This window comes from Pristiophorus japonicus, chromosome 2 (genome assembly GCF_044704955.1).
Source record: "Pristiophorus japonicus isolate sPriJap1 chromosome 2, sPriJap1.hap1, whole genome shotgun sequence".
Taxonomy (NCBI): Eukaryota; Metazoa; Chordata; class Chondrichthyes; family Pristiophoridae; genus Pristiophorus; species Pristiophorus japonicus.
The window spans coordinates 91,397,745-91,469,833 of record NC_091978.1 but is presented as its reverse complement, the minus strand read 5'-3'; positions in this window follow the sequence as shown (position 1 = coordinate 91,469,833).

Genomic DNA, 72,089 nt, shown 5'->3' with positions numbered 1-72,089 from the left:
GGCCCCTGGCTGTCTGAATTATCATCACACAATTATTTTTTGGCTCATCCAACTGCAACTATTTACAGTAGTTCACATTAAAGCAAGGTGACCATTTCTGCCACTAACACACACATATTTACCGGTGCTTTCTCAGTGCTTTCCCACCCCTTCCCTTCTCCCCCACCCCCCCATGGCCTACTGTTCCTCCTCAATGGGGTGTCAGTGCCTGCAGCAAGGCCGGTAGAAGGTCCCTGTGTTAGCGCCACTGCCACAGCTGATGGCCTAGCAGTACATTCCGTCCCTGGAAAGGCCGGCTGTGGACTACATCACCTCAGCATGGGCGGCAGCACTTTGTGGTGGATGGATTGCAGAGAGCGGCAGGGGCAAGGGTGGAATGATGTCATCCTGAGAGGTGACATCACGTTCCAACAGGTTCCACACACTGCTACTCCCATGGGGCAAAGCCTCAGCATCTGGAGCTATCTGGCTGAGCACAGATAGCTGCCGTGCTTCACAAACACCAGTTCTCCGTGCAACTGATGGGGCTCCAGACACAATGGCAGTAGTCAATATCTGCGTGCATTCAAGTTGGCTCTGCATTAGGGCAGACTGCAACTGCAGCACACCACGGAGCTGATTGATGCCACCAAGCACCAATAACATGACAGTGTGCAGGCCTACGATAGCCTCGGCCTGGTGCTCAATGGTTTCTGCCACGTTAGCCATAGCACGTGCCACCATGTCTGAGACCCCATGGTAACTTGAAGCATTCAACATCCATTGGTATCTATCAAGGGTCAGCTCGCTCCACCATCACCTGACTGTCTGAATCATCATCTGAAAGCACAAAGCCAGCGAAAAGTGGTTAGCTGCAGGGGAGGGAGCCAGGAACAGCAAATGCATTCGAGAATGCCAATCTCATGGAAAGAGCTGAAGGATTGTGGTGTGTGGCCGAAGTGTCCTACCGGATGCTGCAAAGGAACTCCACATACCGTCACTGTCCCCAGGGGGGCTCATCCTCACCCACCGCCATGCCACCAGCTTGAACACCCATCAGGACCAGACGCATTCCTCAAACGGAGACTGGACTGCAGGTCAGAGTTCACTCCTCCAGCCCCCATCTTCTCCCTGCGGTTGTGGTTGAGCTTTTATTATGAGATTAAAGAGAATGTCTGAGTTAGAGCCCTTCTATCAGTGTGTCCCAAAATGCCTCACACAGTTTAGTAGATCTAACTGTATGAGAGTCTTCACAGTTTGATGTAACTTCCATTCGCTGCGTGGTCTTGCTGTGGCAATACTTGAATTAGGGGGCCAAGACCTAACAGTAATGAGGAGACTACCATCTTCAAGAAGCATATGAAGACTGAGGCGTTAACAACATGAAGGGTAGGTCTGCAGAACCGAATAGTGTAAGCATCGGCTCCCCAAGGATTTGTTGGACATTATCTGGACATTGTGTTTTAATCCACAAGGATTTGTTGGGCATATTTTTCTCACTGCAGAAAAAAGCTGGAAGCTGTTTGTGGGAGGGGCCCATGTTGGACTTAGAATGATGGGCAGGTGTGGTCTGTGAAGACAATGGCCTAGATAAGGCAATTCATCACAGGTGATGGGCTAATGGAGGGCCCATTGTTAAGCAATGTGAACTTTTCTAAGGTAGATCAGATGAACTGATCAGTGATCGAGCCATTACCTGGATGAGATACCAGAACAATAGAAAGCCATTAAGCCCAGACCAGTCGGAAGCGAAAACCATCACTGGACCAAAAACAGGAAGCCTCGAAACAAAGGAAAAAACTTTATTGGGCCAGAAGAAGACACATCCACAGGAAGCTTTGGAACAAGAACAAACTTTATTCAGCCTGAAAAGGCAAACGAATTGGGGGCAGAAAAGAGGCCGTGTGGCCACATCTCTCTCTCTTGCTCTCGCTGTTTCGCCTCTACAAAAACCGAACCCTCCATGTGGGACAGAGAGAAGAAACCAGAAGAGACATGTTTTCATCAGGAGAAGCAGCGAATAAGCCAATGGATCAGTGAGCATCATCTCTGCACACGCATTTTTTAAAATCACAGCCACGTTGTGAGGGGATATCGTGTGCTCTCCCAACCAAATCTTAGGGGTTTTCAGGGAAGGTTTTAGATGTGGGTGCTTCGTGATAGGGGCCTGTTTAGATGGGCCAGACTGTGTATTGTACTGTATTTGTTTGTTTTACACACCAGGGTGTGTGTGGTTTTACTGGGTGCATGTGTGTTTTAACTTTAATAAAAGCATTGCCGGTTGAGACCAAGGTATTCGACCCTGACTCATTCATCTGTTCAGTACAGTAATCACCCCCAGCTCTGGAACTATTGTAAAGTGGGGGTGTGTCGAAAACACCAAAGGGAAACCACTTACAGAATTTGGTGACTGCAGGCAGGATGTACTGAACAGAGAGTTATGGAAGATATTAAGGCCAAGGGATCGGCATTGGGGGATAGGATTTCCTCATACATCTTTGGGAAAGTTAACGTAACACAACAGTGAGTACTAGACCTTTTGTGGGCTGAGAGTCCGGAGGACAAAGCTGCTGAGTGGACGGGGAGTAAGGAGCATAGAAAGGCAAAAGAAAAGGCCATCTGGCTCCTGTGTCTGCAGAAGCAAGTCCAACTGCTTAGGGAACAGGTTGGTAGGCTTAAGGCAGAGCTCAAAGAATTCAAGGAGCAGTCAGCAGCAAGGGCTGTGGTAGGAACGAGGCTTTTAGATGAGTGGCGTGAAGAAATGCAGGAGAGGCACACTCAGGAGGAAACCTCGCGTAACAAAAGAGAGTACCTGCCGTGTCAGGTAACAGAGCCCAAGCTCAATGAGCAGGTCGCACGGGAGGAGACCGCTCATCTAGCGGGTAAAGTAAACGGGCTGGAGGGGCAACTGAAGGATATTAAGACAGCTTACAAGGTAGTCACCAGTAAGGGTTTTGAGAGCGGGAATCACGGGCCCTGCCAAGAGAAAATCCAAAGCTTCAGCCACGCTCTATCCAAGGCCAAAGGAATGGTCTGACTAATGGCCCCCGGGGGGAGCCCGGGTGGACTGGGAAGCCAGTGAGGATTGGGAGCCGGACAGGGACGCACGACCTCCGCCAGAGGACCCATGCATCCCATATGGCAGCGGAAATATGGTGCGCCCGTAGACGGCCAAGGTCCAGGAGCGCTGCAAATCTATTTTGTGGTCCCATTCACAACCCCACAGCTGCAAAATATGAATTCAGGGGTGCCCAAGCTTAGCAACAAAGGAGATTCATCGGTCCACTTCTCGGAGGTGGAACAGGTGGTAGGGAATAATGGGTGTAACGAAGCAGAGGTTAACAAGCTGCTATTGTTTTCCCTGGAGGGGAAGATGTATCAGGCCCTATCTTCCAAAAGCAAGAGGGGGCAGGGAACCATAGAGGGCTTAAAGAAGGAAATCCGAAGAGCTATGGGTCACACCCAAGGAAGTCCATTCTCCAGGGTGGAAAGGACGCTGCAACTGGCTGGGGAAGCACCTCAGGCTTTTGCAGATTGTCTCTGGACGGTCTATAATAAAGCCTGTAATTGAGTGCTGGACCGAGCGCAGTTGCAGGGGGAGCCAAGGAACCATGAGCTCAGGAACCGAGTGTCAAAGAGTTTGCCCCAGATTAGGGTAAAGTCCAAGAACTAATTTGACCCTGAGAATCTCCAGAACACGGGGGCCGATGTGCTCCGTCACATGAGTCTGGTATTTAAGGCCGGAGTGGAGGAGGAGGTTGTTATGCATGTAACTATGTAATACATGCCACCAGAGGGCATGACTGTTAGAGTCCTAATGGTCACCTGCACACACGTGCAGGGCCAGTATAAAAGGTTGGCTGCCATGTTGTTTAGGCACTCTGGAGTTGTAATAAAGTCAACTAAGGTCACACTAAGTTTAGCTCACAATACTCAGCCTCGTGGAGTTAAACATAGAAACAGAGAAAATAGGTGCAGGAGTAGGCCATTCGGCCCTTCGAGCCTGCACCGCCATTCAATGAGTTCATGGCTGAACATGCAACTTCAGTACCCCATTCCTGCTTTCTCGCCATACCCCTTGATCCCCCTAGTAGTAAGGACTACATCTAACTCCTTTTTGAATATATTTAGTGAATTGGCCTCAACAACTTTCTGTGGTCGAGAATTCCACAGGTTCACCACTCTCTGGATGAAGAATTTTCTCTTCATCTCGGTCCTTAATGGCTTACCCCTTATCCTTAGACTGTGACCCCTGGTTCTGGACTTCCCCAACATTGGGAACATTCTTCCTGCATCTAACCTGTCTAAACCCGTCAGAATTTTAAACGTTTCTATGAGATCCACTCTCATTCTTCTGAACTCCAGTGAATACAAGCCCAGTTGATCCAGTCTTTCTTGATATGTCAGTCCCGCCATCCGGAAATCAGTCTGGTGAACCTTTGCTGCACTCCCTCAATAGCAAGAATGTCCTTCCTCAAGTTAGGAGACCAAAACTGTACACAATACCCCAGGTGTGGCCTCACCAAGGCCCTGTACAACTGTAGTAACACCTCTCTGCCCCTGTACTCAAATCCCCTCGCTATGAAGGCCAACATGCCATTTGCTTTCTTAACCGCCTGCTGTACCTGCATGCCAACCTTCAATGACTGATGTACCATGACACCCAGGTCTCGTTGCATCTCCCCTTTTCCTAATCTGTCACCATTCAGATAATAGTCTGTCTCTCTGTTTTTACCACCAAAGTGGATAACCTCACATTTATCCACATTATACTTCATCTGCCATGCATTTGCCCACTCACCTAACCTATCCAAGTCACTCTGCAGCCTCATAGCATCCTCCTCGCAGCTCACACTGCCACCCAACTTAGTGTCATCCGCAAATTTGGAGATACTACTCCTCGTCTAAATCATTAACGTACAATGTAAACAGCTGGGGCCCCAGCACAGAACCTTGCGGTACCCCACTAGTCACTGCCTGCCATTCTGAAAAGTACCCATTTACTCCTACTCTTTGCTTCCTGTCTGCCAACCAGTTCTCAATCCACATCAGCACATTACCCTCAATCCCATGTGCTTTAACTTTGCACATTAATCTCTTGTGTGGGGCCTTGTCGAAAGCTTTCTGAAAGTCCAAATACACCACATCAACTGGTTCTCCCTTGTCCACTCTACTGGAAACATCCTCAAAAAATTCCAGAAGATTTGTCAAGCATGATTTCCCTTTCACAAATCCATGCTGACTTGGACCTATCATGTCACCTCTTTTCAAATGCGCTGCTATGACATTCTTAATAATTGATTCCATCATTTTACCCACTACCGATGTACACAACAATTGGCGACGAGTAACAAAATACGAACCTTCACGCAACCATGGCTGCTGTTGGAATATTAGAAAGATTTGTAGAGGGTGATGATTGGGAAGCCTTCGTCGAGCGTCTCGACCAGTACTCCGTGGCTAACGAGCTGGAAGGAGACACTAATGCGGTTCAGCACAGGGCGGTTCTCCTCACCGTCTGTGGGCCTAAAATATACGACCTCATCAAGAATCTGCTCGCACCGACACGGAGAAGGAATATACAGAGTTGTGCATGCTGGTTCGGGACCATGTCAAGCCGAAGGAGAGTATCCTCATGGTCAGATATCGTTTTTACACACACCATCGCTCCAGGGGCCAGGACGTGGCAGATTATGTCGCTGATCTGAGACACCTCATGGGACATTGCGATATTGGAGCTGCACTGGGGCAAATGCTGTGGGACTTTTTCATGCTGGGCATCAGCCACGAGGTCATTCTTCGAAAGCTGCTGGCTGCCGAAACCCTACACCTGAGCAAGGCCATCGCGATCGCCCAGGCATGCATGGCCACAGACGATAACACCAAACAGATATCTTCTCAACATCGAAGCTCACTGGCAAGTACTGTGCATAAAATGATGTCGCCAGCAGGCTGAACTGCATATGGCAAGACCTGTGATGACTCAGAGTCCGCCATCGGGGGTGAATGTGAATCCATTAGCACCGTGTCGGTGCTGCGGGAGTAATCATCGGGCCCATCAATGTCGATTCAAGCACTTCATTTGCAAAGGCTGTGCAATGATGGGGCACCTCCAGCAAATGTGCAAAAGTGCTGCGACATACCACATGGCAGAGGATGATCGATCCGGCATGGATCACGCATCCCAGGCAACTCAACCCGAGGAAGAAGTGTATGACGTACATACCTTCACCACCAAGAACCCTCCTATAATGCTGAAAGTCAAATTAAATGGAGTTCAAGTATCCATGGAATTGGACACGGGTGCGAGTCAGTCAGTAATGAGCCAGAAGGCTTTCGAGAAACTGTGGGGCAATAAAGCACAAAGGCCCAAACTGAGCCCAATTAATGCAAAGCTGCGTACCTACACCAAAGAGCTCATACCAGTCATTGGAAGTGCGGCAGTGAAGGTATCGTATGATGGAGTTGTGCATGACCTATCATTGTGGATTGTTCCAGGCAATGGCCCAACGCTGTTTGGCAGTAGCTGGCTAGAAAATATTAGATGGAATTGGAACGACATCAAAACACTATCTTCAGTGGATGACACCTCATGTGCTCAAGTGCTGAGCAAGTTTCCCTCGCTATTCGAACCAGGCATTGGCAACTTCACAGGCACCAAGGTACAGTTCCATCTAGGCCCCGATGCACGGTCCATCCATCACAAGGCTCGGGTGGTTCCGTACATGATGAGGGAGAAAGTCGTGATCGAACTGGACAGACTCCAATGCGAAGGAATCGAGTTCAACGAGTGGGCCAGTCCGATTGTACCGGTGTTGAAAAGTGATGGCACGGTTTGAATTTGCGGAGACTATAAGGTAACAATTAACCGAATCTCACTACAGGACCAGTACCCGCTGCCCATGGCGGATGACCTGTTCGCAATATTAGCGGGGGGGAAGTCGTTCACCAAGTTGGACCTAACCTCCGCCTACATGACACAGGAACAGGCTGAATCTTCGAAAAGACTGACGTGCATCAACACACACAATGAGATGTTTACATACCATAGGTGCCCTTTCGGGATCCGCTTGGCTGCAGACATTTTCCAGAGAAACATGGAGAGTTTGCTGAAATCTGTTCCGCGCACCATTGTATTTCAAGACGACATCCAGGTTCTCCCTAGTCCACCCAGATCTTAGTGATCGTGTGGAAACCCAGCGACACTGGCAGAACATGTACCACGATCGCGTGGCTGTTTCACGTGACATTGAAGTTAATGACCCTGTGTTTGTCCTGAATTACGGTCATGGTCCCAAGTGGGTTGCTGGCACTGTTTTGGCCAAGGAAGGGAATAGGGTGTTTATAATCAAACTACTAAATGGCCAAACGTGCGGAAAGCACTTAGATCAGACCAAATTGTGATTTATGGACAACCAGGAACAACTTGAAGAGGACATCACCATCGACGATCCACCAACACACACCCAACCAGCAATCGACCTCGCTGTCAATCACAAGGATGAACCCACCATTCCTGACAGTCTGGTCAGACCAGCCACGATGCAGTGCAGCAATGGTCCGACCAACTCACACAAGCCAGGGTTTGAATTTAAACGATCAACCAGGGAGCGAAGGGCTCCGGATCACCTCAACTTGTAAATAACTTGTACCGAAGACTTTGGGCTGGGGGGAGTGATGTTATGTATGTAACTATGTAATACTTGCCAACAGAGGGCGTGACTGTTGGAGTCCTAATGGTCATCTGCACACACGTGCAGGGCCAGTATAAAAGGTTGGCTGCCATGTTGTTTAGACAATCTGGAGTTGTAATAAAGAAGACTGAGGTCACACTAAGTTTAACTCACAGTACTCAGCCTCGTGGAGATCTTCTATACACAACAGAGGTCAAACCAGTTAAAGGGAAGGTTCACGAGATGAAGCTCAGTGAGGGTAGTAAATGGGGGTTACAAGTACTGTTTGGTCCTAGTGGATGTTTTCTCGAAGTGGGTTGAAACCTTCCCTTGCCAATCAGCCACAGCGTTGGCGACGGCAAGGATCTTAGTGAGGGAAGTGTTCTCTAGGTGGGGACTGCCACAGATCATGGAGTTTGACCAGGGGAGCCACTTCACAGGGCCACTTCATGCAGGTTACCTTGAGAGTGCTAGGGACAGAAGGGAAATGGCATGTGGCTCACAACCCACAGATATCGGGGGTTGTGGAGCGACTTAATCGGACCATCAAAGAAAGGCTGCGGAAGGAAACAGGACAGTCCCCAAAAAAGTGGGTTGAGGTCCTGCCGTTTGTCCTGATGGGGGCCCAAGCTAATCTCTCCAGAAGCACAGGGTATTCCCCGCATGAGCTCTTGACTGGCAGGGTTATGCGCACGCCCACCCATGTTCTGGCACCGGTTCTCACAGCGGGGCAGATGAGAGAGGTAAACCGAGACAAGTTTGTCAAGAATCTGTTCGAGCACTTGAAACAGATTCATTAGCAACCTGCCAGTAACATGGGGAAGCAACACCGGAGCAATCGGTTGTTGCTCGAGCCCCGGAGAACCCACGAGTGGAAGATAGGGGATCAGGTCATGGTCCACAATTACGCTCGGGTGGGCATGTTTGAGCCTTTGTACATGGGACCCTACTGCATCGTAGATAAGGCCAGTCCCATGGTGTACGCGGTTAAGCTTCCGAAGCGCACAAAGTGGTTCCATGTGAACCAGTGCAAGTTGTTTAACCCGGGGGAAAGAGCAAGAAATAGAAAGAAGCACCAAGGCGCTGTAAACAGCATGGTGGACGCGGGTCTTCCTCCCATAGTTTGGGACAGGGGGGAGCCCGTGGTGGTGGTGGTTAGGAGGAGTAGCAGGGTCGGTAATGGGAGTATAGGACGTGGGCATAGGATTTCGGGCCGGGTTATACCCCACAGGCCATGAAATATATGTCGATGGATACAATTCAGTGGTAGCAGGGGAGCATTTCACTGGGTGTGGGATTTATGACCCTACGGCAGGCATTGAAAGGGCCATTAAACTCCCGAGCATCCTGAGCGCTCAACACACCGAACTGTCAGGCTAACCAGTCTATCATTACCTGTTTTCTCTCTTCCTCCTTTCTTAAAAAGTGGTGTTACATTAGCTACCCTCCAGTCCATAGGAACGGATCCAGAATCGATAGGCTGCTGGAAAATGATCACCGATGCATCCACTATTTCTAGGGCCACTTCCTTAAGTACTCTGGGATGCAGATATCAGGTCCCGGGGATTTATCGGCCTTCAATCCCATCAATTTCCCTAACACAATTTCCTGACTAATAAGGATTTCCTTCAGTTCCTCCTTCTCACTAGACCCTCGGTCCCCTAGTATTTCCGGAATGTTATTTGTGTCTTCCTTCATGAAGACAGAACCAAAGTATTTGTTTAACTGGTCCACTGTTTCTTTGTTCCCCATTATAAATTCACCTGAATCTGAATGCAAGAGACCTACGTTTGTCTTTACTAATCTTTTTCTCTTCACATATCTATAGAAGCTTTTGCAGTCAATTTTTATGTTCACAGCAAGTTTCCTCTCATACTCTATTTTCCCCCTCCTATTTAAACCCTTTGTCCTCCTCTGCTGAATTATAAAATTATCCCAGTCCTCAGGTTTGCTGCTTTTTCTGGCCAATTTATATGCCTCTTCCTTGGATATAATTTCCCTTGTTAGCCACGGTGAAGCCACTTTCCCGTTTTATTTTTACTCCAGAGAAGGATGTACAATTGTTGACATTCATCCATGTGATCTTTAAATGTCTGCCATTGCCTATCCACCGTCAACCTTTTAAGTATCATTTGCCAGTCTATTCTAGCCAATTCACGTCTCATACCATCAAAGATACCTTTCCTTAAGTTCAGGACCCTAGTCTCTGAATTAACTGTGTCACTCTCCATCTTAATAAGGAATTCTACCATATTATGATCACTCTTCCCCAAGGGGCCTCGCACAACAAGATTGCTAATTAGTCCTTTTCTCATTACACATCACCCAGTCTAGGATGACCAGCTCTCTAGTTGGTTCCTCGACATATTGGTCAAGAAAACCATCCCTAATACACTCCAGGAAATCCTCCTCCACCGCATTGCTACCAGTTTGGTTAGCCCAATCAATGTGTAGATTAAAGTCGCCCATGATAACTGCTGTACCTTTATTGCACGCATCCCTAATTTCTTGTTTGATGCTGTCTCCAACCTCACTACTACTGTTTGGCAGTCTGTACACAACTCCCACTAGCGTTTTCTGCCCTTTGGTATTCCGTAGCTCCACCCATACTGATTCCACATCATCCAAGCTAATGTTCTTCCCTACTATTGTGTTAATTTCCTCTTTGTCCAGCAACGCCACCCCACCTCCTTTTCCTTTCTGTCTATCCTTCCTGAGTGTTAAATATCCCTGCATGTTGAGTTCCCAGCCTTGATCACCCTGGAGCCATGTCTCCGTGATGCCATGGAGGGTTTAATTAGGAGGGGGAAAATAGAGTATGAGAGGAAGCTTGCTAGGAACATAAAAACTGACTGCAAAAGCTTCTAGAGATATGTGAAGAGAAAAAGATTAGTGAAGACAAACGTAGGTCCCTGCAGTCAGAATCAGGTGAATTTATAATGGGGAACAAAGAAGTGGCAGACCAATTGAACAAATACTTTGGTTCTGTCTTCACGAAGGAAGACACAAATAACCTTCCGCAAATACTAGGGGACAGAGGTTCTAATGAGAAGGAGGAACTGAAAGAAATCTTTATTAGTCAGGAAATTGTGTTCGGGAAATTGATGGGATTGAAAGCCGATAAATCCCCAAGGCCTGATAGTCTGTATTCCAGAGTACTTAAGGAAGTGGCCCTAGAAATAGTGGATGCATTGGTGATCATTTTCCAGCAGTCTATCGACTCTGGATCAGTTCCTATGGACTGGAGGATAGCTAATGGAACACCACTTTTTTAAAAAGGAGGGAGAGAGGAAACGGGTAATTATAGACCGGTTAGCCTGACATCAGTAGTGGGGAAAATGTTGGAATCAATCATTAAGGATGAAATAGCAGCGCATTTGAAAAGCAGTGACAGGATCGGTCCAAGTCAGCATGGATTTATGAAAGGGAAATCATGCTTGACAAACCACCTGCAATTTTTTGAGGATATAACTAGTGGAGTGGACAGGGGAGAACCAATGGATGTGGTGTATTTGGATTTTCAAAAGGCTCTTGACAAGGTCCCACACAAGAGATTGGTGTGCAAAAGTAAAGCACATGGTATTGGGGGTAATATATTAACGTGGATAGAGAACTGGTTGGCAGACAGAAAGCAGAGAGTCGGGATAAATTTGTCCTTTTCAGAATGGCAGGCAGTGACTAGTGGGGAGCCGCAGGACTCAGTGCTGGGACCCCAGCTATTTACAATATACATCAATGATTTAGATGAAGGAATTGAGATTAATATCTCCAAGTTTGCAGATGACACTAAGCTGGGTGGCGGTGTGAGCTGTGAGGAGGATTCCAAGAGGCTGCAGGGTGACTTGGACAGGTTAGGTGAGTGGGCAAATGCATAGCAGATGCAGTATAATGTGAATAAATGTGAGGTTATCCTCTTTGGGTGCAAAAACACGGAGGCAGAATATTATCTGAATGGCGGCAGATTAGGAAAAGGGGAGGTGCAACGAGACCTGGGTGTCATGGTGCATCAGTCATTGAAAGTTGGCATGCAGGTACAGCAGGTGGTGAAGAAGGCAAATGGCATGTTGGCCTTCATAGCTAGGGGATTTGAGTAGAGGAGCATGGAGGTCTTACTGCAGTTGTACAGGGCCTTGGTGAAGCCTCATCTGGGATATTGTGTTCAGTTTTGGTCTCCTAATCTGAAGAAGGACATTCTTGCTATTGAGGGAGTGCAGCGAAGGTTCACCAGACTGATTCCCGAATGGCAGGACTGACATATGAGGAGAGACTGGATCGACTGTGCCTGTGTTCACTGGAGTTTAGAAGAATGAGAGGGGATCTCATAGAAACATATAAAATACTGACAGTTAGATGCAGGAAGAATGTTCTCGATGTTGGTGAAGTCCAGAACTAGGAGACACAGTCTAAGGATAAGGGTAAGGCATTTAGGACTGAGATGAGGAGAAACTTCGTCACTCAGAGAGTTGTTAACCTGTGGAATTCGCTACCGCAGACAGTTGTTGATGCTAGTTCGTTAGTTATATTCAAGAGGGAGTTAGATATGGCCCTTACGGCTAAAGGGATCAAGGGGTATGGAGAGAAAGCAGGAAAGGGGTACTGAGGTGATGATCAGCCATAATCTTATTGAATGGTGGTGCAGGCTTGAAGGGCCGAATGGCATACTCTTGCACCTATTTTCTATGTTTCTATGAGTCATTCCCCTGGGATGGTGGTAGTGGCTCAGGAAATTGAGTCAGGACACGGGGAACCAGACAGCGGATTGGGAACGACTGGGGAATGATATGTACCGACAGATCCCGGGGTCAAAGTGGGGAGTGGACGTGTACTGGGGCAAGTGGTGGAAGGAGGAACAGGGAATTTCTGTGTGTATGTGGGGGTTGGAATGGATCTACCTAGCAGGTATCTCGATTGCCTTTTTGAGGCGATGGTAAGACGCCGGGGCTGGGATCAGATGGGATCGGAGTGTGGACTCCTGCGTGATCCAAACCCTCCCAGCACAATAAATGCTACTGAACTTGTAGCACACAACAGAAAACCCCTGTCCACAATCCCACCAGTACAGATGACAGAGGTTCGACGTCCAGCCACCACACCAGACCCAGGCAATGGTTTAGTTTTAGTCCCAACTGGAAAGGTTTTATTCCAGGGGGTGCATTATGCGGCCGCATCAGTTATTTTAAACCTAACCGGGGTACATCTGCCCGAGTGGTGTCCAAATGAAACTGAGCAGCTGTATGAGGCACTCATTAAATAAATGTTCCGCCAGTTCTTTGAACTCAGTTACGAGGATGTGAGTCGGGAAAGATTGTACGATATGGGAGTGAGGGATAACGTTGGTTCGGGGAGGCAGAGGCGAGGGGTGCTCAATGATGTCGCTACGGCATTTAGCACGGGGGTACATCTTTTGTCAATAGTATGGATGACATGCAGCTGCAGATGCAGATCAATGGTTTAAAGGACCAGCTGCAGAAAATTCTGGGGAAGGGAATGCGGTGGTAGGATCGGAGTTAGAGGAGGACCAGGCAATGACTGACCATTTAAATGAGGTTATCGCAGAGCTGGAGACACACACAAAGACTATTAATGCATCAATATGGGAGGACAGGAATGCCTCAGTGCAGGCAGCATGAAACGAAGTGTGCGTGTTGTACGGTGCCTGGTTGCTGAGCGAGGGGCGCAGTAATTTCGAGGACCTCCAGCAAGGTCGCGTTCCATCATGTATCAGCAACCGGCACCTTGCAGCGTCAGCCCATACAGTAATTCGATGAGCCCGTGTCAGCTCCGTCTAGCCTCCGAAGCCTACCCAGTCCCAGTGGATTGCGGTTGGTCCAACCACAAAATCATGGGGATAGTATTACGTATGCCGGTAATGGGCGGGACATCACAATCAGCGGCGATATATAGGGTGGAGAAAATTGGGGTCATACGGGAAGGGGTGCACGTGCGGTATCATGCGGTCCCACCGTTTGTTGTAAAGTGGGAGCACGCCATGACTGCCGCTGACCTCAAGGGGCGCCAGAGCAGGGGTGCACACGTCATATTGTGTCCCCAGCATTTGAACACATTCGATCGACCAGAGTGCAGGTTGGAATCGGAGAGTCGAGAACCCATCAATTGCACCATGGAGGCGAGGGCCCAAAGCCACCTTCCACCTCAGGTAGCATATACGGGCAACGAGACATACTGCGTAACCACGAGTGTGGACCGATATTGAGTGCACCGGGACACTTGGTGTCTGGTCACCGATAGCACTTTCTGCTTCAAACCTCACGCAAAAGTTCAAGTGGCACAGGAATGTATTATTCCGATCCCAGAACCATCCACGGCACACATTACGGTAAATGACACGATCCCAAACCTGCAACAGTACATTACCCAGTTCGGGTATCAGATTCCTTTTCTGCCGGAACACCTAACAACATTATTAAAGGCCGTCGAGCTATCCCAAAAACATTATTTCACAGTGGAACAGACAAACCAGGACACAGGGGAAAGAATTAAAGGGATAAATTCCCCACTCTGGTATAAGTGTGGAGGTTCCTCCGTGGATCCGGATATGGTCACATGCTCTCACCATTGTAGTTTTTGATTGTGATATACCTGTTGTGTATTTCTTGTAAAAAGAGAAGTCAGGTGCTCCGGAGTTGATGGGAGGCCGCAGTTAACGAACCTTGAATGTAACTTTCTGTATCTCTATGGTAACAGTGCGATGCACGGTTGTATTTCAGGGACATATATTCGGGGTGTTTTAAAAGTAAAAAAAGATTGGATTGGTTGGGAACCACAATGTTTGCTCACCAGCAGACGTTGCTATGTTCTCGAAGACTCTTGAAATATCATCGGGGGGTCTGTAAGCATCGGCTCCCCAAGGATTTGTTGAACATTATCTGGACACTGCATTTTAATCCCCAAGGATTTGTTGGACATATTTTTCTCACTACAGAGAAAAGCTGGAAGCTGTTTGTGGGAGCGGCCCAGGTACTTCTCCATGTTGGACTTAGAATGATGGGCAGGTGTGATTTGGGAAGACAATGGCCTAGATATGGCAATTCATCACAGGTGATGGGCAAATGGAGGGTCCATTGTAAAGCAATGTGAACTCATCTGAGGTAGATCAGATGAACTGATCAGTGATCGAGCCATTACCTGGATGAGATACCAGAACAATAGAAAGCTAATATGCCCAGACTGGTCAGAAGCAAAAATACATCACTGGACTCAAAACAGAAAACCTCAAAACAAAGGAAAACCTTTATTGGGCCAAAAGAAGACACACAAACAGGAAGCTTTGGAACAAGAACAAACTTTATTCAACCTGAAAAGGCAAACGAACTGGGGGTATAAAAGAGGCTGTGTGGCCACATCTCTCTCTTGCTTTCGCTGCTTCACCTCGACAAGAACCGAACCCTCCATGTGGGACGGAGAGAAGAAACTAGAAGAGACATGTTTTCATCAGGACAAGCAGTTTTCATCAGGAAGCCAATGAATCGGTGAGCATTATCTCTGCACACGCATCTTCTAAGATCACAGCCACGATGTGAGGGTGTGTATCGTGTGTATCGAGTGTTCTCCAAAACAAATCTTAGGGGTTTTCAGAGGAGGTTTTAGATGTGGGTACTTCGCGATAGGGGCCTGTTTAGCTGGGCCAGACTGTGTGTTGTACTGTATTTGTTTGTTTTACACACCAGGGTGTGTGTGGTTTTACTGGGTGCAGGTGTGTTTTAACTTTAATAAAAGCTTTGCCGGTTGAGACCAAGGTATTCGTCCCTGACTCATTCATCTGTTCAGTACAGTAATCACCCCCAGCTCTAAAACTATTGTAAAGTGGGGATGCGTCAAAAACGCTTAAGGGAAACTACTTACAAAATGGGAAACCACTTACAGTAGCAAGGTTAACAGCACATGGAGGGCCTTGCATTGGGTGAGGCATCACATGAGAACCTTCCATCCGGCCTCACCCACATAGAGCATGGATTCCCAAACACTACATTGAGCAGAGAGTACTGAGTGAGATCAGAGCTTAGCATTTTGACGGTTCAAATGTAAGACACTCACCCTCACCAGCCGCATCATGTCATTCCACTTTTGTATGCGTTCAGTGGCGGTCCTGGCCACCGTGTCAATCACAGAAACGTGTTGTGAGATTTCCCTCCATAGGCCTCTGGGTGTTGGTACCCGCCGTCTCTCCTGGGCATCAAGGAGTGCATCCAGGGCGGCGTCCGAGAACCAATGGGCATGCTGATGAGCTGCTGCTGGGTCTGCCATGCTCAGCTTCTGAGTGAGTGCATAGGAAGCGAATATACCCACAAGACATTGAGGCACTCAATCAACGCTTCAATGGAATCCAGGTGGTGCCACTATGTCTGTGGTGCAGCTCCAAATGCTGCCTATGTCCCGAATGTTGAGCCCACGCTTAACGGGCCAATTAGTGCAGCATAGTGCATCGAGGTAAGTGTGCAACACCATGATTTTACGCTGCTATAAATTCTTTAGGCGTCAACACTGAATTTCACGTTTGGGGACCGCGCCTCAAAAATGGCGGTACCGAATTTCAACCCCATAGAACAGAGTGCACGGAGAACGTCTTGACACAGGGAGGTGTGAGGCTGTGGAATTCACTTCCAAAGTGGCAAGGCAGAAATTTTGTCGACATTCCAGATCAGATTGGATAGCTGGATGAAGGAAAGGGGTTGAAGAAGTATGGGAACAGGATGGGTAAATATGATTAGAACTATTTGCACGCATGGAAGGTAAATACGGAAATGAACAGGCTGGGATGAATGAACATAAGAACATAAGAAATAGGAACAGGAATAGGCCATACGGCCCCTCAAGCCTGCTCCGCCATTCAATAAGATCATGGCTGATCTGATCATGGACTCAGCTCCACTAACCCACCCGCTCCCCATAACCCCTTATCCCCTTATCGTTTAAGAAACTGTCTATTCCTGTCTTAAATTTATTCAATGTCCCAGCTTCCACAGCTCTCTGAGGCAGCGAATTCCACAGATTTACAACCCTCTGAGAGAAGAAATATCTCCTTATCTCTGTTTTAAATGGGCAGCCCCTTATTCTAAGATTGTGCCCTCCAGTTCTAATTTCCCCCATCAGTGGAAACATCCTCTCTGCATCCACCTTGTCAAGCCCCCTCATAATCTTATACGTTTTGATAAGATCACCTCTCATTCTTCTAAATTACAATGAGTAGAGGCCTAACCTATTCAACATTTCCTCATAAGTCAACCTCCTCATCCCTGGAATCAACCTAGTGAACCTTCTCTGAACTGCCCCCAAAGCAAGTATATCCTTTCATAGATATGGAAAGCAAAACTGCACACAGTATTCCAGGTATGTCCTCACCAAAACCTTATATAGCTGCAGCAAGACTTCCCTGCTTTTATACTCCATCCCCTCTGCAATAAAGGCCAAGATACCATTGGCCTTCCTGATCACTTGCTGTACCTGCATACATGTGTTTCATGCACAATTACCCCCAGGTCCCGCTGTACTGCGGCACTTTGCAACCTTTCTCCATTTAAATAATAACTTGCTCTTTGATTCACACTTTCCAACATTATACTCCATCTGCCAAATTTTTGCCCACTCACTTATGTCCTTTTACAGATTTTTTGTGTCCTCCTCACAAATTGCTTTTCCTCCCATCTTTGTATTGTCAGCAAATTTGGCTGCGTTACACTCAGTCCCTTTTTCCAAGTCGCGAATATAGATTGTAAATAGTTGGGGTCCCAGCACTGATCCCTGCGGCACCCCATTAGTTACTGGTTGCCAACCAGAGAATGAACCAATTATCCTGACTCTCTGTTCTCTATTAGTTAGCCAATCCTCTATCCATGCTAACCCCCAACCCCGTGAAACTTTTATCTTGTGCAGAAACCTTTTATGTGGTGCCTTGTCAAATGCCTTCTGGAAGTCCAAATACACCACATCCACTGGTTCCCCTTTATCCACCCTGTTCATTACATCCTCAAAGAATTCCAGCAAATTTGTCAAACGTGACTTCCCCTTCATAAATCCATGCTGACTCTGCCTGACCGAATTTTGCTTTTCCAAATGTCCTGCTACTACTTCTTTAATAATGGACTCCAATATTTTCCAAACCAGAGATGTTAGGCTAACTGGTCTATAGTTTCCTGCTTTTTATCTGCCTCCTTTTTTAAATAGGAGTGTTACATTTTCAGTTTTCCAATCTGCTGGGACCTCCCCAGAATCCAGGGAATTTTGGTAAATTTCAACCAATGCATCCACAATCCCTGCCATTACTTTTCTGAAGACCCTAGGATGCAAGCCATCATGTCCAGGGGATTTATCTGCCTTTAGTCCCATTATCTTACTGAGTACCACCTCCTTAGTGATTGTGATTGTGTTAAGTTCCTCCCCGCTCGATAGCCCCTAGACGATCTATTGTCGGAATATTGTTAGTGTCCTCTACCGTAAAGACTGATACAAAATATTTGTTTAGCGTTTTGCCATCTCAATGTTCCCCATTACTAATTCCCCGGAGTCGTCCTCTAAGGGACCAACATTTACTTTAGCCACTCTTTTCTTTTTTATATACCTATAGAAACTTGTGCTATCTGTTTTTATCTTTTGCGCTAGTTTACTTTCATAGTCTATCTTCCCTTTCTGAACCATTTTTTTAGTCGTTCTTTGCTGGCTTTTAAAAGCTTCCGAGTCTTCTGTCCTCCCACTAGTTTTGGCCACTTTGTATGCCCTTGTTTTAAATTGGATACTGTCCTTGATTTCTTTAGTTAGCCACGGATGGCTATCTTTTCTCTTACACCCTTTCCTCCTCACTGGAATATATTTTTCTTGAGAGTTGTGAAATATCTCCTTAAATGTTTACCATTGTTCATCAACCGTCCTACATTTTAATCTATTTTCCCAGTCCATTTCACCCAACTCTGCCCTCATACCTTCATAGTCTCCGTTATTTAAGCTTAGTTCGCTGGTTAGAGATCCAACTTTCTCACCCTCTATCTGAATTTGAAATTCAATCATGCTATGATTACTCATTCCGAGGGGATCCTTTACTAGAAGATTGTTTATTAATCCTGTCTCATTACACAGGACCAGATCTAAGATAGCCTGCCCCCTGGTTGGTTCCGCTACATACTGCTCAAGGAACCAATCCCTATCGCACTCTATGAACTCCTCCTCAAGGCTACCCCGACCAATTTGATTTGTCCAATCAATATGGAGGTTAAAATCACCCATGATTATTGCTGTTTGCTTTTTACAAGCCCGCACTATCTCCTGGTTTATGCTCCAACCAACAGAGTTGCTGCTGTTAGGAGGCCTATAGACTATGCCCACCAGTGACATTTTCCCCTTATTGTTCCTTATCTCCACCCAAACCATTTCAACACCCTTATCATTTGAGCCAATATCATTTCTTACTATTGCAGTGATTCCATCCTTTATCAATAGAGCTACCCCACCTCCTTTTCTTTTCTGTCTGTCCTTCTGGATTGTCAAGTACCCCTGAATATTTAATTCCCCATCCTGGTCATCTTGCAACCATGTCTCTGTAATGGCTATCAGATCATACACATTTGTCTAAATTTGTGCCGTCAACTCATTTATTTTGTTACAAATGCTACATACATTCAGACAAAGTGCCTTTAGGTTTGTTTTTTTACCTTTTTTTCCTGCTTGTTTCCTCTCTCCTTCAAACTCACTTTCTTTAATTTTGCTTTCTAATTCCAGCTTTACTCCCCTCCCTACTGAATCTAGTTTCAGTGTTGTAACTTCTATGTATTTCTATATAAGGCCGAAGTGCGACCCACAAGATTATTTGAAGCTGACTTCCATACAGAACTAAAAACAGAAAATGCTGGAATTATTCAACAGGTCAGGCAACATCTGTGGAGAGAGAAACAGAGTTACCGTTTCAGGTCGCTGAACTTTCATCAGAACTTTCCATACAGAAGCTGGTTTCAAAGCAGGACACTTCCCCCACCCCCAACCCCCCCCTCCACCCCCCTGCCCCGCCCCGCCCCCCGACCACCTCCTGAATCACCCACCCCTCTCTCAACACTATTTGCAGATGCCCCAACTGCACCACTACTGGTGTGGGAACCTGCCCAATGTATGCCAATTTCCTGACCCAGGGGGTCAAGCATGTAAGTGAATGGCAAATGACTTGATCTGCCATTTTTATGGTGGGGGTTCTGAGTTTTAAGGGCCTAAATCTCCCTTTCTTTTGAACTAATGAAATAAGCCCACCCTAACTGGACATCAGTGTAGATTACTGTAGATTCAACATAAACAGGTGATTATACTGCCTCAGCAGTAGCTGACTGTTACTAGGCCGAGGGGTAGATTTTTGCTTCGTGCAATAATATAAAATGGGTGATAGCGAATCAGCAGCCTGTTTTACATCTCTCCCAATTTTTATTTCTATTGAAGTCAAAATCTACCCCATTGTCTCAATAATTTTCTTTCCACAATCCTTCCCCTGAAAGTTCTCACTTCAGGCTTTAATATTTTTGCTGGCTTTTTGGTCAGCCAGATGTCCAAAAACTTACCACCATATTTAAGAGCCTCCAAATCAAACTACTGAGAAATCTGCATCATTGTGCTTGCCCAATATTGGCTGTGCACACTTTCCCCTGAGAGACACATCCCACTTATAAATGTCCAAAGAACTCAAGAACAGGTTGACAGAGCAAAAGCTTACAAATCTCCGTGTGTGTGCACGGGGTCACTGCTGAGGCAAATTTCCCTCCTTTATACTTGAGCATTAAATTGTGTGACGAGGATCACAGTTCCAAAATGGAGCCTATCAATTTTTCAGCCATTATGTCCTCTGCGTTCTACACTCATGCTCGCCTTGGTGACCCTATAAGATGTGTTTGTCCTACAATATATGTTAAAGCTATATCTAAGTGCTCCCTGAGCTTGCATGTTGGTGACGCCACTCTGTTGAGATGGCTATGGCCTTGAACCTCTGGGTGCCTGGTCTCTGGCAATTCATCAATCCTTTGAAGAGTCTGGCCAGAATGGGCATGTGTCAAGACATCCTGAGAAGAAACTTCCTCATTTGACGCTTCTGCTGTGCCCTAGTGTTGGGCACCCCAACCGTTCTTTCCATTAATTTAAATGGACAGAAAAGCAGCTGGGCTCCATTATTAGTGTATGAGCCTTTTTGTCCAATTCTCCTCAATGCTCTTCACTCATGTGATCCAATACACAAAGTGCAACACAGGAAAATATATCAGTCTTTATCACTTCTTCATGCCTTCTGCAATAATGTTCAGGGTGTCATCCAGGTCTTCAGGTTTCTGTGTTCCTGGCACAGAATACTATACAAATATATTGGTGCGTTACCTGGTTGCTTAATAGATGGAATTTATAGGGCTGATTTTCTCTACCTTCCCCCCCAAGCAATGCCTGTTCCTTGGCTACAAAGAAGAAAAAGGCTGTAGAGATGATAGTGATAGGTCTCTGCCTCCTTTACTTTTTCACAGGATTTTTGGGGGTTTTGCCTACTCCAGTAGCCAGGAAACTGTTAGTGGGCCTTGCACCTGGAGCCGCTTCAAACTAGAGGGCCGTTTAATCTTGAGGCTGTTGTTCTTCAGCAGCAGACAGATGATCCCAAATATGCTATGCTACTGTTTCCCAGTGCAAGGCCCTGTCAGGTGTGAACCTGTGTCAGGAATGCCACGTGACCGTGTTAATGGCCTGCACCATGAAAATAAGGCACAGAGAGATGTTGACAGGTGCAGTGCACTTCAAGCATGCTATGTCTGTCCAGAATCCAAGGAGCAGAGTAGGGGCAAAATTAGCCCTATTGAATGTTCCACCAGCTACAATCACATAATAGCAGCAGTTACTGAGAATGTTTATTGTACTCTCTGATACCTTTGTACATCAAGTGTAACAGAATGTTCTTACAGTAGAGGTTGCAGTGAATAATGAGGTCAGTACAAATTAATCAAGTTATTTTATTGGAAAAAAATCGGGGGGGAAAGCTGCAGATCAAGATGTTTCACATACACAAAACAATTACAAAATGAAAAAAAAGAATTAGGACTATGTTTGTGTCAAGGCTTAGTGTTAAACGTGACTTAACAACAAAGAGCTCAGCTAATGAGAACTTTACAAAGCAAGGTCAAAACGGAGTTTCGATTGGTTGGAGTTCTGATGAATTAAGAATGTTTAAAATAGGACGATTTGTCATTTTCTGACCCCATACGTGCAACCCTGGAAAGGTGGCTAAAGAAAGGTTTGATACCATTACATCGGACTTCGGACAAAGAGGGTCGGTTTTTGTTATGTGTACATCCCCATGTGATCAGACAGGTTTAATTATTTTGAGCTAAGCTGTGGTAATGAGAGACCCATATTTACTGCTGTGTGCAACTGCTACAGTGATAAAAGCAAGCCCTAAAGTGCATTTTGGAAAATATTAACACATGTAAAGAGAGACAAGGCCAAATTGCCCGTGTACAGAAATAATGGCTGTGTTGCCACTAAATACACAAACTGTACATAGTTGTTGCCAAGCTGTAAGTATTCACTTGTGGTACCTGTGACAGGTATAGGGACTGTCCTGTTTTATGTTATATTTCTCGGTTACGTCTTTTCATATGCAATTTAAACTAGGCCAAGTATGGCAAATTGCTGTGAACAACAATAAAGAATGTTGGGAGAAAGCTCAAATCATCAACAGTTGGTAGCAGTAATGAGATAAATATCACCTGCAAACTAAAAAAAAAGCCTGCTTAAATAAACTAAATTACCAGAAGCAAACAAGCCCTAAAAGTCAATAATAGAGCCCTGAAAGACAAGCACTGAGAGTTGGAATTGGCTCGCCTAGCAGCAGAGGAAAAGGATAAGGAACATGCACAGCAATTGGAAGTGCGGCAACGGGACGCTGCAAAAGATCAGCGCAAGCAAAGGAGGCTCAACAGCAATGAGTCGGAAGACGAGGAGTAGCACAAGGAGGCGCTACACAAGCATGAGGTAGAGGAAAAGAAGAACCAGCACTGGAATGGCAGCGAAAGATGATCTAATTAATAACTCTGTACAGAATAATTTTATTCCAAATTTTAAAGCAAGAAATACTTGCATTTATATAGCACCTTTCACAACCACCGGACGTTTCAAAGCACTTTACATCCAATTAAGTACTTTTGGAGTGTAGTCACTGTTGTAATGTGAGAAACACGGCAGCCAATTTGCGCAAAGCAAGCTCCCACAAACAGCAATATGATAATAACCAGATAATCTGTTTTTTGTTATGTTGATTGAGGGATAAATATTGTCCAGGACACCGGGGATAATTCCCCTGCTCTTCTTTGAAATAGTGCCATGGGATCTTTTACATCCACCTAAGAGAACCTCAGGACCTCGGTTCATTGACTCCTCTAAAAGACAGCACCTCCGATAGTGCAGCACTCCCTCAGCACTGCACTGGAGTGTCAGCCTGGATTTAGGCTCTCAAGTGCCTGGAATGGAACTTGCAACCAGAACCATCTGACTCAGAGGCGAGTGCGCTACCCATTGAGCCACAGCTGACACTACCTTGTGGCTTGTATATTCTTAGCAAACCACCATAAATAGAATAAAGGAGTGTGCACAGAAAGTCTGGTGTTTTCACTTAGCAGTAAAGCACATACTCAGCTGGAATTTCCATAGGGGTTCTCGAGTAGAAACCCAGGGAGAAATGGTGTAACTGGCTCCAGGGGTTCTACTGATCTCCCATTATGGCAGGTGATCAAGAAAAGCCTGTGTAAATTCAGGGTTGCTACATATTCACATGTAGACTCAATGGGCAATGCAGTTCCAATGTTCTGACTGCATTTCTTGCTGTGTACAAGTTTGCTTCAGAAATATAGCGGCAGGAATTTTAAATGGAATGGAAAGCTCAAACTGTAGTTACTGCCAATAGAATAGTTCATATATTAACATTTTGGTTGGAAAGAGGGAAAATGTGACATCTTATAAAGAGGTACATTCATTTAAGTTAAAGGATCATTTTTTGGAAGTTGGCCAGAAAATGTAAGGATATGGCTACTGTAATATAGCTCCATCTAGTGGACTACTGCTCCACGTAGTGGACTACTGTGGTAATTCATCTGCTGCTGTAAATAAAATAAAAGACTCATGATGTATTGGAGCCATGTTGTAAAGTGTGTTTGTTAGTGATGTCATAAGAATATGTCACATTGGTGATGAGGATGGGATTTCTGGATACCCTAGCTGAAATTTTTGTTGGTGAAAGATCCAGCCAACCAAGAGAGTGACTTTGAGAGGTTCTTTATTTTGCAGCACAGCTAAAAATCAAAGTAAATTTCAAGCACACTTGGCTGATTTGCCAGAGTCCAGATGGCCATGCCTATGGGAATAATAGGGCACCTGGGTGAGTTCCATCACGAACGAGAGACATTTGGAGTGTATGTGGAGCAGCTAGAAATGTTTTTCACCACAAATAGTATTGTCGAGGTCCCCAATGATGAAAACCGTAACTGGGTGGTATTAGAAAGAAAACTATTTTCCTGACTGAAGTAGGCCCTGAGGTGAATGAAACCCTGAAAAATGTGCTTGTTCCTATCAAACCAAAGGACATGTAACTGATGGAGATTCTAAACTATAGTCCTGAGCGCCTGGAAATTGCTGAAAGTTATTGTTTTAGAATAAAAGATCAATTAATTGACAAGGTTATTAGTGAGTACATTGTAGCATTAAAAAAGCTATCCATTTACTGTCATTTCAGAAACTTTCAGGATTGAGCATCGCGTGACCGCTTTGTTTGTGGGATGAAAAATGAAGAAATCAGAAGAAAGTTGTTGACAACCCCTAACTTGACTTTTGATTTAGCTTGTCAGACAGCTATGTCAATGGATAAGGCCGACCAACACTCCTGAGGATTTTGCAACATTTGCAGTCATCAGACAACTGAGGTGAATTGCCTGTAGGTTAAAACAAAAGAGAGTTGGGCCCCAAGGCCTCAGCAACTGTCCAAGGTAACAGTATATTAAAGTTGTGCTATTGGTGTCTGGGACAACACTGCAGTCAAAGTTGTCCATATGTAAAGGCAGAGTGTTTCTACTGCAGAAAAACTGTGCACCTTGCAAAGGCGTGCCGATTGAAGAGTAAGCCAACTTTCATGCTTTAAGTAGAAATCACCAGACACTACATAGGATTGAAGAGAAGCAACAGGATGAGGAGGATCTGGAAATACACGTCATCAGGAGCACAAGGGTATCTCACAGTGATTTGCAAAATATCATCATCCAAGTAGACATTGCAGGAACCAAGAAACCCATGGAAATCGACACTGGTGCATCCATGAGCATAGTACCAGAATTGCTATATCTCAACAAGTTAAATGATTTTCCACTGGAGAAGTCGAAGATCGAGCTGCGAGGCTACTCAGGAGAGCAAATCCCTGTGATAGGATGTATCACCAAACCGTGGAAATATAAGGATCAGTTTCAGAGCTTGCCTCTCTTAGTAGTGGCAGGAGATAAGCCTGCCTGAATAGGTAGAACTTGGTTGGGATCACTGAAGCTGGATTGGAATGAGTTTTTCGTATTAAAATGAGATTTGCATCGAAGGATTATGTCATCAAACAGTACCCAAAGGTGTTCCGTGAAACAGGCAATCTGATCCAAGGTTTCAAGGTGAGTATCAGGGTACAGAAGGATGCGAGACCCATCCCGTACATATGCACTCAAGGAGAGGTGGAGCAAGAACCCAAAACACTAGAAACTGAGAACATTATCTCTAAGTAATGACGATCACAGTAATGATAATGCTACGTCCAGGTTGCCATCCCCATCACAAGTTACACACAATAGGAAGAAGTGTTCTATTTTATATACATTACTGAACTGCCAGTCACAGCTGAAGAGATTGGTAGAGCAACCAAGCTTGACCCAGTTATGTCAAAGGACATAGCAAATGGCTGGCCAAACCATGTATAAGAGAAAGATATTCATCCATACTTTGTTCATAGGGATGAATTATCAGTGGATAAATATTGTATCATGTGGGGTGCAAGAGTAGTTATTCCAAATAAGTTCAGGTCGAAATTGTTAAGAGATCTTCATCACCAACTGTGATGTGCTTGACCAAGAGTTTTGCACGCAGTTACTTATGGTGGACAGGTTTAGAGAAAGATATAGAATACGTCGTTAGTCAGTGTACAACATGTCACTCGGTAAGCAAGAAACCACCATCAGTAACATTACAGCCATGGAAATGACCTCCCAGGATGTGGCAAAGGTTACATGTAGATTTTGCTGAGCTAGAATGACAACAATTGTTCATTGTGATTGATAGCCATTCGAAGTGGGTAGAGGTGTTTATGATGCCAAAAACAACAACAAGTAAAGCACTAGACAATTTACAAAGATTGTTTTCTTCATATAGCCTCCCAGAAGAAATTGTGTCTGATAATGGGCCGCAATTTTGTTCAGAAGAATGTGCACAGTTCATGAGCAGAAATGGTGTGAAACATATCAAGGTTCCACCATACCACCCTGCTTCAAATGGTACAGTAGAGTGCTGAGTACAAATTGTAAAATGTGCCCTCATCAAACAAATGTTGGATCCAAATCCAAAGAAATGGCAGTTGTCATTGGATCACAAATTGGCAAATTTTCTAATTACTTATTGTAATACTCCTCATACAACTACTGGTAGAACACCAGCAGAGTTGTTTCTCAAATGACAGCCATGAACCAGGTTCTCAATGTTAAAGCCAAACCTGACAGAATCAGTAGAAGAGAAACAATTAAGACTGAAAGAGAATTATGATAGTGGTATAGTAAGATAGAGAAGTGTAAAATTAAATCAGAAGGTGAGAGTGAAGAACCATCACCATAAATGGTTAAAGTGGTTACCAGGAAGAGTGGTGAAGATATGTGGTCCTCGCACATATTTGGTAAAGATGTTTGATAATGGACAGGTTAGGTTTGTTCATATTGATCATATTTTACCTACAGACATGGAAGGAGTTGAAGGTGGGAATGATTCAATTATTTCTGACTCATCAGATAGTTTTGATACAGAAGTAGCAAATCCTAAATCCAATGTACTGGAAACAAATCCAGGAGAGAATCAGAATGAAAGTTTGAGTCCGAGTCAGGAAAACAAAGAGCCTGAAGTTAGAGTGAGTTCAAATGAAAATCAAGGAAATTCCGTGGAGGAAAACATTCCTCAGGATGAGCCTCGAATGAGATTAGATTCGACACCATGTTTGGAAGGTTCTGTTCGAGAGCGAAGGTATCCTCTTCGAAACAGAAAACAAGTGGTAAAGTTAAATTTGTAAATATGAAAAAAAAAGAAGTTTATATCCTGTGTTATGTATGATGTTTGTTATAATAACTTTTTCATTAAGGAGGGAGAAGTGTTATGTCTGTAAGCTTGTAATGTTTGTAGCTCCACACTGTGGATGTGGACGTATTGTGCACTGCAACTGCAGACTTAATAATAAACAGAACCAGGCAGATTCCAGAGGCTTCCAAGAGAGCTGCCTGCCATGTTAGGAAGCTGTGTGTGCTGTGTTCTGTGAATATATCACACATTGAAATTGTTTTTTGTAGTATATATTAATGAGTTAGACTTAAATATAGGGGGCATGATAAATAAATTTGCAGATGATACAAAATCACCATAAATGGTTAAAGTGGTTACCAGGAAGAATAGTGAAGATATGTGATCCTCGCATATATTTGGTTTGATCATGGAAAGATTAGGTTTGTTCACATTGATCATATTTTACCTACAGATATGGAAGGAGTTGAAAGTTGCAATGATTCAATTATTTCTGATGAGTCAGATCATCTTGTTACAAGTAGAGTACCAGTAGCAAATCTTACATCAGATGTTCTAGAAACAAGCCCAAAAGAAAGTCAAAATTTAAGTCTGAGTCCGAATTAGGCAGACAACAGTCTCAAGTTCTAGAACGTTCAAATGTAGATCAAGGGCTACCCTTGGAGAAAATGCTCCTCAGGATCAGCCGAGAATTACTCTAAGTTCGACACCAAGTTTGGAGATTCTGTTTAAGAGTGAAGGTATCCTCTTTGAAACAGAAAACAAGTGGTTAATTTTGATTTGAAAATATGGCAACATAAGTCCATATCTTTTGTTGTGTATAACCATGCAAGTTATGCATGATGATTATTTTGTTATGATTACTTCTTCATTAAGGAGGGAGAAATGTAATATAGCTCCACCTAGTGGACTTCTGCTCCATGTAGTGGACTACTAATAAGAACATAAGAACATAAGATTACGGAGACGTGACTCCAGGATGATCAGGGCTGGGAACTCAACATCCAGGGGTATTCAACATTCAGGAAGGATAGAACAAAAGGAAAAGGAGGTTGGGTAGCATTGCTGGTTAAAGAGGAGATTAATGCAATAGTTAGGAAAGACATTAGCTTGGATGATGTGGAATCTATATGGGTAGAGCTGCAGAACACTAAAGGGCAAAAAACGTTAGTGGGAGTTGTGTACAGACCTCCAAACAGTAGTAGTGATGTTGGGGAGGGCATCAAACAGGAAATTAGGAGTGCATGCAATAAAGGTGCAGCAGTTATAATGGGTGACTTTAATATGCACATAGATTGGGCTAGCCAAACTGGAAGCAATACGGTGGAGGAGGATTTCCTGGAGTGTATAAGGGATGGTTTTCTAGACCAATATGTCGAGGAACCAACTAGGGGGGAGGCCATCTTAGACTGGGTGTTGTGTAATGAGAGAGGATTAATTAACAATCTCATTGTGCGAGGCCCCTTGGGGAAGAGTGACCATAATATGGTGGAATTCTGCATTAGGATGGAGAATGAAACAGTTAATTCAGAGACCATGGTCCAGAACTTAAAGAAGGGTAACTTTGAAGGTATGAGGCGTGAATTGGCTAAGATAGATTGGCGAATGATACTTAAGGGGTTGACTGTGGATGGGCAATGGCAGACATTTAGAGACCGCATGGATGAATTACAACAATTGTACATTCCTGTCTGGCGTAAAAATAAAAAAGGGAAGGTGGCTCAACCATGGCTATCTAGGGAAATCAGGGATAGTATTAAAGCCAAGGAAGTGGCATACAAATTGGCCAGAAATAGCATGGAACCTGGGGACTGGGAGAAATTTAGAACTCAGCAGAGGAGGACAAAGGGTTTGATTAGGGCAGGGAAAATAGAGTACGAGAAGAAGCTTGCAGGGAACATTAAGGCGGATTGCAAAAGTTTCTATAGGTATGTAAAGAGAAAAAGGTTAGTAAAGACAAACGTAGGTCCCCTGCAGTCAGAATCAGGGGAAGTCATAACGGGGAACAAAGAAATGGCAGACCAATTGAACAAGTACTTTGGTTCAGTATTCACTAAGGAGGACACAAACAACCTTCCGGATATAAAAGGGGTCAGAGAGTCTAGTAAGGAGGAGGAACTGAGGGAAATCTTTATTAGTCGGGAAATTGTGTTGGGGAAATTGATGGGATTGAAGGCCGATAAATCCCCAGGGCCTGATGGACTGCATCCCAGAGTACTTAAGGAGGTGGCCTTGGAAATAGCGGATGCATTGACAGTCATTTTCCAACATTCCATTGACTCTGGATCAGTTCCTATCGAGTGGAGGGTAGCCAATGTAACCCCACTTTTTAAAAAAGGAGGGAGAGAGAAAGCAGGGAATTATAGACCGGTCAGCCTGACCTCAGTAGTGGGTAAAATGATGGAATCAATTATTAAGGATGTCATAGCAGCGCATTTGGAAAATGGTGACATGATAGGTCCAAGTCAGCATGGATTTGTGAAAGGGAGATCATGCTTGACAAATCTTCTGGAATTTTTTGAGGATGTTTCCAGTAAAGTGGACAAAGGAGAAACAGTTGATGTGGTATATTTGGACTTTCAGAAGGCTTTCGACAAGGTCCCGCACAGGAGATTAATGTGCAAAGTTAAAGCACATGGGATTGGGGGTAGTGTGCTGACGTGGATTGAGAACTGGTTGTCAGACAGGAAGCAAAGAGTAGGAGTAAATGGGTACTTTTCAGAATGGCAGGCAGTGACTAGTGGGGTACCGCAAGGTTCTGTGCTGGGGCCCCAGCTGTTTACATTGTACATTCATGATTTAGACGAGGGGATTAAATGTAGTATCTCCAAATTTGCGGATGACACTAAGTTGGGTGGCAGTGTGAGCTGCGAGGAGGATGCTATGAGGCTGCAGAGTGACTTGGATAGGTTAGGTGAGTGGGCAAATGCGTGGCAGATGAAGTATAATGTGGATAAATGTGAGGTTATCCACTTTGGTGGTAAAAACAGAGAGACAGACTATTATCTGAATGGTGACAGATTAGGAAGGGGGAAAGTGCAGCGAGACCTGGGTGTCATGGTACATCAGTCATTGAAGGTTGGCATGCAGGTACAGCAGGCGGTTAAGAAAGCAAATGGCATGTTGGCCTTCATAGCGAGGGGATTTGAGTACAGGGGCAGGGAGGTGTTGCTACAGTTGTATAGGGCCTTGGTGAGGCCACACCTGGAGTATTGCGTACAGTTTTGGTCTCCTAACTTGAGGAAGGACGATCTTGCTATTGAGGGAGTGCAGCGAAGATTCACCAGACTGATTTCCGGGATGGTGGGACTGACCTATCAAGAAAGACTGGATCAACTGGGCTTGTATTCACTGGAGTTCAGAAGAGTGAGAGGGGACCTCATAGAAACGTTTAAAATTCTGACGGGTTTGGACAGGTTGGATGCAGGAAGAATGTTCCCAATGTTGGGGAAGTCCAGAACCAGGGGTCACAGTCTAAGGATAAGGGGTAAGCCATTTAGGACCGAGATGAGGAGAAACTTCTTCACCCAGAGAGTGGTGAACCTGTGGAATTCTCTACCACAGAAAGTAGTTGAGGCCAATTCACTAAATATATTCAAAAAGGAGTTAGATGAAGTCCTTACAACTCGGGGGATCAAGGGGTATGGCGAGAAAGCAGGAAGGAGGTACTGAAGTTTCATGTTCAGCCATAAACTCATTGAATGGCGGTGCAGGCTAGAAGGGCTGAATGGCCTACTCCTACACCTATTTTCTATGTTTCTATGTTTTTTTCTATAAGAAATAGGATCAGGAGTAGGCCATATGGCCCCTCGAGCCTGCTCCGCCTATCATTAAGGTCATGGCTGATCTGATCATGGACTCACGTCTACTTCCCTGCCCGCTCCCCATAACCCCTTATCGTTTAAGAAACTGTTTATTTCTGTCTTAAATTTATTCACTGTCCCAGCTTCCACAGCTCTCTGAGGCAGCGAATTCCACAGATTTACAAACCTCTGAGAGAAGAAATTTCTCCTCATTTCAGTTTTAAATGGGCGGCAATGCAGCTCTGATTATACCAACTTCATATTATCAAAGGAAAAGTTAGTCTGAAAGCTCACTGATATTAATTTTTTTTTCTTGCGCAGTAATTAAAACTAGAAAAACACTATCTGGTAGATCTTTCCAAGGTATCAATGGCATGCCACAGCCTAATGCACATTGCAACAAATCTGGTTAAGTTCAGTGAACATTTGCACATAACACACAGTGTTACAGGTAATGAATAGCAGATAGTTCTACAAGTACGAGTAGGCTGTGCACATCTTCAATATGGAAGTTTATCCTGCTAATGATCTCTTTCCAACTGTGAGCAAAGTTTTAACTAAATTAAAACCCAAATGCAGAACATAAGAACATAAGAATTAGGAGGAGTAAGCCATTCGGCCTCTCAAGCCTGCTTCGCCATTCAGTAAGATAATGGCTGATCTTCTACCTCAACTCCACTTTCCTGCACTATCCCCATATCCCTTCATTCCCTTAATATCCAAACATCGATCGATCTCTGTCTTGAATATACTCAAAGACTGAGCCTCCATAGCCCTCTGGGTTACAGAATTCCAAAGATTCACCACCCTCTGAGTGAAAAAATTTTTCCTCATCACAGTACTAAATGGCCGACCTCTTATCCTTATTCTGAGAATGTTACCTCTGGTTCTAGACTCCCAAGCCAGGGGAAACATACTCCCTGCATCTACCCTGTCAAGCATTGTAAGAATTTTGTATGTTTCAATGAGATTACCTCTCATTCTTCTAAACTCCAGAGAATATAGGCCTCGTCTACTCAATCTCTCCTTATAGGACAATCCCCCCATCCCAGGAATTAGTCTGCTGAATCTTCGTTGCACTCCTTCCATGGCAAGTATATCCTTCCTTAAACCAAAACCGTACACAATACTCCAGGTGTGGTCTCACCAGGACCCTATATAATTGCAGTTGGATGCCTTTACTCTTATACTCAAATCCTCTTGTAATAAAGGCCAACATACCATTTGTTTTCTTAATTGCTTGCTGTACCTGCATGTTAAGTTTCAGTGATTCGTGTACAAGAACACGCAGGTCCCTTTGAACACCAACATTTCCCAATCTCTCACCATTTAAAAAATACTCTGTTTTTCTATTTTTCCTACCAAAGTGGATAACTTCACATTAAGATCCCTAAATATCAGAAGGTATGTTGAACCACCCACCTGCTTTTCTCCTCTGAGATGAAGGAAGAAGCAGCTTCAAATCTTCTATGGTGGCTCTCTGGTTCATAGACTTCTGTCACAGGTGCTCCATTCCCACCACCCTAACTTTCTTAACTCAGTCAATATGAATTTTCTCTCCAATATGGTTTTCTGGTGGGAGGTATTCTTCATGTTTCCCCTGTTCTCATTTAATGTTCTTCCTAATGTGCCTTAATTTTATCACATGTTGCATTATATAATAAACGGTCAATTAATGGATGCACAAGCATAATATTTTCTGTTTCCCTCCCTACATAATGTAAGAAATGTCAAGGACAAGAAAAGTTTATTCTGTTCATCGAAGTTCATTTGTTTAGTACCCGAACTCTTCCATTATAGCACCCGGACTTTTTATGCATCCAGCTCTTTCTTAAATAGTAGCCCAACCAGTCAGCATCCATAACCACTTTTCTGAATTTGTTCTTGCTCCACGCAACTTGTCTTTTAGCTCCATTCACTTCCTCCAGATATAAGATGTCACTATCAAACCCTGCATGAATCTCCACTATACCAGCTTTTTTGTATGATATGTGGAACTCTCTTTTCTCCAGTAATACTGGGCGTTGCTGTGCACAAAAAAAGCAAATTGGCTATGCATTTCTATTAAAAACAGACATTTATTCTGTTTTTACAAGAGGAAAATATATCCCTAGGTCTTTATCTGTAATGTGTTAAAGGTAATACTATCAACCGCTGTCTCAGAGACTCATGTTCTTGTTAATCCAGCATCAGAGGACCGAATGACTTTTGTTCGAAGCAGATCAGGGTCTCTCTCCTGAGGTCGTGAAAGGCATTATAAAAATGCAACTTCTTTCTGTCTAACTAACAAAGGGCCAGAATTTGATGAAGGCCTCTGCCCGCCCAAGTGCCGCCAAAGGACCGCCAATGGCCGCCGAGGTCCCTGACGGTTCTTTGGCTGTGGTTTTCATCACCCAGGTCCCTCAAAGGTTGGCGGATGTAAATTGTGTGACGTACGCTGTCAATCTGGGCGGCAGTGGGCGGGAGCTCTCATTCTCAGCAGCAAAGGCGTTTGCCGCCCAAGTACCACCGAGGATGGAGTCAGGCCCATAGAGGGTCGAAGACCAGAAAATTAAAACCATCAGAAAAAAAAACATCGCAAGACCTTCAGGGGACCCTATACAGGTAAGTCCCAGTAATGAAAAAAAAAATGTTTATTAACCTTTTTTTCAGGATCTTCCTACCTATAGTCGGGGACGGACCAGCCTCCAGCCAGCTGTCCACCCCCGTTCTGGCGCCAACTCCCGCCCGCACCAATCTGGCATCTCGGTGGGCGGGAGGTCAGTTACGCCACTCGGCCGTCCACTGACGTCAACGGGCGGTTCCCGGTGGCTCTTCCCTCCCGCCCGTTCCAGCCCACATCAAAAGTGGCACTGGGCGGATCTTCACGAGGGATGTCGGCAGCAGTGGGCAGCAGTCGGTGGCAGTGGGCAGCAAGGTAAGCAAATTAGGGCCCAAGGTCTTTACTTAGCACCTCTTTGAAAGCACTTCTTTTTATTTTGAGGAGATTATCGCACGACAAATTTATTCCCTTTAAAGCTCAGGAGAACAATTCTATCGCCATTGCGCGAGCCCAGACTGTGATTTATTACAGAGCTAGCCGCACTTAACCTAAACTTTCCTTTTCAAAACAAACTTTGCGCCTTGTGCTTTGGACTCGCAACTGTTTATTGCACAAAGCATGAATTGATTCTGCTTGCTGCTATAAGGTAGTCATTTAAAAGGATAATTTATGAAGAAGTTTTGGCCTACTTTCTTTGGCTGTAATGGCTGTATGGAAAAATTTGTAAAATCCCTTGTAAATTAAATAGTAAATCCCAGCACTTCCAGTTTGATGTGCATTTATTGGAAAAATATGATTTTTAGAGTTGTTTAGTATTTCTAGTAGGGTTTCATTTGTAACTTTTATATGCCAAATTACATTAGATAGTCCAGAAATTACATTATTTTCAAAACCACTGTGGGTGTGAGATGAAAGATAAATTAACTGATAAAATTACCCTCAGATTGCTAGGAGTATTTTTAGGTCTTTGCGGTGTCTTCAGTGAATGTGAAATTGAAGGCCATTGAGACCATTGAAGTCACTTTGACTATTTGGTAGATACATGAAAATGAAACATTTGAAACTGAAATCTGTAAGAAGTGAGAAAGAAATTGAGAGCCAGAATGTTATTCATTACTTTCTGTGACTTGGGTTATAATATCCAATGAGAAATGTTAAGGGGGAAGAGAACAAATGTAATTTGATCCTCTGATGCTAGATTAACAAGAACATTAGCATCTGAGGCACTGGTTGATTGTTTAGACATTACAGATAAGGAACTAGTGATATATTTTCCTCTGGTCAAACAAAAGAAATGTCTGTTTTCAATCAAAATGTAGGCCCCACCCATGAAATTGCTGGAGTGAATGGCTTAAAAATGTCTAATTCCTGAAACCGTAGGCCCTGAAATTCCATGGGGTTCTGCTGGTCTCCTGCCGAAGATTTGGTGGAAGACTGGGAGAACCCCATGACATTTCAGGGCCTTGATTTCTTTAACAGGAATGAAAATAAAACAGCCTAATGCATTTCACCAGGAGAAATAATCGCTTGGCAACTTTTCAAGCATCTAATGTGCTGCCTAACTAGTATAAAAATAACAAAAAGTTTGTTGATCCATTTGTGAATGCACAAAATTTGTGTAAAAGGGCTCAGTGGTATGGTTGGAAAGTCTGTTTTCCAGAACAAGCTTAAATGAACTGGTAATCGCCGTAATGGAGAAATGCAAGCAGAGAATAACACCCAAACTTGCAAAGAAGCACAGCAGTATGTCACAGAATGTGTCAATAGTGATATCAATGGCTCAGAGAATTACATGATCCATAAGTTGCACAATTTAAAAAAGATCACAAATTCAGGTCTGCTATAGAAACCATTTCAGGTTCAGTGGTGTCCGCTGCGGCTTTAAGTGGCCTGAGCATCTTACGTTTATGGGAGTCAACACAATCTGCCCAATTTCTATCTGTGCAATAGTGTTACATGGGGTATAACAATAATTCCTCCTTGTGATCTTAACTGCAAGTTTTGTGCCTTTCAATTACTCCGAAGGCAGAACAAGCAAACACTTTTTGATGCTTAATGTGCGTCATTATTTCACAGCAAGTGAACATGCTGAACAACAGTTATAATCATATTCACTTAGATCAATCAGTGCAATTTAGAAAGAATTAAGAACTTGAAAATAGATAGAGTAGCCAAGCCAGATGATAGCCACCTAAAGGTCCTCAGGGGTTTGGGGTATGTGCTGTGTGAGCTACTGACCTGCATTTTTAATAACTTTCTGCACTCTGGAATGGTTCTCGTAGACTGGAAGGAGGCTAATGTAGTCCCCATTTATAAAAAAGGTGACAAGACAGACCCGGGTAACTATAGGCCTATTAGTTTAACATTGGTAATATGTAAGATGATTGAAGGAATCATTAGGGATGCAATATATGAATGCTTGGATAGAGAGTGAAATTTAGTTTAACATTTTGTGGAAAAGTGAACTTTAGTTTTAAATTTAAACCTAGAACTTTAAAACTGTAATTAACAGAAGATGCCTGCCAGTGGCAGTTATCTGTCTCTGAGCATGTCTGGACGGAATTCCTCATCGGTGCCAAACCCCAGAACCTCCCTCGGGAGCCGGCGCCTCACAACTTGAGCCGCCTCGAGGAAATCCCCTCCGTGCCTTTCAGTTCCGCGCGGAGGGGTTTCCTGTACGGGCTGCTCCTGCACACTCTCAACTTTGCCATCGTCGCCTGCCGTCCGGACACGCCATGGCGTACCATCTTGCCATCTGGAGGAGGCGGGGGTCCCCGATGGAGGGCACTCTACGCGGGAGTCCTCCCAGTATTTATCGGGGACTTGGCCTGGAGGGTGGTGCACGGAGCAGTGCCATGCAATAAATTTTTAAGCCGGTTCACGGGCTCCCAGGCCGCCTGCAATTTCTGCGGTCTGGAAGAGTCCGTGTTCCATGTTTTTATTGAATGCACGAGGTTGCAGCCCCTGTTTTATTATTTAAAGGGGCTGCTCCTGAAATTCTGGCTGCACTTCAGTCCCACACTCCTGATCTTTGGGCACCCTGTGCGGAGGGGAGCGGGTAGGTCCAAGGGCCTCCTCGTAGGACTGCTCCTGGGCACGGCCAAGGGTGCCATCAGCCGGTCCAGGCAGCGGGCGGTCGAGGGGGTCGTTCAACCTGACTGCCTGCCTCTCTTCCGCGTGTACATCCATGCCAGGGTGTCCTTGGAGATGGAGCACGCGGTGTCCACCGGTACGCTCGCGGCCTTCCGCGAGAGGTGGGCACCGGAGGGACTGGAGTGCATCATCACGCCCGACAACCAAATGTTAATTTGGTTTTATGTTTTAAAGTTTAATTTGTTTTAATTGCTTGTGTTTTTAGTGTCCCCCTCCCCTTTTGTAGGGGGCATTTGGAGGAAAAAAAATATATTTATATGATTTTAGTGCCCAAAAAAAAAACTTAAAAAAAACAAAAACACAAAAAAGGGCCTTGTAAATGTTTGGTGTGCCCCCCAGATCGGGGGGGGGGGACACGATTTAAGGATTAATGTTTCAGTTTCCTCCCAAAAGAGTTCTGTCTCTGAGCAGTAAGTATTTGTCTTAAATAGGTGCTGATCACAGGGAACAGGGAGTTAAGTCTACACTTGTAAATTGGGTGCAGCTTTTAAGAGTATAAAAGTAAACAGTTTTTCAGAGAACAGAGTGGTCTTAAACAGTGTGGTTTATTTGGAAATTTGGAAAGAGTGAGAATTTGGAGAAGAAGGGAAAGGTGTTGGAGCTTTTTGCCCACACTATTTGTAGTGCTTTGTGTTACAGGTAGATATTTAATTTCATTATCCATTATTTAATCCAGATCAATTAAGAAGTAAAGGAACTAAACTGTAAACTAAATTACTTAAATACAAATGTAATTACATTTAATTAAATAGACCAAGGTCATATAGGGATGGCAGTGCAGGTGATGAGCAGCGATAGCAGGATGTTTATGGAGAGCATTGTGATCCGGGACAGCCGCGTTCGCAGTAAATGCTTGAGGAACTTCAGCTCCGAGTTATTGAGCTGGAGTCTGAGGTGCAGACATTGTGGGACATTAGGGAGGGGGAGAGTTACCTGGACACTTTCATCCAGGAGCAGTCACACCCCTTAGGTTAGGTAGTGGTACATGTCTGGTTAGTGGTCTGGGACAGGAGGGTGTGACTGCAACTCAGGCAAGTAAGGGGACTCCAGGTGCAGTGCTGGAGGAGCCTCAGCCTTTGCCCTTATCCAACAATGTGAGGTTCTTGCTGCCTGTGTGAATGAGGGAAAAACCTGCAGGATGGATGAGCAGGCTGACCATGGCACCAGGGTGCAGGAGACGATCCAAATGAGGGGAGTGAAAGGGAATGTAGTTGTTGTAGGGGACAGTATATTCAGAGGGATAGAAACTGTTCTCTGCAGTTGCGACCGGAAGTTCCGAAGGTTGTGTTGCCTGCCCAGTGCCAGGGTTACAAGCATCTCCTCACAGTTGGAGAAGGACTTAGAGTGGGAAGGGGAGGATCCAGATGTTGTGGTCCACGTAGGAACCAATGACATAGCTAGAACTAGGTTCTGTTAAAAGAGTTTGAAGAGATGGGGTCCAAATTAAAAAGAAGCACCTCAAAGGTAATAACCTCTGGATTGTTACCTGAGCCACGCACCAATTGGTATAGGGATAAGCAGATTAGAAAGTTAAATGCGTGGCTCAAAAAGTGGTGTGGGAGGCAGGGGTTTTGCTTCATGGGGCATTGGCACCAGTACTGGGGAAAGAGGGAGCTGTTCCGTTGGGATGGGCTCCACTTGAACTGGGGCTGGAACCAGTGTCCTGGTGAATTGAATAACTAGGACAGTAGACAGCTCTTTAAACTAATGAAGGGAGAAGGAGCGGATGGGAGGATTCAAGAAAGAGTAAATTTAAAAGCAGCAAGAAAAACGTCAAGGCTTTAGTGCAGAGTTTGAGGTAAAAATAAGCAGAGTGGCTCAAGAAGGGCCAGAGAGAGTAACAAAGGTAATAGGGCATCAGTGACTAAGGTGACATCAGGGAAAAATAGAAAAAAAGTCAAAGCGAAAGGCACTATATCTGAATGCACGAAGCATTCGCAACAAAATAGATGAATTAATAGGTTTAATCTATTACGGAGACGTGGTTGCAAAATGACCAATGTTGGGAACTAAATATTTTAGGATACTTAACTCTTAGAAGAGAAAGGAAAAATGGAAAAGGAGGCGAGGTAGCCCTGATAATAAAGGATGGAATAAAGACAGTAGAGAGAAAGGATCTTGACTCGGAGAATCAGTTTGGGTGGAATTAAGAAACAGCAAGGGGCAGAAAACATTGGTGGGAGTTGTTTATAGGCCCCCAAACAGTAGTGGCAATGTAGGACACAGTATAAATCAGGAAATCAGGTGCATATAACAAAGGTAATACAGTAATCATGGGGGACTTTAATCTACTTATAGATTGGGCAATCCAAATTTGCAGTAATAGTGTGGAGGACAAATTCACGCAATGTATACAAGATGGCTTTCTAGATCAGTATGTTGAAGAACCATTTAGGGAACAGGTTATTTTAGATCTCGTATTGTGGAACGAGAAAGGTTTAATTAATAACCTTGTAGCAAGGGGCCTTTAGGGAAGAGTGACCATAATATGGAGACTTTATATTGAGTTTGAAAGTGATTTAGTTAAATCCAAAACTAAGGTCTTAATTCGAAAAAAAAAAGCAAACTACGTAGGTATGAGGGGAAAGTTGGCTAAGATAGATCGGGAAATGACATTAAATGACAAGACAGTGGAAAAGCAATAGTGAGTGCCTGAATCTTGAGGAATTTAAAGAATTAATATATATTTTACAACAAACATGCATTCCTTTGAGGCACAAAAATCCCACAGGAAAAGTGATTCAGCTGTGGCTAACAAGAGAAGTTAAAGATAATATTAGATCAAAGGAAGAGGCTTATAAGGTTGCCAAAAAGAGCAGTAATCCTAAGGATTTTAGAATTCACCAAAGGAGGAACAAGAAATTGATAAAGAAAAGGAAAATAGAATATGAGAATAAACTAGCAAGAGACATAAAAGCAGACTTTAAAACCTTATATAGGTATGTAAAAATGAAAATATTAGTGAAAGTAACCAGCGTGAAAAGAGTGGGAATTTGGAGACGAGGGGGAAGGAGCTGCAGCTCTTTGCCCACACTATTTGTAGTACTTTGCGTTACAGGTTAGATAATGGCCCAGAAATTCCGGCCTCCTGGGTCCGTACAGAGCGTGTACGGATCTTGGAAGGCATCGGAAAAGCCGGTTTTCAGCGCACAATGCTCATGCGCTGAAAACCGGCTTTTCTGATCTGTCAAGAGCTTGACGGATCCAACATACCTCGGGAGCGAGGTATGGGAAAGATTTTGCATGGGAAAGATTGCGGTATTTACCGATATTTTACCCAGCAAATGTCCTCAAAACTCTTGCGCCTAATAAAAGCAGGCGCATGGCCTACTTTTTCAGAAGTAAGAGTTTAAAAACACACTTAGAAACATACAAAATAGGAGCATATGTTTTATGTATTGGAGCCATCTTGTAAAGTGTGTTTGTTAGTGATGATGTTGTAAAGAATATACTACAGTTACTTGATCAAGAACTCAAGATCCTAAGTCAGGTGGCTGAGTGAAGAAATAAATGTGGAATCTTGAGTTGCAGTGGGGCTAACTAACTGGCGGGAAGTCAGATATCTCATGTCAACCAAGGAGCCACAAGTTCTTTTGAGTATTATATTTATTGCAGTTACATCTCTAAAATTACTTCATCCCACTATATATGTCAATCCTCTCCATATTAAAACGGCAGACTACAAGTCATTTCATTTCCATGTATGAGCTACAAACAGGGGTTGGGTTGGCTAAGACTTATCACTTAGAATTGGAATTGTTCAGGACTGTCATGAGGAATCACCTTGGGTTGTAGCTAGCAGCGGGAGTTGGGAGGGATCAGATATGCGTTGCCTCTGCAAGCCCAGTTGAGTCTGAGTTGGATCAGGGTTGGGTCTGCCACCAGCAGTTGGAACAAATCAGCACTGCCACTGGGAATCAGGTGAAATCAGAGAGTCACAACATTTTGATGAGGTTTTGCACGTACTACAGCAGAATAAAGATAATTTTTTCAATATTCCTGGTTATGTACCAATTTGAGTGATTGCAAAGACACTGTTATTAGCCAGTTTGTAATTATTAGCGCTAACAGATTTAGTTTGCAGGAATAGTTCAGGAGCAAATGAATCTCAGCTGCCAACTTAATTCTATAATTTCTACAAACAATATTCATGAAAGCAGCAAAATAAACCCATGGTGTAGCATAGGTAACAATTATGGCCCTGAAATTCCGGCCTCCCAGGTCCGTACTGAGTGTGTACAGACCCGGGAAAGGTATCACAAAAGCCTGTTTTCAGCGCACAATGCGCATATGCTGAAAACCAGCTTTTTCGATCTATCAAGCTGGAGCTTGACAGATCCAACGCATCTCCACATCCAGAACATTGGCATGGGCAAGATTGAGGTATTTACCCATTTCTTGCCCAGTGGATGCCCTGAAAACTCTTGCTCCTGATAAAAGCAAGCACATAGCCCTCTTTTACAGGCGTAAGAGTTTTAAAACACACGTAAAACATAAAAAATTAAATTTAAAAAGATTATTTTTAAAAACCCTGCCCACTACGTAAAATTTCTTTTAAAGCATAATTTAAAAACGTTTTTTTTAAATCGGAAAAATATATATTTTTAATAATACATAAGTAACTTTAATTTAAATTAATATTAAATATGTAGTGTATTTTTTCTATTTTTTATTAATGTTTTGTGTATTTGTGGGGGTTTCTCATTCATCATAATGGGAACTCCGTAAGTTGGAGTTCCCATTATTATGAATGAGAACATACTGATTGGCTGCCCAGATCCATGTAACTGCAGTACGCTCGCAGCCTTCTGCGAGAGGTGGGCGCCGGAGGGACTGGAGCCCATCATCACCCCCGGCAACCAAATTTTAATTTGATCAATTATTGCTGAAAAAGTTTTATTGGTTAATTTGTCAGTTTTAGTGCCCCTTTAATAAGGGGGCACTTGATTATTGTTTTACAAAAATAGTTGTGACTGCAGCTCCAGCCCTTTGCACATCCTGATGTGCACGCACTGCAACGCGCAGTCAGTGGAGGCCTCAGGACCGGGGTCTCGCATGGGCGCAGCAGATTCAGGTAAGTGCGCATCTTTTTTAACTTTTTTACCCGATCGCCCGTGGAAAGCAGCCGTCCGGGATTTCTGGGCCATTTAATTTCATTACCCATTACTTAATCCAGATCATTTAAGAAGTTAAGGAACTAAACTGTAAACAAAATTACTTAAATACAAATTGAATTAAATTGAACAAGGTTTCTAAACTTGGGTATTGGTTTAAATTAAGAGCCATGGTACAGATTAAAAACTATGCATAGATAATTTTATATTTCAAAACTTCAAAACCTAAGTAATTAAATAAAATACAATAGAGATGGCAGGGCAGGTGATGTGTTGCAGCTGCAGCATGTGGGAGCTGGTGAACACCAGTGTGATCCACGATGAACACATCTGCAGTAAAGTGTTGGCCGCTCGAGTTACTTCGGTTCAGAATTGATGAGTTGGTGTCCGAGCTTTAGACACTGTGATACATCAGGGAGGGGGGAAGAGTTACCTTAACTCTGTGTTCCCAGAAGCAGTCACATCCTTTCAGTTAAATAATTCAAATTTGGTCCATGGTCAGGGACAGGAGGGTGAGGCAGTTATTGGGATCCAGAAGGTAGCATTGGAGGAGCCTCAGCCCTTGCACTTGTCCAACAGATACAAGGTTTTTGCTCCTTGTGTGGACGAGAGCAGGGACTGCAGGGAGGATGAGCAAACTAACCACAGCACCGTGGTACAGGGGGCCATTCAAGTTGGGTGAGTAAAAAGAAATGTAGTAGTGGTAGGGGACAGTATAGTTAGAGGGATAGATACTGTTCTCTGCAACCAAGAGCGTGAGTCCGAAGGCTGTGTTGCCTGCCCGGTGTCAGGGTTAAGGACATCTCCTCTGGGCTGGATAGGAACTTGGAGTGGGAGGGGAAAGTTCCAGTTGTTGTGGTCCATGTAGGTACCAATGGCATAGGTAGGACAAACAAAGAGGTTCTACTGAGGGAGTATGAGCAGTTAGGGACTAAATTTAAAAGCAAAACCACAAAGGTAATAATCTCTGGGTTACTACCTAAGCCACGAACAAAATGGCATAGAAACATAGAAAATAGGTGCAGGAGCAGTCCAATCGGCCCTTCGAGCCTGCACCACCATTCAATATGATCATGGCTGATCATGCAACTTCAGTACCCCACTCCTGCCTTCTCTCCATACCTCCTGACCCCTTTAGCCGTAAGGGCCGCATCTAACTCCCTTTTGAATATATCCAACGAACTGAACTCAACAACTTTCTGTAGTAGAGAATTCCACAGGTTCACAATTCTCTGGGTGAAAACTTTTCTCCTCATCTCGGTCCTAGGATAAATAAGATCAGAGAGATGAATGCGTGTCGCAGAGATTGGTGTGGGAGAAATGGGTTTCGATTCATGGGGCACTGGCACCAGGTACTGGGGAAAGAAGGAGCTGTTCCGTTGGGACGGGCTTCACTTGAACCATGCTGGGACTAGTATCCTGGCTAATCGAATAACTAGGGCTTTATTTAGGCTTTAAACTAAATAGTGGGGGGGAGGGTTCCGGTGAGGGTGAAATTTAAAAAGTCAAAGAGAAAAGAGAAGGCAATAGTGCAGGGGTAATTATAACTAGAGTGTGCAGAAAGGGACAGAGCATATAAACATAAGAGTGTACCAGAAAGTAGAGTCAGAGTAGGGAAAAATGGTAAAAAGACAAAATTAAAAGCTCTTTATCTGAATGCATGCAGCATTCGTAACAAGATAGATGAGTTGATGGCACAAATAGAAATAAATGGGTACGATCTGACAGCCATTACAGAGACATGGTTGCAAGGTGACCAAGGCTGGGAACTGAATATTAAGAGGTATTTGACATTTCTGAAGGATAAGCAGAAAGGAAAAGGAGGTGGGGTAGCTCTGTTAATAAAAGATGAGATCATTGTACTAGTGAGAAATGATATTGGCTCCGAAGATCAGGATGTAGAATCAATTTGGGTGGAGATAACGTCTAATAAGGGAAATAAGTCACTGGTGAGCGTAGTCTATAGGCCCGCTAACAGAAGCTACACTGTAGGACAGAGCATAAATCAAGAAATAATGGAGGCTTGTAAGAAAGTTATGGCAATAATCATTGGCGATTATAATCTTCAAATCGATTGGACAAATCAAATTGGCAATGGTAGCCTTGAGGACAAGTTCATAAAGTGTATCTGCAATGTTTCTTAGAACAATATGTTGTGGTACCAACCAGGGAGCAGGCTATTTTAAATCTGGTAATGTGTAATGAGATAGGATTAATTAATGATCTTATGGTAAAGGATCCTCTAGGGAAGTGTGACCATAGCAGTTTGAATTTCAAATTCAGTTTGAGGGTGAGAAATTTAAGTCTCAAACAAGTGTCCTGAACTTGAATAAAGACAATTACAAAGGTATAAAGACAGAGTTGGCTAAAGTGGTCTGGGAAAATACATTAAAGGGTATGATGGTAGAAAAGCAATGGCAGACATTTAAGGAGATATTTCATAACTCTCAGAAAATATATATTTTAGTGAGTAAGAAAGGGCCTGAAATTGATGGCCTTACCACCCACTGCCACCAACATTCCTCTTGAAGTGGCACCCAGTGCCACTTTCCATTTGATGTGGAGCAGGTGGTAGGGGAGAACTGCCGGGAACCGGCCGAGTGGCGCAACTGACCTCCCGCCCGCCGAGATGCCATATTGATGCGGGCGGGAGTCGGCACCAGAGCAGGGAAGGACCGCTGGCTGGAGGTTGCTCTATTCCCGACAGTGAGTATAAAGAGATCAAAAAAAAAGGTTAGTAAACATTTTTATGAATTTTTCTTTCCACGGCTTACCTGGATGGGGTCCCCTGAAGGTGTTTCGATGTTTTTTTTTTTGGATGATTTTCCTTTTCAGATCTTCGACCCTCCGTGGGCCCGACTCCATTCTCGGCAGCACTTAGGCAGCAAGCACCTTTACCGCTGAGAATGGGAGCTCCCATTGGCTGCCACCCAGATTGATGGCGTAAGTCCCTCTTTTGCCTCCCGCCACCCTTTCGAGGACCTTTTTGACAAAATATCACCCGACAGTACCATCAGGTACCTCGGTGGTCATCGGCGGTCCTTTGGGCGGCACTTGGGCAGGCGGGGACCTTCACCATTTTTGGCCCCAAAGACTCTAAGAGAAGCATGAGCCATCCGTGGCTAACTAAGGAAGTTAAGGATCTTACCAAATTGACAACAAAGACATACAAAATTGCCAAGATAAGTGATTGGCCAGAGAATTGGGAAATTTTTTAAAACCAGCAAAGGCCGACAAAATAAATAATCAAGAGAGAGAAGATAGATTGTGAACTAGCAAGATTATGAAGTGCCTGGAGAGAGTGGACAGGAAGGGCCTTTTTCCCTGTCAGAGGGGCCAACAACCAGGGAGGGGGCATAGATTTAAAGTCATTGGGGGGAGGTTTAGAGGAGATATGAAGGGAAATTTCTTCTCGCTGACGGTAGTGGGGGTCTGGAACTCACTGCCTGAAAGGGTGGTAGAGGCAGAAAGCCTCACCACATTTTTAAAATACTTTGATGTGCACAAAGTGCCATAATGTACAGGGTTACGGACCAAGAGCTGGAAAGTGGGATTAGGCTGGATAGCTCTTGGTCGGCCGGCGCGAACACGATATGCCGAAATGGCCTCCTTCCGTGCTGTAACTTTCTATGATTCTATGAAATAGAAAAACAGACAGTAAGAGCTTCTACAGGCATATAAAGAGGAAGAGAGTGGCTAAAGTAAATGTTGGTTCCTTAGAGGATGAGACTGGAGAATTAATAATGGAAAACAAGGAATGGCAGAGATTTTGAACAAATATTTTGTATCAATCTTCACGGTAGAAGACACTAAAAACATCCCAATAATAATAGATAATCAAGGGTAGGGAGGGGGGGGAAATTAAAACAATCACTATCACTAGAGGAAAAGTATTAGGCAAACTACTAGGACTAAAGGTGGATAAATCTCCTGAACCTGATGACCTGCATCCTCGAGTTTTAAAAGAAGTGGCTGCAGAGATAGTGGATGCCTTGGTTGTAATCTACCAAAATTCACTGGATTCTGTAGAAGTCCCAGCGGATTGGAAAGCCACAAATGTAACATCCTTGTTCAAGAAAGGAGGGAGACAGACAGTAGGAAACTACAGACCAGTTAGCCGAACATCTGTCATTGGGAAAATGCTGGAATCCATTATTAAGGAAGTAGCAGCGGGACATTTGGAAAAATATAATAGAATCAAGCAGAGTCAGCATGATTTTATGAAAGGGAAATCATGTTTGACAAATTTGCTGGAGTTCTTTAAGTATATAATGAGCAGGGTGGATAAGGGGGAACCAGTGGATGTGGTGTATTTGGATTTCCAGAAGGCATTCGATAAGGTGTCACATAAGAACATAAGAAATAGGAACAGGAGTAGGCCATACAGCCCCTCAAGCCTGCTCCGCCATTCAATAAGATCATGGCTGATCTGATTATGGACTCAGCTCCACTTCCCTGCCCGCTCCCCATAACCCCTTATCCCCTTATCGTTTAAGAAACTGTCGATTTCTGTCTTAAATTTATTCAATGTCCCAGCTTCCATAACTCTCTGAGGCAGCGATTTCCACAGATTTACAACCCTCTGAGAAGAAATTTCTCCATCTCTTTTTTAAGTGGGCGGCCCCTTATTCTAAGATCATGCCCTCTAGTTCTAGTCTCCCCCATCAGTGGAAACATCCTCTCTGCATCCACCTTGTCAAGCCCCGTCATAATTTTAAACGTATCAATAAGATCACCTCTCATTCTGCTGAACGCCAATGAGTAGAGGCCCAACCTACTCAACCTTTCTTCATGTCAACCCCCTCATCCCCAGAATCAACCTAGTGAACCTTCTCTGAACTGCCTCCAAAGCAAGTATATCATTTCGTAAATATGGATAGCAAAATTGCACGCAGTATTCCAGATGTGACCTCACCAAGACCTGATATAGCTGCAGTAAGACTTCTCTGCTTTTATACTCCATCCCCTTTGCAATAAAGGCCAAGATACCATTGGCCTTCCTGATCACTTGCTGTACCTGCATACTATCTTTTTGTGTTTCATGCACAAGTACCCCCAGGTCCCGCTGTACTGCGGCACTTTGCAATCTTTCACCATTTAAATAATAACTTGCTCTTTGATTTTTTTTTCTGTCAAAGTGCATGACCTCACACTTTCCAACATTATACTCCATGTACTTGGACTGGGAAAAGATACTTCGGCTGGGGGAGGCATGCACTTGGACTGGGGTAAGGCATTTTGGCTGGGGGAGGGATGTACTTGGACTGGGGTAAGGCACTTCGGCTGGGGGAGGCATGCACTTAGACTGGGTTAAGATCATTTTGGCTGGCCCTTGCTATCTTCCAGGGAGCTCTGTCCTCTGTCACTTCAGGAAGTCAAAGTGGATCGAGTTACAATTTGCAAAGTCAGTGAGACCTTGGGATGGGTGGTTCCAGTTACATATAAAAACATAGAAACATAGAAAATAGGTGCAAGAGTAGGCCATTCGGCCCTTCGAGCCTGCTACACCATTCAATAAGATCATGGTTGATCATTCACCTTAGTACCCCTTTCCTGCTTTCTCTCCATACCCCTTGATCCCTTTAGCCCTAAGGGCCACATCTAATTCCCTCTTGAATATATTCAATCAACTGGCATCAACAACTCTCTGCGGCAGGGAATTCCACAGGTTAACAACTCTCTGCGTGAAGAAGTTTCTCCTCATCTCAGTCCTAAATGGCCTACCCCTTATCCTAAGACAGTGTCCCCTGGTTCTGGACTTCCCCAACATACTCTCTGTGGCTTGGCGGCATGGCCGTCCTTAAAGGGGAAGTGATGCTGCCAGTGATGCCATGTTATTTTTTTTTATCGGCCAACTGCCAGGTCAGGCCAACAATTATGGCTGCGGGTTCGGCCGATCCACCAGCAGGCAGCCTTGCACCCGCTCTTGGATGCCAGGCCGCTGATGACTTCAAGCATCTGCTACTCCGCCCCGCCCCCACTTCCGACCCGATGATGAGGCCACTTGCGGCCCGATCCAAGAAAAAATACAAAAGTGCTGAATTTCTACAGTTTGGCCACCCCATACATTGAGGCAGCCGGAACACCCGTGGGCAATTTTGGCCCCGGGATGTCTTGCTCCAACTATACAGGGCATTGGTGAGGCCACACCTGGAGTAATACGCATAGTTTTCGGGGCCAAAATTCACTGCCCTTGAAGGGGACTACCGCAGAGTTTGGGCGAGTAACCGATAAAATCAATCGCCCGCCGCAGTCGGATGATTTTCCCTCCCAAGCCATATTCAGCTCAGTGGGTCGGGGGGGGGGGGGATTTGAGCAGGTGCACTTCCGCCGGAAATGACACGGTGAAGCCGCTGCAAAGGAAACTTTCCAGCGGAGAGCTCTGCAGCATACGGGCCGCTGGAAAACCATCAGGACCGGGATTGTCAGCTGCAAAAAGGTAAGACTATTCCCAGCGGTGCCCCCACAATATATTCGAGTCGGTGCTCAAACGGGACACCGCTGGAGTGTTGCCACGATCGGGGCCCTTTGGTAGGGAAATAGCTTTATTAATTTTAGTATTTTTATTTAAGATTGCAGCATCTTAATAGTTTTATTAATTATTAGTGATTTTATTTAAGATTACAGTATCCACTGTATTTACATAGAAACATAGAAAAAAGGTGCAGGAGTAGGCCATTCAGCCCTTCGAGCCTGCACCACCATTCAATAAAATCATGGCTGATCATTCCTTCAGTACCCCTTTCCTGCTTTCTCGCCATACCCCTTGATCCCTTTAGCCGTAAGGGCCATACCTAACTCCCTCTTGAATATATCTAATGAACTGACATCAACAACTCTCTGCAGCAGGGAATTCCACAAGTTAACAACTCTCTGAGTGAAGAAGTTTCTCCTCATCTCAGTCCTAAATGGCCTGCCCCTTATCCTAAGATTATGTCCACTGGTTCTGGACTTTCCCAACATCGGGAACATTCTTCCCACATCTAACCTGTCCAGTCCCGTCAGAATCTTATATGTTTCTATGAGATCTGCTCTCATCCTTCTAAACTCCAGTATATAAAGGCCCAGTTGATCCAGTCTCTCCTCATATGTCAGTCCAGCCATCCCTGGAATCAGTCTGGTGAGCCTTCGCTGCACTCCCTCAATAGCAATTGGGGACACAATCTGCAAATTTGCAGATGATACCAAGATCTGTGCGAATGCTAGAACTGTAGATGATGCTTGCCTGCTTCAAGCAGATCTTAATATGTTGGGAGATTGGGTTCAAGACTGAAAAATGATGTGTAACTTAGATAAGTGCAGTGTTATGCATGTGGGCAGGGAAAATGCTCAACATTCATACACCCTTCAAGGAAAGGTATTAAAGATGATCGAGATAGAAAGAGATTTGGGCATTCTATGCATACATCCTTAAAGGTACATGAGCAATGCAGAGTAGTGATAGCTAGAGAAAATAGGATGCTGGGGTGTATCCACAGGACAATTGACTACCAGACGAGGCGTACTGTTTTGTCCTTGTACAAGACCTTAGTCAGGCCGCACTTGGAATACTGTGTCTAGTTTTAATCTCCTTACATTTGATATTGAGGCTTTGGAGAGAGCACAGAGGAGGGCCACCAGACTAATTCCCTGGCGAAAGCATCTTAGTTATCAGGATAGGCTAAAAGAGTTGGGGCTCTACACCTTAGAGAAGTGTAGACTTGAGGGGATCTGATTTAGATTTATAAGATAATGAAGGGAATAGATTGTGTTCCAGCTGAAGTTAATTCAATTTAATAGGCTAGGCAGGACCAGGGTTCACAAATTTAAGTTGTATAAAGTTAAATCTAGGCTGGATGTCAGGAGGTGGTTCCTTTCCCAGAGAACAGTGGAGCTCTGGAACTGGATGCCGTCTCGTGTGGTGGACGCGGACTCACTGATTTCCTTCAAGCGAGAGCTGTATTTGTTTCTGGCTGGGGCACAGATCACCTGTTACAGAAGATAGGGCATTCAAGGCCAGAGTAATCTTCTGGGCAAGTTTCGATCATCTAGATAGGTCAGAGAGGAATTTCCCTTGATGTTAAAATACTACTCTTCAGGGGATTAAATTCACAAAGCAGCAGGGCTCATGATGCAGAATGGTTTTCACGACTTTCCCTTTAACAAAGCTGACTGCCCTCGCAACCTTCCAATTTGAAAAAGCCCCTAGCCTGACTCCAATGTCAGCTTTTAGTCAACACTGATTTCTCATCCCCCGAAAGAGAATCTACCAGCTTTACTTGACAATGATCCCTGTCGAGTTCAGATGAATAGTGCTGTCACAGCAACAGTAAGTGTGAACAATCACTATGATACGTACTTACTATACAGTATAAATGCACATGAGGCCCATGCTTGAGAGAAGGTCAGTCTGTGACCTGTCCTTTATTCCTCAGCATTCAAGTGATGAAGGTGGGTGTAGTTCCCCTTTTATACCTGAAGGTCCAGGTTAGGAGTGCCTCCCACCTAGTGGTCATTGTTCTCACAGTGTACAACTTAGGTCAGATTATACATGGGTTACAATGCTGGTTGAATACATGACATCACCTCCCCCCCAAAGCCTTATTGGGATCACAGGTTGAGTCTCTCTGGTGGTTTACACTCTCTTGTAGAGCGCCTGAGTTGGGGCTCCGGTTGTTGGGCGCTGGCCTGAGTGTCTGCTGTTTGCGGTGCCTCAGGCCTATCCAGACTGCCCACGGTGATTGGGCTCTCCTCTCTTTGGTTCTGGTGTTCAGTCACTTGTGGTGGAGTGAACTCTACATCGTGTTCTTCCTCTGCTTTTTCTATGGGGTTACTGAACCTCCTTTTTGTTTGATCCACGTGTTTGTGGCAGATTTGTCCATTGGTAAGTTTAACTACCAGAATCCTATTTCCCTCTTTGGCAATCACAGTGCCTGTGAGCCATTTGGGCCCTGCAGCGTAGTTGAGGACAAAAACAGGGTCATTTACATCAATACATCGCGCCCTCGCATTCCTGTCATGGTAGTCATATTGTGGCTGGTGCCTGCTCTCGACAATTTCTTTCATGGTGGGGTGTATAAGGGATAGCTGGGTTTTGAGCGTCCTTTTCATTAGCAGCTCTGCGGGTGGAACCCCTGTGAGCAAGTGTGGTCGGGATCTATAGGCCAACAGGAGGCGTGATAAGCGGGTTTGTAGGGAACCCCCTTGGATTCTGAGCATCCCCTGTTTGATTATCTGCACTGCTCGTTCTGCCTGGCCATTTGAGGCTGGCTTGAACGGTGCCGTTCTGACATGGTTAATTCCATTGCCTGCCATGAAGTCCTGGAATTCAGTGCTTGTGAAGCACGGGCCATTGTCGCTGATCAAGACGTCCAGTAGACCGTGGGCGGCGAACATTGCCCGTAGACTTTCTACCATGGCAGAGGCTGTGCTTGAATTTAAAATGACACACTCGATCCATTTGGAGTAGGCGTCTACTACAACCAAAAATATTTTTCCCATGATAGGACCTGCGTAGTCCACATGGATGCGTGACCAAGGCTTGGCGGGCCAGGGGCTAAGGGGGGCTTCCCTGGGCGCATTGCCAAGCTGGGCACACGTGTTGCACCTGCGAACACAAAGTTCCAGATCTGCGTCTATCCCTGGCCACCAAACGTGTGACCTGGCAATTGCCTTCATCATGACAATACCCGGGTGCTCATTGTGAAGTTCTCTGATAAACACCTCTCTGTCCATCTGGGGCATGACTACACGGTTTCCCCACCGTAGGCAATCGCCCTGAATCGAGAGTTCATCCCTGCGCCTGTGAAATGGTTTAAATTCCTCAGGGCATGCCCTGTACGTGGCTGCCCAGTCCTCATTCAGGACACATTTCTTGACTAGAGACAATAGCGGGTCTCTATTTGTCCAGACTTTAATCTGACGGACTGTCACGGGTGAGCCTTCGCTTCCGAAAGCTTCAACAGCCATGACCATCTCAGCAGCATGCTCGGTAGCCCCCTCAGTGGTGGCTAGTGGGAGCCTGCTGAGTGCATCGGCGCAGTTTTCGGTGCCCGGTCTGTGCCGAATTGTATAGTCATAGGCGGCTAACGTGAGTGCCCACCTCTGTATGCGGGCCGATGCGTTTGCATTTATGGACTTGTTGTCGGCCAAAAGAGATGTTAGGGGTTTGTGATCTGTCTCCAGCTCAAATTTCCTGCCAAACAGGGACTGGTGTATTTTCTTTACAGCATATACTCATGCGAGCGCCTCCTTTTCTACCATTCCGTAACCCCTTTCTGCCTGGGACAGACTCTTGGAGGCATAAGCTACCGGCTGTAACTGACCCTTGACATTGACATGCTGCAACACACACCCGACACCATAGGACGACGCATCGCACGTTAACACAATTTTCTTACATGGGTCGTATAGTGTTAACAGAGTGTTGGAACTTAACAAATTGCGTGCTCTATTAAAAGCCCTTTCCTGGCTGACCCGCCAGACCCATTCGTGACCTTTGGTAGGAGCACGTGTAGCGGCTCTAGCAGCGTGCTCAATTTGGGAAGAAAGTTACCAAAATAGTTCAGGAGCCCCAGAAACGAACGCAGCTCCGTCGTGTTACGGGGTCTGGGTGCTCTCTGGATCGCTTCCGTCTTGGACGCAGTAGGGCTGATCCCGTCTGCTGCTACCCTCATCCCCAGGAATTCTACCTCTGGAGTTAGGAAGACGCACTTCGCCTTTTTCAGTCGCAGCCCTACCCGGTCCAGTCTGCGTAGCACCTCCTCCAGGTTGTGGAGGTATTCTTTAGTATCGTAACCCATGATGAGGATGTCGTCCTGAAAAACCACTGTCCCTGGAATCGACTTGAGGAGGCTTTCCATATTTCGTTGGAAGCACGCGGCGGTCGAGAGAATCCCGAACGGACATCTGTTGTACTCAAACAACCCCTTGTGTGTCATGATGGTCAGCTTCTTCGACTCACTCACCAGCTCCTGGGTCATGTAAGCTGAGGTCAGGTCCAATTTTGAAAAAAGTTTGCCACCGGATAGCGTCGCAAAGAGGTCCTCCGCTCTCGGTAGCGGGTACTGGTCTTGGAGTGACACCCAATTGACGGTGGCCTTGTAATCACCACATATCCTGACCGACTCATCCGCCTTGAGCACCGGCACGATCGGGCTCGCCCAGTCACTGAATTCGACTGGTGAGGTGATGTCTTCCATCAGCAGGTGATCCAATTCGCCTTCTATCTTTTCCCACATCACGTACGGCACCGCTCTGGCCTTGTGGTGTACTGGCCTGACGTCCAGGTTTATGTGAATCACTACCTTGGCCCCCATGAAAATGCCGATGCCGGGTTGAAATAATGAGTCAAATTTGTCCAGGATCTGTGAGAATGATACTCGCTCCACAGAGGAAATTGCATTGACATTGCCCCATTTCCAGTTCATGACAGCAAGCCAACTCCTCCCCAGTAGTGCGGGGCCGTCCCCTGGGACAATCCAGAGTGGCAACCTATTCTCCGAATCTTTGTGGGTCATGACTACCGTGGCGCTGCCTAGCACCGGAATGATCTGCTTTGTGTAAGTTCATAGCTGTGCATCAATCGGCGATAATTTTGGCCTCCTGGCCTTGGACGCCCACAACTTTTCGAACTGTTTGGTACCCATCAGGGACTTGCTGGGCCCCGTGTCTAGCTCCATTGATACTGGGATGCCATTGAGGAGCACTTTCTTCATTATTGGTGGCGTCCTGGTGTATGAAGTGTATATGTGCTCCACATGAACTCGCTGAACTTCAGCTTCCTGCGATTTCTCCCAGCATTCACTTCTGCAATTTCTGCAGGTATTTTGCTCATCTCTGCAAACTCCGGCTGAGTGTGTGCCTCCACGCCTCCAACATGAGCTGTTGTTTGAAACAAAAAGTCCCTTGCCAGTCGATCGTCCCTGACTGCCCCTGTGACTGTCCTTGAATGCGCCATTAACAGGTGTTGATGGCCCCATTACTGGCCGCATTGTCCCTTGCAATGGCGTGAATCGCCGTTCAACTTGCCATTGTCTGTCGAACTCCCCCTCTGGGTTCGACTACATGTTGGGGCATGCCCGATTGCCCTTGTCTGCCTGGAGAACTGTGTGCTGCTTTAACAATGTTGAATCTCTGTCCCAACCATTCCTTAACACAGTACCTCTCATCTGTTCTGCTAGTGGCCATGCTCACGTGGTTTAAATCCCAGTTTCTCATCGCCATTGATACATCCTTACTATACAGTATAAATGCACACGAGGCCCATGCTTGAGAGAAGGTCAGTCTGTGACCTGTCCTTTCTTCCTTATCACTCAAGTGATGAAGGTGGGTGGAGCTTCCACTTTTAGGAGTGTCTCCCACCTAGTGGTCATTGTTCTCACAGTGTACAACTTAGGTCAGATTATACATGGGTTGCAATGCTGGTTGAATACATGACACACTGGGCCATTGCATTATCTTTCATTGTCTCAGCACTATGATACAGATGCCCTGTCTGAAAACTAATCTGCATCACGAGCCCTGCTGTTTTGTGAATTTAATCACCTGAAGAGTAGCATTTTAGCATCAAGGTGGCATAAATTAGGAATGCAGAAATGTGATGTATCTCTTTGCCCGCCCCCCCAGAGGGAACCTCGCATGTGAGCCCTAAAGCTCACTTGTGAAGACAACGTGCTCCTCACTTGTTGCACGACCGTGACTGATAATACTCCTGAGCCACCCAGGAATCACAACTTACGTAGAAACCGGTCCAAGACACATGTAACCCCTGTGGCTGGCACCCAGACCCCTTGTGCCAATGACTACTCCCCATATTGTGGAGGTACACCTGGACAGTATGCTAGGCCCCAAATTGCCTGTTTGGCTACTGAAGCCTGAACTTCTTCACCTCCAGTTTTGTCTGAGGATGGGCATTAGGTGCTGTTCTGGGGTCTCACCTCCAGCTACCTCCACCTGACCAAATCATCATCATCATCATAGGTGGTCCCTTGAATGAGGATGACTTGCTTCAACATGAGTTCACAGATGTTTCAATGAAAGACCCGATGTTCCAGTCCTGAACTCCAAGCACATTAGCCCTGTCAAAATATCACCTCGATGAGTCCCAATAAATGGCTTGACGTGTCCCAAGCCAGTTGGTGGAAGTGGCCATATGAACAGTGGTCACATTTTTTATCTCATTATACTCCTGTGAAACACCTTGGGACGTTTCACTACGTTAAAGGCATTATATAAATACAAGTTGTTGTTGTTCTATGATACAGTACAAAAGCTCCGTTTACACCATCGAGGTTCTGCGAGCAGACCTTGTCTCACAGGACCTTCCTGTATAATTTATTTCCCTCTTGACTGTTTCTTCCTATGCTGTCAAACCTCCCTGGCCATAGTTTCCTCCTTACTCCTCTTCCTTCAATGTGACTTGAAATGGACTTGATGCTGGACCATTTTGCCAATAACCATAAGGTTTGTTCAGTTCATCTAACCATGTGAACTCTCCTTGCTGCTTCAGCTGTTTTAGCTTCAAATTAAAATGGGAGTAAATAATACAATAGTCCTGATATTTATGGGGACGGAGTGGAGGGGCAGTTTAACAATCGGGAAACTCGGAAGGGCAGATTTCCCTCAGATCCTGCAGAATTTAATGACAGGACATGATTACAATTTTTGGAATTCATTTCCTGGCTGCAGCCAGCCAGATTGAGAGGCTGACTGGCTTTCGGGTGGGTAGGCCTGTGGCCCCAGGCTGCAGAGCGTCGAGGAGGGAGGGACAAATTGAGAATCGGGGGGATAATGATGGGGGACCCAGAGAGATCGGGGGACGAGAGGAGAACATCGCATGGGGGTTATGGAGGAGATCTCGGGAGGGGGTGTGGGCATGGTTGAGATTGCATGGATGTTTTGGAGGACTTGGGGGAGGGGGGCAGGGATGGGTGTGGGAAGGAGATCACGGTCTGGGGAAGATATCAGGGAGGGTCCAATCGCTGTGGAGGTTAACAAGGTAGTTTGGAGGACCGGGGGAAGTACTCCTGCTTCTCTTAGCCCACAAGCAGCACTGAAAAGGCATTTATCTGTTCCATCCAGCAGTCTTCGCCTCCCTTCAGCTGCCGGGTTTCCCGAGGCCCAGGAAACCAGCCGACCAGTGTTAAAGCTGGAACAGAGAATAAATCTTCTGCATATAGCCTCATTAAAATATTTAAATGAGGGGCCTGCCTCCTGAGAGCGGGTTGGTCACCCACATACCCCTCCCACCCCCATTCTGCTTCCTTTAAATTCGAAGGAAGGCGGCCTGTGGCGTGTTGGATTCGGGTTTAAAATTTAAAACATTTTACCTTCCCACCCAACTCAAACCCTCCCAACTTTTGGAGGTTAAAATTACCCCCAATGTGACAGAGTGGTTAATCTGTTGGAAATGTGCATGTTTTTCTTTCATTGTTGCTTAATTTGGCTAGAATAGAACCACTGTTGCCTCCGAGTGAAAGAGATCATGGATATAACCCCCACTCCAGGACCCGAGCTCATAATCTAGGCTGACACTTCAATGAAGCACTGAGGGAGGACGGCATTATAAAGGTGCTGTCTTTCAGATGAGATATTAAACTGAGAGCCTGTCTACCTGTTCAGTGGAGATAGTGAAGTGATTGTGTTACTAAACTAGTAATCCAGAGGCTCACCATGGCAGTTTGAGAACTGCAATTCAGTTAAAAGAAATACATCAGGAAATCAAAAGCTCGTATCAGTAAAAGCGTTCATGAATTATCAGATTGTTGTAAAAAACAACTGGTTCATTAATGTCCTTTAGGGAAGCAAGCCACTCAGTTTCATGTCCACTAGGGATGAGCAATAAATGCCAATGACACCCATATCCTGAGAATGAATTTAAAAAAACAACATAAGATCCCATGGTACTAGTTTGAGAAGAGCAAGGAAGTTGCCCTCACCAACATTTAATCCTCAACTAACAATGCTAAATCAGATTATCTCAACTACTGTTTGTTGGACCTTGCTGTATGCAAATAGTGTGCCGCATTTATCGACATACCAATAGTGACTACACTTCAAATGTAATCCATTGCCTGTTGTGTGGTTTGGAACATTTGAGGACGTTACAGGTACTGGATATAAATGCAGTTCTTTCTTCTTTTCTTTAGCTAGTAGTTTATATGGAAAAGCATTGGGGCAAATCCCCCTGAAGTGAGCCAGAAATTAGTTTGGGATCCAGATATGTGCCCAACACCCACCAGCCCCCTCCTCCAGTGGATTTTTCGACCCAATGACTCATTAAGTGGATTGCATTTTTCTACATAAGGTACTCAGCAAGGTCATAGAAGGTGGTAACAAACAACATTCTGTAAAAATTACTTTTTAAAACTTTTTGAAAAATGTAATCTTCATTTAAAAAAATAGAGCATGTCACGTTCATATTTTTAAAAAGAGTGAATGAAAATTTTATGTAAAACGATTTACATTTTCTGCTGATATTGTTGCTACTTCGAATTGGTTTTCAGAATCATTCCCACAAGGTTTAGGTGACATTTTAGGCCAAGTAAGAATATAAACATTTGAATTTTCACCAGTGTTTAAATGGCCCGAGCCTTTTTCTAAATTTATTTATACTCCTTCTGACCTTCTATACACTAGGTTTTTATTTTTATATAGTCACTGAAAACTGATTACATAAACCAGAAATCTGTTCTGACCCTGTCGGAAGAAAGGTCAACAAGGAAATCATTTTTTGTGAGCAGGTCTCCTGTGCATTCAGTGAGCACAGAATTCATTTCACTCTGCTTCCTATCCAGCCAGCTATCATTACACCATCTGAAAATAGTGAAACAAAATATCATATCAGCAAATAAAAGCTAAAACACTATAAAAATAAGACCTTTATTTAAAACTCTGGCAGCTTGACAAGAGCGAGCAGATTTTGGCCCACGTACTTGGAGCAGCTTGAACTCCTTAATAGAAACTCATTTTAAACCAGAACCAGCTGCAGCAAGCAATCACCCAAACACCACAGGTTAGTATGTTATGATCATTACCTGTTAAAGCCACAAATAAAACAATGTTAACATAACAGAAAGCCTGCCCTTGTTTTACCTGTTAAGCTAAATATTGACTCCATGCCTGAGAATAGAACGTTCTCTTCCCAGGATCCATTTGAAGGTAGTCCAATGTGGGGAATGGTAAAAGTTTGTAGCTGCAATACCTCTGTTAACACCTTGAAAAATAGCATTTTAATCCCGGCTTATCCCTGATATACCTGAAGCAGTTTGCATATCACAGAGAGAATTGTGGTTGTACGGGGTTCTTTGTTGAGGAAAGTGGGTGGCCATGGGTGTCGTAAGAACAATATCTGAAGGAGGGTGAATTGGCTTCCTGTGGTTAGAACAGTACATATTGAAGAAAGAATAAAAGGATACTGAAGTGGACAGGAAAGGGTGCAGTAAATTGTCACTACAATACAATCATAGCCAGCATCATCTCAATCACAGCTCCTCAAATGCCAGCACCACAATAAACTACTAATTGTATGGAGTCTGGCCACATCATGATATTGCAAAGAAATTTCTTGCCCTCCTCAAAAGCAAATGTTCAATTTTCCACTTTGAAAACTCAGTAAAATTCCATTTTCCAGTGACTGATTAGAATTGTTTTTCGCTTGCTCATCAATACTTATGAATTATGAGGTTGTTTACTCCTGAGGTATTTTCTGTATTCCACTCACAAATATGCAAGGCTGGAATTTCTGGTATCCATCTGAACCGACAGATCATCCTATCGGACTTTGTTTAACAGTCTCATCTGATGGATGGCCCTGTCTTAGTGCTACCTTATGTGTGTCAGCCTAGATTATACATGCAAGGAAGCGGCACACAGTTTGGCTTAGTCATGAGCAATGTCATGATAGATCAGCTTATATCATAATTTACTGTGTTGCTTGTGTATAACACTACAGTATATATCATATAATATTATGTGTTACATTGTATAATACTCTCATTGTCATGAAATAGCGCTATTAGCAACCTGCTAATTATTAGTTTTGGTCAGTGGATGTTTGATGTGTGCAGAAAACCTTTTGTATGTTTACGAGTCTCCCAACCAAATTACTGAGAAATCCACACAAGAACAAAGTTGCATTTATAAAGCACCTTTCATGACCTCAGGACATTCCAAAGAGCATCGCAACCAATGAAGTACTTTTGAAGGGTAGTCACTGTTGTAATGTAGGGAAATACAGCACCAATCTGCGCACAGCAAGATCCCACAAACATTTATAAAATAAATGACCAGATTATCTGTTTTTACTGGTGTTGATTGAGAGATAAATGTTGGTGAAACTGAGCGAACTCCCACATTCTTCTTCAAAAGTGCTATGGGATCCTTTATGTCCACCTGAGAAGGCAGACAGGTACTCAGTTAAATATCTCATCCAAAAGATATAGAAATTTACCATATAGATGATGGCCATTTGGCCATGATGGCTGTGTCAGCTCCTTTATACAGCAATCCAAAACTAATCCTACTGCCATGCTCTCTCCCCATATTTATTTATCTTCCTGTGCTTCAAATATTTATTCACTTTTCCCTTAAAAGATGCAATGGTCTCTGTAGGAACCATTCCCAATGGCAAAGCATTCCATGCTCTAAAAAGTCTCTGGGCAATGAAGTTTCTCAAAACTGATCTCCCTACTCCCTTATTGACCATTTTACACTGATTACCCCTCGTCAATGACTCTTCCATCAATAAGAAATATTCATTCCCTATTCACTCTATAAAACCCTTCAACAGTTTAAATCTCCTCCTGGCCGTCTCTGCTGCAGTCGAAGTCGACCCAGTGGGCCCGAAATTAACGACCACTGGAAAGCTGGTGCTCCCCCCCACCTTTTTGGGGCTATTGGAGCCAAAATGTTTTGTGGCTAGGCCACTCCAAAAGTGCAAAAATGAGTTCCAATACTAATGAACCCTTCCAAAATGGATTTTTCAGCGGTGTGGCTGTCTTCATTTGAGCGTCACCACCACTGAGAAATTTAGCATGCAGGTAAGGGTTTCTAATGAGCCAGTTGCTCCCTGGTCTTTTTAAAGGCCAGGGTTTGCAGCAAGGCCCTGAGGGGGAAGGAGGTTGGAAGGATGGCTGGTGTAAGAGGCAAAGAGACCTAACAGGTTCACTGATTATGGAGCTGGAAACACTGATGGACGATGTGGAGGACAGAAGAAGAATACTATTTCCTGACTTGGGGAGACCTGGAAGACAGGCAGTACATAATGCATGGAAGGAGTTTGCAGGAGAGGTGTCGGGCACCTCTATATATGTGAGGATGCACTCATCCAGGCGGGTGCTGGCCAGTCTGCACCTGGCCCTTCCAGGGTGGCTATGGGTCGATGCCTCCTAGCTCTGGGGCGACGGGGATCCTCCCCCTTCTCCTCCTCCTCCTCCTCCTTCTGCGCCTCCTCCTCCTCCTCCTCCTCCTGCACCTCTTCCTCCTCCTCCTCAGGTAGTACTGCTGGCTTGACCAGCGTCTGTCCCCTCATGATAGCTACGTTGTGCAGCATGCAGCAGACTACGACAATTGTGGAGACCCGTTGAGGAGAGTACTGCAATGTGCCACCAGAGCGGTCCAGGCACCGGAACTTCTGCTAAAGGATACATATATACTGCTCGCTGATGCTCATTGTGCCACCAGGTGCATCATTGTATGCATGCTCTGGCACTGTCCTGGGGTTCCACAGTGGAATGAGCAGCCAAGTGGACAGGGGATATCCCTTGTCCCCAAGCAGCCAACCGCAATCCTGATTCGGGCCGGTGAAGACAGCAGGCACATTGGTCTGGCACAGAATGAATGAATCAGGAAGGCTGCTCTCTTTGCCACGCCACAGCACCATTCCACCATAGGGTGGATTCCTGGTGTAACTAAGCTCATACCCAAAATTCCTTGCCCCACAGAATGGAAATTTTCTCTCCACCCTTTCCAATCCCAGGAATTTTGAGGCTAAAATCTCATATCTGAGCAGGAACATTTCATGCAGTCATTTGAGTGCCCCTGCTTTGGAGGAAACTATGGAGGAGTTCATTAGCTGAATCTTTTGAATAATGGTTCAAATATTGTATGTTATGCTGGTACAGGCTATTATTCCTTCCCTTTATCCTTAACGCTCTGTTAAAGAAATATATGGTTGAGAATATAATTCTAAGGATATAGACATCGTTGATATATTCTGTGTTGCTCCTGTGCTGCTGGGACCATAAAAATAGATAATTGGTCAGGGTTAAATTAGGTAACATTAGTTGGCTATCCTGGAATTTTTATTCATTCCTCTTCAGGGTTCAGGGAATAATTTCATAGATTTTTATATTCACAGTTTTATATTAACAGAAGTCTTACCTGTGGTTAGTGATCTTTCTCAGGGGGCTAAACATATGGATGATATAATGGAAGAAATGTGGCCAAAAAGCCTTTTCTCATTTCATTTTTTTTTTCTCTATGCATGTTATGCATGCAGTTATGATATATGCTGTTATGGGAGAACTATTTTTTTTTTCTGGGTCCAAAAGGCCTTCCTCACCGTATCTAACTTGTGACCTGGTGAGTTCTTTTTGATAATCTAGCAGTGGTATAAGATATTACTCAGTTTCCAGGAAACAATTTCTCCAGTGTCCTGGAACAATTTTTAATGGTAAATTTACTGATTCCTCCACTCTCAGCAAGGAGCAGGGTTCAAAGGCAGAGCAAGTTGGACAACTGGCACAACAGCTTTGTAATTCCATCTCTGACACATGCTCCCTTCAAGCATGGCTCCCCGCTGAGAGCATAAAATTGGTGAAATATCCCTATAATGGCGTGCCTTCTGAGCAACGCATCAGTCACCTGCTACCTGCAATACAATATGGTCAATTAACTGATGCCTGAAGATCCTTGGAAGAATACCTTAGGTTATACATTAATTGTAATGATCATCCCCATGGTTACTGAGTGGGAGAATCCCTGTTATCTGAATTGAATGACACTTAAAGGGGTCAAGTGTACAGAAATAGCAGCCATTGTTAAATCTATGACAATGTTGTGGCTTCCGTTCAGGATGCAACAAAGATAGAAACAGACAAGAATCCATTTTATTTCATAAAATACTAGTCCAGAATCATTTTAGTCTCAAACGTCCCCTCTCCCACCGCCTGAACTGCAGACAACACACACACATATACAGATCTCTCTTGGCTGATTACATTTGGCTTTTCATGGTATTAAATCATACATTTAAAATGCATGAGTAGCACATGAACAATTTCGCTCAGGGAGTCCTTTTTCAATTGCCCACTGCCACAAGTAATTATATTCAAGAAGCCCTTCATTGGTTGCCCACTATGCAAGAACTCAGCGCTATAATTAACTGGAACATTCTGTAACTGAACAAAATAAGCAGAACAGCTATTAACATTTCACCCAACTGAAGTAACCAGCCCATTACACATGGTTTACTATTTTTCCTATTATCTGCGATGGGATTATGTGGTATAAATACGTAAGCAAACAATTAACCCCTGCCATATTCCTTAGCAATTGGTGCTCATTCAGTGCCTTTTTTTAACACTCATCTATGTTCAGCTTGCTGCTAGACAAGTTCAGACTGCTGCCATCGAGGCTGGGTTCACAAGTGTGGAAAGGGACTTGCAGGGTGTAACAGCAGTTCAGCAATCCGTCCTCCAACAGATGGCTAGGAATGCTGAGGCACTGCCCTGAAGGAGTGGCAGTGGCTCTGCGATACTCAAACCTGATGTCCTCTCTCAGCATGATAGGATTTGTACTTCCACCACTACCATTCCGCCAGTGCCATGGCAGTTGCCTGTCGGCCAGCCAGCCCAAATTTTTGGTCCCCATGCTGAGGTGATACAGACTTCAGCTGGGCTTTCCAGGCCCAGAGCTGCTCGAGGTCATCCTGCAAGGCCAACTGAAGTCTCCCCATGGAAACTCAGCAGCTTTCCATTAGCCATGCTGCAGCCAACAGGATAGCACTTCGTCGGAGCACGAGAATTGGCAAAGGAACACTAACGACAGACACTAAGGGAATGCATAAGGGTGATTAGTTGACTTTGTAATGTAATATTGGAATTTATAAATTATGTTTGGAATAGAAACATAGAAACATAGAAAATAGGTGCAGGAGCAGGCCATTCAGCCCTTCTAGCCTGCACCGCCATTCAATGAGTTCATGGCTGAACATGAAACTTCAGTACCCCCTTCCTGCTTTCTCGCCATAACCCTTGATCCCCCGAGTAGTAAGGAATTCATCTAACTCCCTTTTGAATATATTTAGTGAATTGGCCTCAACTACTTTCTGTGGTAGAGAATTCCACAGGTTCACCACTCTCTGGGTGAAGAAGTTTCTCCTCATCTCGGTCCTAAATGGCTTACCCCTTATCCTCAGACTGTGACCCCTGGTTCTGGACTTCCCCAACATTGGGAACATTCTTTCTGCATCTAACCTGTCTAAACCCGTCAGAATTTTAAACGTTTCTATGAGGTCCCCTCTCATTCTTCTGAACTCCAGTGAATACAATCCCAATTGATCCAATCTTTCTTGATAGGTCAGTCCCGCCATCCCGGGAATCAGTCTGGTGAACCTTCGCTGCACTCCCTCAATAGCAAGAATGTCCTTCCTCAAGTTAGGAGACCAAAACTGTACACAATACTCCAGGTGTGGCCTCACCAAGGCCCTGTACAACTGTAGCAACACCTCCCTGCCCCTGTATTCAAATCCCCTCGCTATGAAGGCCAACATGCCATTTGCTTTCTTAACCGCCTGCTGTACCTGCATGCCAACCTTCAATGACTGATGTACCATGACACCCAGGTCTCGTTGCACCTTCCCTTTTCCTAATCTGTCACCATTCAGATAATAGTCTGTCTCTCTGTTTTTACCACCAAAGTGGATAACCTCACATTTATCCACATTATACTTCATCTGCCATGCATTTGCCCACTCACCTAACCTATCCAAGTCACTCTGCAGCCTAATAGCATCCTCCTCGCAGCTCACACTGCCACCCAACTTAGTATCATCCGCAAATTTGGAGATACTGCATTTAATCCCCTCGTCTAAATCATTAATGTACAATGTAAACAGCTGGGGCCCCAGCACAGAACCTTGCGGCACTCCACTAGTCACTGCCTGCCATTCTGAAAAGTACCCGTTTACTCCTACTCTTTGCTTCCTGTCTGACAACCAGTTCTCAATCCACGTCAGCACACTACCCCCAATCCCATGTGCTTTAACTTTGCACATTAATCTCTTGTGTGGGACCTTGTCGAAAGCCTTCTGAAAGTCCAAATATACCACATCAACTGGTTCTCCCTTGTCCACTTTACTGGAAACATCCTCAAAAAATTCCAGAAGATTTGTCAAGCATGATTTCCCTTTCACAAATCCATGCTGACTTGGACCTATCATGTCACCATTTTCCAGATGCACTGCTATGACATCCTTAATAATTGATTCCATCACTTTACCCACTACTGAGGTCAGGCTGACCGGTCTATAATTCCCTGTTTTCTCTCTCCCTCCTTTTTTAAAAAGTGGGGTTACATTGGCTACCCTCCACTCCATAGGAACTGATCCAGAGTCAATGGAATGTTGGAAAATGACTGTCAATGCATCCGCTATTTCCAAGGCCACCTCCTTAAGTACTCTAGGATGCAGTCCATCAGGCCCTGGGGATTTATCGGCCTTCAATCCCATCAATTTCCCCAACACAATTTCCCGACTAATAAAGATTTCCCTCAGTTCCTCTTCCTTACTAGACCCTCTGACCCCTTTTATATCCGGAAGGTTGTTTGTATCCTCCTTAGTGAATACCGAACCAAAGTACTTATTCAATTGATCCGCCATTTCTTTGTTCCCCGTTATGACTTCCCCTGATTCTGACTGCAGGGGACCTACGTTTGTCTTCACCAACCTTTTTCTCTTTACATACCTATAGAAACTTTTGCAATCCGCCTTAATGTTCCCTGCAAGCTTCTTCTCGTACTCCATTTTCCCTGTCCTAATCAAACCCTTTGTCCTCCTCTGCTGAGTTCTAAATTTCTCCCAGTCCCCAGGTTCGCTGCTATTTCTGGCAAATTTGTATGCCACTTCCTTGGCTTTAATACTATCCCTGATTTCCCTAGATAGCCACGGTTGAGCCACCTTCCCCTTTTTATTTTTACGCCAGACAGGAATGTACAATTGTTGTACTTCATCCATGCGGTCTCTAAATGTCTGCCATTGCCCATCCACAGTCAACCCCCTAAGTATCATTCGCCAATCTATCCTAGCCAATTCACGCCTCATACCTTCAAAGTTACCCTTCTTTAAGTTCTGGACCATGGTCTCTGAAATTACTGTTTCATTCTCCATCCTAATGCAGAATTCCACCATATTATGGTCACTCTTCCCCAAGGGGCCTCGCACAATGAGATTGCTAATTAATCCTCTCTCATTACACAACACCCAGTCTAAGATGGCCTCCCCCTAGTTGGTTCCTCAACATATTGGTCTAGAAAACCATCCCTTATGCACTCCAGGAAATCCTCCTCCACCGTATGTTTGATTTGCCGTGGCTTTCATTTCAGCATTGTGGCCAAGAGAACACTGTGATATTCCGTCATAGCGGGATGGTAAGGTGGGGAATTGTTGATCAACAGGGATCTGGGGATTCATTCAGGGGAACCAAAATCCGATGTTGCGCTCACACAGCTCATCCAGAATGGTGATTTACAGGCTGCCTCCTCCCTTCCTCCTCCCCTTCCTCCTCCTCCTCCTTCTGAGCTGGTCGTGGAACCCATGGTGGCAAGGGCTGCACCTTCATGATGGTCAAGTTGTGGAGGTTGCAGCTGACCATCACAAATTGGGGCACCAGCTCCATCCGGTGAGTGGTCAAGGCAGCGGGACTGTTGCAGAGAGGAGTCATCAGCCATGTGTAGAGTGGATAGCCCTTGATGCCTAGCAGCCACCCCTTGGGTTTGACGTGGTGGCTGGCACAGGGGACTGGTGCAGGATGAAGTCATCGTGACAGCTGCCAGGATACCGGGCATGCACCATCATGGTGTGCTGGGTGTGGTCGCACACCAACTGCACACTAAGTGAGTGTTACCCTTTGCGGTTACAGTACATCTCAGCATTGATATGTGCTGCCCGCAAAGCCACGTGTGTAAAGTCGATGGCGCCCTGCACCATGGGGAAGCCCGATATCCTGGCACAACCATGTGCACACTCCTACTGCTCCTCTTTGCTTAGAGAGAAGACAATGACATCCCTTCTCGTGGAGTACAGAGCCTCGGTGACCTCCCAGATTCAGCGATGCCTGGCGAACTGCGAGATGTTTTCTATGTCACATGTTCCAGCCTGGTAGGATCCAGGAGTACCTTGAGGTCCACTGGCAGAGCCGTCATCGTCTTGCTCTGAGGCTACAGGTCTGGTTCCAAGAGATGGCAGAGTTCTGTAACCATGTCCTTGGTGAAGTGGAGCTGTCGAACACACTGCCCCTGGCTTTGATACAGGTAGGAGAAGTGCTCCCTGAAAACCCTAGTTGGCCTCCTGCTCACCAAGTTGGTGAATAGCGCAGGTCACGCCGGAAGTGGGAGGATGAGGCTGACCTGCGCTATTTCTTTCTCCAAAATGGTTTTAACTGCCAGCGCTCAGGTGCCAAATTTCAAGGACCTTTACTCTTAGGGCCTGAAATTCAGTACCGCTGGAAAGCTGGTGCTCCCTCTCCCTTTTTGTGGCCATTAGCACCGAAAATATTTTGTGGCTGGGCCACCTCATGTTAAGCTCCAAAAATGAACAAATGGGTTCCAGCACTAATGAACCCTTCCAAAGTGGATTTTTCAGTAGTGTGGCTGTCTTCCTTTGAATGTTATCACCACTGAGAAATTCAGCATGCAGGTAAGGGTTTTTAAAGGCCAGTGTTTGCAGCAAGGCCCTGAGGGGGGAAGGAGGTTGGAAGGATGGCTGGTGTAAGAGGCAAAGAGAGCTAACAGGTCCACTGATATGGAGTTGGAAACACTGATGGACGGTGTGGAGGACAGAAGAAGAATACTGTTTCCTGATGTGGGGGGACCTGGCAGACAGGCAGTACATAATGCATGGAGAGAAATTGCAGGGGAGGTGTCAGGCATCTCCATATATGTGAGGACGCACCCTCCCAGGAGGGTGCTGGCCAGTCTGCACCCAGCCCTTCCAGGGTAGTGATGGGTTGACGCCTCCTAGCTCTGGGGGCAACGGGGATCCTCCTCCTCTTCCTCCTGTGCTTCCTCCTCCTCCTCTTCCTCCTCCTCCTCAGGTAGTACAGCTGGCTCGACCTCCAGCGGCTGTCCCCTCATGATGGCCAGGTTGTGCAGCAGGCAGCAGACCACAACGATTATGGAGACCCATTCAAGAGAGTACGGCAGGTGCCACCAGAGCGGTCCAGGCACCGGAACCTCTGCTTAGGGATACCTATGCACTGCTCGATGATGCACCTGGTGGCACAATGAGCGTCATTGTATGCATGCTCTGGCACTGTCCTGGGGTTCCGCAGAGGAGTGAGCAGCCAAGTGGACGGGGGATATCCCCTGTCCCCAAGCAGCCAACCGCAATCCTGATTCGGGCCAGTGAAGACGGCAGGCACACTGGTCTGGCACAGAATGAACGAGTGATGGCTGCTGCCTCCTTTACCCGCTGCCTGTCTGCACGTTGCTGACGGCGATGCCTTCTCCTGTGCGCCGCCCTGCTTCTGACCAGGTGTACCAGGTATCGCCCTCTCAACACTCCTCTCATCCTCGGGGTGAACCCTGCCAAGCATGTCTCTGCAGCCCACAGGCCTCCACGAAAGAGTCAGACCTGAAAGTTGTACAAAGGTACAGGGGTATGTGCAAACCTCTGAGCAGCACTCAGCAGGTTTAATGGAGCCAAAACAATTCATAAAACTATATGAAAAGATAAATACTGCTGATGCATGCTGGAAAATGAAATAAAAACAATAAGTAATAAAACTTTTTACCTACCAAAGGGTCCCAGGGGTGTCGCATCGAGCAGCACATCGAAAACCTCACGGGGGCCCTACCAGTGAATTTCGCTGTGGTAGTCCCTATCCAGCAGCCCACACCTGCAGAGCTCACCACTGGAAACCTTCCTTTACAGCGGTTTCACTGCACCGTTTCCAGCGGAAGTGAACACCGCTGAATCCCTCCCCGAGCTGAATATGGCTCAGGGAGGGAAATGTACCCGACTGCGGCGGCCGATCAATTATTTCGATCAACCGCCCAAACTCCACAGTAACCGTCTCTTCGGGGGGACGGTGAATTTCGGGCCCTTGTACTCTTATCCTTTTGGAATAACACACCATTTGCTTTCCTAATTACTTGCTGTACTTGCATGTTAACTTTCTGTGATTTGTGTGCAAGAACACACAGGTCACTCTGAATACCAACATTTTCCAGTCTCTCACCATTTAAAAAATATTCTCCTTTTCTATTTTTCCTACCAAGTTGAATAACTTCACACTTCTCCACATTATATTCCATCTGCCATGTTTTTGCCCACTCACCTAACCTGTCTATGTCCCTTTGCAGCCTCTTTGTGTCCTCCTCACAACTTACTTTCACAAATAACTTTGCATCGTCGGCAAACTTGGATGCATTACACTCGGCCCCCTCATCTAAGTCATCGATCCATGTTGACTCTGCCCAATTATATTATAATTTTCTAGGTGCCCTGTTAGCACATCCCTAATACAGTTGAGCATCCTGGATCCAGCAACCTTGAGACCAAAGCCAAGCCAGTTTTCAGGTTTTTCCGGACTTCGGAATGCGTTTCTGATGTCCGAAATCCAGAAACGCCTGAGCCCAGGTTCGGGTATTTCCAGATTTCGGAATGCCAGAAAGGAGGTGGGGTGGGGGTTGCTCTCCGAGGAGCTGTTCGGGTCACCGGCCCTGCTCAGAGGTCGTCGGGCAGGGCCCAGCTGCTGAGGAGGGGTTTGGGCGGGCCCCGCCACGGTGGAGCTGTTTGGGTGGGCCCCGCCACGGTGGAGCTGTTTGGGTGGGCCCCGCCGCCAAGGAAGTGTTCGGGCTGGTGGGCCCCGTCACAGAGGAGGTATTGAGGCGGGCTGGCGAGGAGGCCCCGAGGTAAGGGCGGCGAGCGGGGCGAGGCAAGTGGTGGCGGGGTAAGGGCAGCGGCGGCAAGATGAGGCACAAGGTCAGGCAGTGGCGGGACCCCGAGGTCGGCAGGGTCGGCGGATCAGGATTCCGGAACATTTTGCGGATTCCAGACAACCCTGCCACCAATCGGTCCGGAGTTCGGATTCCGGAACATTCCGGATTCCAGAACTCCGGATTTTGGACATAAACTGTAATAGATCTCTATCTTTGAACTAGAAAATTCTGTCATTAACAATTGGAGATTGTAATGAATCTCTCTTCATGTTTCAATCGCAGTGTCGAACCTTGTTGCGCTCACAGTCTAGGGGGATGGGGCATGAGGTGGAGCTCATTGTGTGAACCCATGTTCCACGGGCCCAGCTCTGACAGGCCTGCCCTTTCCAGGGGTTGCCTCCTGTGTCGGTTCAGCTTCCTTCGGCTCCGGTTCCTGAGATATTCTAGCAGTTTCCCTACTACTAATGTCGGGCTAACTGATGTATGTGGCTTTCTATCCCATCATCTAAGATGTTAATAAATGCAGTGAATAGTTGAAGCCCCAGCAGAGTTCTTTGCAGGACACTGCTAGTCACATCCTGCCAATTAGAGTACCTGTTCCTTATCCCTACTCTCTGTATCCTACCGCTCAACCAATTTCCTAACCAGGTCAATAATTTGCCTTCAAATCCATGAGCTTCAACTTTAGCTAACAATCTCTTATGAGGGACTTTATCAACTGCCTTCTGGAAGTCCACTTAAATAATATCCATAGACATTCCCCCGTTCACTACTTTAGTCACCTCCTCAAAATATTAAATCCGGTTCGTCAGGCATGCTGGCCCTCTCTCTGATCAGCTGAAAATGTTTAAGGTGTTCAGCCACTCTATCCTTAACTATAGGCTCTAGTAATTTCCTGACAACAGATGTTTGGCTAATTGATCTATAATTCCCTGGTTTCCCTCTCTCACCTTTCTTAAATAGCGGAGTGACTTGTGCAATTTTCCAAACTAAAGGAACAGATTCCTAATCGAGAAAACTTTGGAAGATTATAGTTATTTGAGCATGCCTCCCTCCTGGAAATGAATTTACCCTCATGAATTTGAATTATGTAGCAATAATTCTAGTATGCCACATAGGTCATTACAGTTATTAAAACATCAAATATTAACTGGTACTTTCACTGTGGAATGCACAATACATTGCATGATTTAATCCTTTAGGCCCATAGTCAATATATAGCATATGTGAATCAAGTCCAAAACAAATTATACACATAATGAGAAAAGATTCCAAAAGCAATAGATTCTATAATTTAAATCTGTTTTAATCCAGCAAAAACATGACAGCATAAATTCTGTTGAATTAAAAATATATATTATATATATATATTATTAATCCTGGTTACACCAGGCTTATTGTAAAGACTTAATTTGAATTTGCAGATATGTGATAGCTTGGGTGGGTGCATAGTTGTTTATAAATATAACATCTTAGTAACAGCTTAGCTTTTAAAGTTAAATGTCAGCATTCTTGCCTCCGAGTCAGAAGGTTGTGGGTTCAAGTAGCACTCCAGAGACTTGAGCACATAATTTAGGCTGACACTAGGCTGCGGGAGTGTATTGTCGGAGGTGCTGTCTTTTCACTGCGATTTTAAACCAAGGCCCTGTATGCCCTCCTAGGTGGACGTAAAAGATTCCATGACACTATTTGAAGAAGAGCAGGGGAGTTCTCCCCGGTGTCCTGGCCAATATTTATCCCTCAAACAATAGCACTGAAATAGATTACATGGCCAGTTATCTCAATGTTTTTTGCAAGATTTTATTGTGGGCTAATTGGCTGCCATGTTTCCTTCATGACAACAGTGATTATACTTCAAAAATGCTTAATTGGCTGTGAAGCACTTTGGGACATCCTGAGATCATGAAAGGTGCTGCATAAATGTAAGTTCATTCTTTCTTTCTTTAATCCTCAATGATTGGCAAAACAATCCCAGTGAGATTCACAAAGAAGCAGAAGATAAAACACAAAGGTCTTGAAGGGGAAACAGTGATGAGGGTTGATAAAGGGCCAGCAGGTGTAGAGCAGATGCTCAGCATAGCAACTATTCTGTTCCATCATAAAACCCTGCTATATCACAGTAACTACGGGGGTAATTTTGTGGGAGGTCAACGGGCACAATCGATGGTGGGTCAGGTGGGAAAATGTTTTTTTTCTGGCAGCGAATCGGGATACTACGCGCCTTTCCTAAATGTCGGGTTAGTCAACACTGAGCTGACCCGACCCGTGGCGGAGGGAATTCAGACATTATGAACTTGTTAGCAGACCTTTAAGAACTATTTTGAGCTCACCATCAGAGTTTACCAGGTTGCCCATGGGATCTTCGCAATTCGGGGATCGCTTCAGGTAAGCAGGTCGGGAGTTGTGTGTCCATGGAATCATCTCATTACTTGACAGCTGCAAATGTGCTATAAAAGCTCCCATCTCACAGCTGTTCACTTTCCAAGCTTAGAAGCTGTTGCTTACTGCATTTGGAAGACAGATTGAGCTTGATGCAGGTTGCAAGTGTTTGGAGTAAACTCACTATCCAATATTACCTCATTGGAACAACTTCTCTCACCATTAACAGATCGCTGCTATTATCTCAAGTTTACCTGCCATCTATTACAGCAGCCTTAAAACTATCTCACCTTGGTCCTTACAATCCCACCACGATCATCCCCAGCAACAGCAGCACCAGGCACACCAGCAGCACCAACAACAACACCAACCTTCTCCTCAATCAACTGATGCTGCACAGCACACAGGGCATTAGCTCCCGACCACATTGCTATCCAGGAGGCCAGGGATGGCCTCAGCATGGCCAGATTTACTTCACTTAATGCTGTACACCCTGGATGCCACATGATGCACCAGGTTAGCACGACCTCACTCCAACAGCAAAAAGCATCCCTACAATGCCCAACCCATTCCTTTTATACTCATTACCTTTGCGGGGGGTACCGTTATGTCTCACCATTCACTGCAACTCACTAAGCCACTTCCAAAGGTGCACACAGATTTGTCCAAGAATGCAAAGTGTTGAAAATAAAGGTTTCAATGTTTGGCACCACATGATAGTTACATGAACATTGCACAAAACACCCAAGTAGAATCATAGAATCATGGGGCTAGATTTTCCACTTTTGTGCATATCACCCAAAAATGGGCGTTATTTCCGGCGTGGGCAGTAAAAAGGAGTTTTCAGATTGCCGGCTTCTCATCCATTCTCAAAGCACCCAGACTCCAGTTTTTAAAATGGCCGTTACCGCGAGCGATATGAAATGGGCGATAGCGTTAAATCTCGCTGACCTTCTGCCGTAAAGTGTCGCCGTCCTTAGCAACGGCATGGCAACAT